Here is a 72,089-nt window from a genome sequence, read left to right on the forward strand (position 1 = left end):
AGGGTAAACCCTGTCTACCTAAACATTTTTTTCCTCATTTTTCAAAATTGACACATGGGTTGAACCATGTGTCAAAAGGAGGGATGCTGAATGCACTCACTGCTCAGTGGTTCACAAAAGGGTTCAGTTCATATGCGCAAAAATACTGTCAGTCATGTATGGTTTGTGCCACACATAATGTAGGAAAGGCATTACACACATCGCAAGTTGCACACCCTCCACCAGAGAAACCTTTTGAACATTTGATGATGGATTTTGTTGAACTCACACCAGCTGAAGGAAAGAAATATGCACTAGTAATAGTGGACGTGTTTAGTAAATGGGTTGAAGTTTTCCCTGCAAAACATGCAAACAGTAATGCAGTGACTAAAGCACTGCTAAACAGAAATCATTCCTAGATGGGGCATTCCAGAGAAGATCAGCAGTGATAATGGCACACATTTTGTAAACACTGCATTGACTGAGGTTGGTAAATTCCTGGGAATAAGCTTGCGCACACATTGTGCTTATCATCCACAGAGTGGAGGTGCTGTGGAAAGAGAAAATGGTACATTAAAGTCCAAGTTAGCCAAATGTTGTGAAGAAACAGGTCTGCCATGGACAAAAGCATTACCTATTGTGCTTATCTACATGAGAATGAGAATCAGAGCTCAAGTGAATCTCAGCCCATTTGAAATTTTATTTGGCAGACCTCCTAACCTGGGATTGGGACCTGTAACCAGACCCCTCCCTTCCACAACTGTTTGTGATGATGCTATGTTGTCTTACTGTCGAAACCTTTCCACTGTTCTATCTCAAGTTTCACAGGCAGTAAAAGCAGCCCTTCCAGCCACAGAAAACACACCACTCCAACCAGATGACAGGTGGTGAAGGAACTTCGCAGGAAACATTGGAAGTCCAAACGTTGGCAAGGCCCGTTCCAGGTGCTACTGGTCACTCACACAGCTGTTAAAGTTGCAGAGAGAGCAACCTGGATTCATGCCAGTCACTGTAAGAAGGTACCAGAACCAGTAGATGACTTCCACCCTGACATACATCAGCCTAACCAACACGCCCGGAAGGACAAAGATAAGAGTCAGCAGTAAAAGCTGTACTCCACCGGTGTGTTAAGTGCTAGTAACCTCTGACACCGAAGATTGAAACATCCTTACTGAGACCAGCGATGAAGATGATCATACACATGCTGTGAACCATGGAAGAAACTGTTTGTTGTTTGTATTTTCTTATTTGTAACCAGCATGTGCACATTGTATCTTGATTTCACAGGAAGCAATAATACAGGGCTGCTGTATTTCCCCACGACCCGAGAGACCACCAGACGCCCGAAGCCACACAGCCCCCCCCAGCACACACCCAACCGCCCAGAGCGACGGGACAGCAACCCACCACCACCACTATGTGATCAAGCTAATCAGAAGGGACCAGAGAGAATTAAATTCAGCCAATTGATGTTTTGAGGAAGCAGACATTGTTTCCATGCTAATATAATCTAAAAGAAAATTTCTAAACTGGTTAATACACAGATTGTTCTTCGCTTTCCAGTTCATGAGAATAGTTTTCTTTGCTATACATAACACTGTGAGGATCATGTGTGCTAAGCTAAATTCCACATTGATGTTGTCTAAGTCACCCAGTATGCACAGTGTGGGGCATGCAGGAATGCTACACTTTAGTCATGTTGATAGGTCCGCACAGACTTCAAGCCAGAACTTCTGGACAGGCGCACAAAACCACAAAGCGTGTGCATAATCATCAGGTGTGTTATCTGTGCAATGTGAGCAGATGTTTGAGTGTGTTAAACCCATCCTGAACATCCTTTGTCCTGTATAGTGTGTTCTATGAAGAATTTTGTATTGTATGAGCTGTAAATTAGGATTTCGAGTCATTCTGAAGGTGTTCAAACATATATGTGGCCAGAAGCTATGACTAGAACTGATGGATAAATCTGCCTCCCATTTTGAGGACGGTAGAGACATTGTGTCATCTATCTTAGACAATAATTTATATATTTTTGATAGTAGTTTTGGGGTGCAGATGCTTAGAAATTCTACTACCCTAATCGGGAGTTGTAAGTCTGGTTGGTGGAGGATATATTTCTTTTTTATTATAGACTTAAGTTGTTGATATTCTAGGAATTTATTGCTGCCTATCTCATGTTGTGATATGAGCTCATCAAATAAAATAAAATGTCCATTTTGGATTATATGTTCCAGATGTTTGATTCCTTTGATCTTCCAGAGAGTAAAGTTTAGCATTTTTTTGTTTTGCAGGATGTCAGGATTGTTCCAGATGGGTGTAAGCTTACACGGGACAAGTGAAGACTATGTTATTTTAAGAAATTCCCACCAGGCTGTCAGAGAGGTGCTGATGTTAATGCTTTTGAAACATTTGTGATTTTTTACGTTTTGACTAATAAGTGGCAGGTCAGAGATTTCCAGATTATCACACAATGCTTGTTCTATATTTATCCATGGTTCATCTATTGGGCTAGGTTTAAACCATTTTGATATATACTGTAACCTATTGGCTAAGGAATAGTGCTGAAAATTAGGTAAATCTAATCCACCCTGTCCTTGGTCTTCTGTAGGGTTTTTAAACTAATACGTGGTGGTTTGTTTTTCCACAGAAATTTGGAGATGCATGAACCTAGTGACTTAAACCAAGTAGCAGATGGTTTTATGGGGATCATTGAGAACAAATAGTTAACTTTTGGTAGTATCATCATTTTAATGGTTGTAACTCTCCCCATAAGTGATATAGGTAAGGACTTCAAACGAGAGAGATCGTCCTCTACTGTCTTTAATAATTGCACATAATTTAGCTTTGTTAGCCCTGAGAGCCTGGAGGAAATGTTTATTCCTAAATATCTAATATTTCCTGACTGTAAAGTGATCGCAGGTATATTCTGGTCCCTATAGTTAATGGGCAGAACTGTGGTCTTAGACCAATTGATAGAGTAGTCAGAAAGTGCTGAGAATTTATTTATGAGTGTGATCGTGTGAGTGAGAGACGTTTGTGAGTTCTGAAGGAAAAGTAATACATTATCAGCATAAAGACTTATTTTATGCTCAATATTTTGGGGTTGGATGCCTTTAATATTTCTATCTTGTCTGATAGCAGCTGCTAAAGGTTCGATGAAAATAGCAAAAAGTGAGGGCGAAAGTGGGCAACCCTGTCTTGTACCTCTCTGCAGACTGAAGCTTGGAGAAGTTTGATCATTTGTCCTGACACTTGCACTTGGGGAGTCAGTTATTTTCTTTTGAGGAGATAAGAGGCTTTAATAATAATATCTTGCAAGAGAGAACAACACAGTACAGAATACAGAGTTGCTCTGACCACTGAAGCAAAAACACACAGTTATATTGCCCACTCATCACGTCATCTGTTTTTGGGTATAGTTGATTGTTCTTCTAACTTTCCTCCCCAACCATTAGTTGAGGTTACCCAGACACACTCGTAAATACCAGCCTAACCCTGTCCCCCCTAAAGTGTAGCTATCTCATAATAACAAGCCCACCATTGTAAAGAGGAATTTAAGAAAACAGGGCAGGGTGGTACCTTGCAGCTCAGTGTTTTGCAGGTTATACACAGTAACACTCAATGCAATGCATATAAGAATTATTTTCCATTACATTCCTCCCTTTTGATTATAATAATACCATTATATTAATCAACCCAAAAGAAACAAGGAAAATAATAACTTTATCTGTAAAACATCAGCCTGCATTTGCACACAACGTGAGTTTAAAATGCAGGCATCATAGTGATAAAGGGTCCAATGATAAACAATCAAAACATGAACAATTAAATATGATTATCTTCATCCCTCTCTAAGTCAGCGTCACTAGAGGAAAAATTTTGAAAGCAAAAAAGTTCTTTGAGTCATTTGAATCATTTGGTGAGATACATACAATGAGGCCTTTCACACAGGGAAAAATACAGCAGCCCTGTATTATTGCTTCCTGTGAAATCAAGATACAATGTGCACATGCTGGTTACAAATAAGAAAATACAAACAACAAACAGTTTCTTCCATGGTTCACAGCATGTGTATGATCATCTTCATCACAGGTCTCAGTAAGGATGTTTCAATCTTCGGTGTCAGAGGTTACTAGCACTTAACACACCGGTGGAGTACAGCTTTTACTGCTGACTCTTATCTTTGTCCTTCCGGGCGTGTTGGTTAGGCTGATGTATGTCAGGGTGGAAGTCATCTACTGGTTCTGGTACCTTCTTACAGTGACTGGCATGAATCCAGGTTGCTCTCTCTGCAACTTTAACAGCTGTATGAGTGACCAGTAGCACCTGGAACGGGCCTTGCCAACGTTTGGACTTCCAATGTTTCCTGCGAAGTTCCTTCACCACCTGTCATCTGGTTGGAGTGGTGTGTTTTCTGTGGCTGGAAGGGCTGCTTTTACTGTCTGTGAAACTTGAGATAGAACAGTGGAAAGGTTTCGACAGTAAGACAACATAGCATCATCACAAACAGTTGTGGAAGGGAGGGGTCTGGTTACAGGTCCCAATCCCAGGTTAGGAGGTCTGCCAAATAAAATTTCAAATGGGCTGAGATTCACTTGAGCTCTGATTCTCATTCTCATGTAGGTAAGCACAATAGGTAATGTTTTTTTCCATGGCAGACCTGTTTCTTCACAACATTTGGCTAACTTGGACTTTAATGTACCATTTTCTCTTTCCACAGCACCTCCACTCTGTGGATGATAAGCACAATGTGTGCGCAAGGTTATTCCCAGGAATTTACCAACCTCAGTCAATGCAGTGTTTACAAAATGTGTGCCATTATCACTGCTGATCTTCTCTGGAATGCCCCATCTAGGAATGATTTCTGTTTAGCAGTGCTTTAGTCACTGCATTACTGTTTGCATGTTTTGCAGGGAAAACTTCAACCCATTTACTAAACACGTCCACTATTACTAGTGCATATTTCTTTCCTTCAGCTGGTGTGAGTTCAACAAAATCCATCATCAAATGTTCAAAAGGTTTCTCTGATGGAGGGTGTGCAACTTGCGATGTGTGTAATGCCTTTCCTACATTATGTGTGGCACAAACCATACATGACTGACAGTATTTTTGCGCATATGAACTGAACCCTTTTGTGAACCACTGAGCAGTGAGTGCATTCAGCATCCCCCCTTTTGACACATGGTCCAACCCATGTGTCAATTTTGAAAAATGAGGAAAAAAATGTTTAGGTAGACAGGGTTTACCATCAGGTCCCATCCAAACACCATCCATATAAGTTGCACCCACAGAGGACCAAATGCGTCCAGGGGACCAAATTTCATCTGCAGAGGCAAAAGTTTGCAAAGCATGGAGATCTGTGAGGGAGTCTTCTGCCTGCAAAGAGAGGGAAGCGAAAACAGGAAAATATTTAGCTGCTTGCTTAGCTGCAGCATCAGCTCTGGCATTGCCACAAGCAACAGGATTGTCTGAGTTAGTGTGAGCCGCACACTTACAGACCGAGATTGCTGTAGGCAAAAGGATCGCATCAAGAAGATCAGAAACCTGCTTGGAGTTCAGAATAGTTTTACCATCTGATTTAAGGAAATGCCTGTGTTTCCACAGCGCACCAAAGTCATGAACAACACCAAAAGCATATCTGGAATCTGTGTAAATAGTGACAGACTTACCAGCTGCCAACTTACAAGCTTCAGTAAGTGCAATAAGCTCAGTAGTTTGAGCAGAGAAATGTTTAGGAAGAGAACCAGACAACAAAGTGTCATGTGAAGAACATACTGCAAACCAAACACAGTTAGTACCTGTGGCTGGATCACGCAAAGCTGATCCATCTACAAAAAGAATCATGTCAGAGTTTGGAAGAGGAGTCTCTAAAAGATCAGGTCGGGGTGTACAAACTTGTTCCAAAACAGCTTCACAGTCATGAGGCTCCCCATCCTCAGGAGTCGGAAGCAAAGTAGCAGGATTCAGAACAGTACAACGTTTAACAGTGACATTTGGCATATCAAAGAGGTGTATCTGAGCCAACGAGCAGTTGAAAGATGTGAAGTTTTCTGCTCGAGAAGAATAAAGGCAACAGCATGAGGAACCAAAACAGTCAAATTAGCGTAGCCCACAATATCTTGGGAGGCCAGGACAGCTTTCTCTGCAGCTGCAACAGCACGAAGACAACCAGGCAGGCCTGCAGCCACAGAGTCCAGTTTTGCTGAGAAATGAGCCACTGGCCTTTGCCTGCCCCATGTTCCTGCATAAGAACAGATGTCATACAACCATGCTTCTCATCAACTGCCTGTATGAAAGGTTTATGAGGATCTGGAATGCCAAGTGTTGGTGCTGTTTGAAGAGCCAGCTTAAGCTGACTAAAGGCTGGAGCTGCATGTCAGAACTGCAGCTGCCTTTACCATGGATAAGAGCACCTAAGAGAGCTTCGAGAAAAGAGTAGTTAGGAATAAAGTTCCTGCAGTAAGATGTTATACCTAAGAATGACATAAGCTGTTTTTTAGTAACCGGTTTAGGAATGATCTGAACTGCAGCAACACGTTTAGGAGAAAGTGAGCGCCCATCCTTAGAAATCACATGACCCAAAAAGGTGACTTCGTCCTGTACAAACTGTAACTTAGAAAGGCTGGCTTTATGGCCATAAGAAGGAAGATGTTTCAACAGATTCACTGTCTTTTTCACACTGTTGTTTAGATGGACCACATAAAAGGATGTCATCCACATACTGCAAAAGAGCAGAGCCTGTGGTTGATTGAAGTTAATCCAGACTAGCTTTGAGGGCAGCATTGTAAATAGTGGGACTTTCACAGTACCCCTGGCATAACCGGGTAAAAGTCCAAGATCTCCCTTCAAACTAAAAAGCAAACCAAAATGGGCTATCAGGGTGCACTGGCGACAAGTCAACCACTGAGAAAAACTGTGCATCTGATGTAATTTGAGACAAAATAGTGTGTGGGTTGGGCACAGTAGGAGCATGTGGCTGAACTGCAGCATTCACCGCTTGGAGGTCCTGTACAAAACGCCATTCATCTGGCTGGCCAGCATCTTTAATCTTTTTAACAGGAAACAATGGAGTAAGCACAGGTGAATTTTCAAAAGGAACAATAACGCCTGTTTTCTGAAAAGATTGAAAAACAGGTTTAATCCCTTTAATTGCTTCAGGCTTAAAAGGGTATTGTTTTTTACATGGACAAAAGTCTGATTTAGGGGTGACAATTACTGGTTCACAGCCTTTTATCAACCCCACATCATATTTGCTCTTAGCCCAAAGATCATTGGGCACTTCAGCCAACATGGGTATCGAAGACAAATCTGTTTCAGATAAAAAACATGCTTCAAAATGTGATTCTGTGGTAGGAATTAATTCCACAGTTCTTTGACAATGCATTGTACTCAAAAATATTTTTTTGTATGCTGACAATCGTTCAGAAAACATAAAATTTGGATCAGCAGGTGAAACGGTCCACTCCATTTCTTTCTGACATGTAGCAACAAACTCTCCCACACCTTGTCACTGCCAGTGTGTACATTTGGCCAAGGAAATGTGAGGGCGAGTACCACAAACATTAAAAAAATCGAAGTGCTCTGGAGTGAGCGACACAGCCAATAAAGTAGGCGCACATATTTTTTCACTTCTTCTCATAGTCATTGTCAGGCCCCAAAGAAATGTGTGATCTTCAGTGCAAATCAGCAGGTTGCATGAAATCAGAAAGGGGTGAAACTAACGCTTTTGCTTTTTCCACTAGTTGTTGTGAAAAAGGAGAGCTGGGAAGTTTCCACTCATAAGCATATGTAAGTGCAGATGAATCAAACTGCACTGCTGTGAAAACTTTGTCAGACTGTAACATAACGTTAATACCCTCTGGTGTAGAAGTTAAAATAATGCCTAATTTACACATGAGATCACAGCCCATCAGGTTAATGGGACACAACTCTGATAACAAAAATGAGTGTTTGAAGGAGAGCCCATCGGGAGTGACACACGCAATGGGCGATATCATTTTCTCCTTCACAACCTGGCCTGATGCAGACATAGAGTAAACGTGGTTTCCACTTAACTTTGGAGGACAATCAAACTCCCCTGACGTCACTACTGATGAACATAAGTTCCTATATTCTGAGAGAAATATCTTTGCTCTAGGACGGAACTAGCATGCAAAACTTTACTACGTGAATCACAGTCGGCAAGCGTTTCTTCACTACACAGAGCAGGAAAAATGTGTGAGTGTGTTTGTGCTATCACCCATTAGTGGAGGCTCCGCTGCCGCGTGACGTCCAGAACCTGCCTCCCACCCTCAGTCAGCCTTTGGCCAAATTTCATCACTTTTCAGCTGTGGACAGTCCTTCTTCCAGTGTCCAGTCTGGCCACAGTAAAAACAAATATTCGGATCATAGCTCTGATCCCACACGTCCACGTCTTCGACTTCGGCCTCGTCCTCTGTTTACACCAACTGCGTAATACATGGTCATGGCTGCCAAATGCAGCTCCTTTTCACACTTGTCCCTTTTGGTTGTCTTACGCGTCTCAACTTGGTTATGAGCATGGCGAGCATATCGGCGAACGTCAGCCAAACGAGGACCCTCACACCATCCCACGTAAATGTTCTTTACTTCAGTGGCGACATCTGGCATGAGGCCTTTAATTATTGCATTGCATGCAATACTCTCCCATGGTCCTGATTCATTACCCAAATCCCTTGGTCTCTGATGACCGCTGTGCTTGCTGACTTCCTCAAGGATGCGGTGTACAAAATCATCAGTCCCTTCACCAGGTTTCTGTTTGCAGGTGTAAATGTGGGACATATTGATTTTGGTTGGAAATTGAGTGGTGATGGCTTGACACAGTCTTTGGATGGCTGCTTCATATTGAGCGTTATCATTATGTCCTCGTTCACTGTTGGTAGGTCGCAAATCCAGTTGTAGCATACTGGCCTCTATTTTGCAGAGGTCGGTCGGTTTGAACTTTTTTGCCAATGTGCGACGCAATTCAACCCCAGTCGGGCAGATTGTGCGCAGAAATCTCGCAACTCGTCAGCAAAATGGGGTCCAGAAATCTCTGGATCTGGTAAGCATTGTTATGCTTCCATGATGTCAGTCTCAGTCCAGGGTCGATAAACCAGTAATGGTCCAGTGGGAACTGCAACTTTAACCATAGGCATGGTTTGAATCTGGTTTTGTTTTTTCTCACGTTTAGATCTCTGAAGTCCAGATTGTGGGTAAAGGATTTTTGTCACTTGCGTTAAAAGTTCTTGGGCAGGTACGCTGGAGAACCAAACGTCTTCCTTTTCCTCATCATCAGACCTATGTAACTGATGTTGTGAGAATGATGGAATTTCTTCCCGAGGGAGGATGGAAGAAGTCCCTTCTTCCCGAGAGCCAGAGGCTTGTGGCAGGGCTGGCTGTTGTTGTTGCAGGGCAGGAGTCCAGGTCTGGATCCGGCACAGCTAATACTAAATTATTATCATCATTCCGTCATGGCATTTGTTTAACATTTTCCTTTCTTTCTCTTAATACACTTTATTTTTTCCAAAATTCTATACCTTTCTTACTTCTTATTTAAACTTAATTTTCTTTTTTTTTGCTTCATCTCTTTCTCATATTTGCAAAACTTTTCTTCTAATTTTCTTATTTCTAACATACTAAAAGAACCTTCTGGTGGAAAACCTCTGGACCATATGTCTTTTTCATTTCATCATGCTTAGGTCCCCCGGTAGGGTCAAAAGTCTGAGACCTACTGTTTCCCATTCTCAGACTTGGAATGGGGAAATATATTCCTTCACTCAAAGGACGTCTCCAATGAGGACCTTAATCTGTACTCACACTTCTTCGGAGTACTTCACACTTCTTCGGACTGCTTCAAAAGTTTCACTTACCCATGAAATCTCTGTCTCACTGATGACACAACCGGGAAACACTCTTTTATTCAAATAAAAACTAAAAAGCAGTCCTATCGTCTCAGACTATCATATTTCAAAAATGATCCCAGCGCTGGTATTCAAGAAAAGGACCTGCCAGTCCTCTCTCTCAGAAAAGGCCTTGGAGGTATGAGGCTGGAACAGCTACTTCAGTCCAGGCTGGCCATGCACTGCGATCCGGTCCAGAGACACCAGTCGAGGGATCCTGTTCGTGACGCCAAAATTGTGGTGGAAATTTAGTAACGCACAGAGTCAGTTATTTTCTTCTGAGGAGATAAGAGGCTTTAATAATAATATCTTGAAAGAGAGAACAACACAGTACAGAATACAGAGTTGCTCTGACCACTGAAGCAAAAACACACAGTTATATTGCCCGCTCATCACGTCATCTGTCTTTGGTTGATAGTTGATTGTTCTTCTAACTTTCCTCCCCAACCATCAGTTTAGGTTACCCAAAAGGAGTGTATTGCTCCATCACAAGTATGCTTCTTTCACATACAGGGTAATATGAAGAATTTTATGCCTGAAACCTATTTAGACATGCAAAAATATGAAGGACAAAGCAGTTTTAACTTGGTTTGAGTGAAGGAATTCATTTTATATCAAAATCCGGAATTGTGCATTATGGCAGCAGAATTGTAGTCTGAATACCTTTATGCCAAACAGATTTGCTTTGCCAAGGGAAGTTTTATAAATGTTTATTGTTTATGTTTACAATATATAAACTAGCAGAATAATTAATTCATCCTCCTGGTCCCTCCCACCCCGGAGAGGGCAGCCAGAGACTGGCTGCAATAGGCATCCCCGCTACCTGGGACCCAACACAGGGCAGGAGGGCCTGATGTCCACCAGGCTCGGGGCCTGCAGTCACCATATTCCGGGAGCTACTGTACCCCCAGAAGGAACCCATCCCGCCCCACCCCACTCAACCCAACCCCACCCCGGAGGACCTCTACAAAAACAAACAAACAACAACAAAAATCAAACAAACAAACAAACAAATCACCCGGTCACACCAGTCGCAGCAGCGAGACCCACCATCACCCAGGCCCCCCCCAACAGGGGAAAAGCACACCCCCACACAGACCCCCTCCCCCTCACCGCACGCCCCAACACCCTAAAAAAAATAACCACCTGCGGACACCTTGGAGTTCCCAGAGCAACAAGGCCGGCACCAGGATCTGCACCAACCCACGCATATTGTGGCATGTCCAGGGCAACCCAGACCCCCCAGGCACTGGCAGGGCCCCGCCCCGGGCGCAAGGCAGCGGCAAGCCACCAGGTCCAGGCCCAGCTCCACCACCCACGCCAGAGCGGCCCGGTCACCCGGTACAGAGCCAGCAGCCACCACCCCAAGGCCCCTAAGGGACCCCGCCCCACACCGCAAGACAGCCCCACCCGCAAGCCCCCAAAACTGCCCTCCAAGCCCGACACACAGTCCCCCCCAGCAATGACCAACCCGGTCCCCACGACCCGAGAGACCACCAGACGCCCGAAGCCACACAGCCCCCCCCAGCACACACCCAACCGCCCAGAGCGACGGGACAGCAACCCACTACCAACACTATGTGATCAAGCTAATCAGAGGGGACCAGAGAGAATTAAATTCAGCCAATTGATGTTTTGAGGAGGCAGACATTGTTTCCATGCTAATATAATCTAAAAGAAAATTTCTAAACTGGTTAATACACAGATTGTTCTTCGCTTTCCAGTTCATGAGAATAGTTTTCTTTGCTATACATAACACTGTGAGGATCATGTGTGCTAAGCTAAATTCCACGTTGATGTTGTCTAAGTCACCCAGTATGCACAGTGTGGGGCATGCAGGAATGCTACACTTTAGCCATGTTGATAGGTCCGCACAGACTTCAAGCCAGAACTTCTGGACAGGCGCACAAAACCACAAAGCGTGTGCATAATCATCAGGTGTGTTATCTGTGCAATGTGAGCAGATGTTTGAGTGTGTTAGACCCATCCTGAACATCCTTTGTCCTGTATAGTGTGTTCTATGAAGAATTTTGTATTGTATGAGCTGTAAATTAGGATTTTGAGTCATTCTGAAGGTGTTCAAACATATTTGTGGCCAGAAGCTATGACTAGAACTGATGGATAAATCTGCCTCCCATTTTGAGGACGGTAGAGACATTGTGTCATCTATCTTAGACAATAATTTATATATTTTTGATAGTAGTTTTGGGGTGCAGATGCTTAGAAATTCTGCTACCCTAATCGGGAGTTGTAAGTCTGGTTGGTGGAGGATATATTTCTTTGTTATTATAGACTTAAGTTGTTGATATTCTAGGAATTTATTGCTGCCTATCTCATGTTGTGATATGAGCTCATCAAATGAAATAAAATGTCCATTTTGGATTATATGTTCCAGATGTTTGATTCCTTTGATCTTCCACAGAGTAAAGTTTAGCATTTTTTTGTTTTGAAGGATGTCAGGATTGTTCCAGATGGGTGTAAGCTTACACGGGACAAGTGAAGACTTTGTTATTTTAAGAAATTCCCACCAGGCTGTCAGAGAGGTGCTGATGTTAATGCTTTTGAAACATTTGTGATTTTTTACGTTTTGACTAATAAGTGGCAGGTCAGAGATTTCCAGATTATCACACAATGCTTGTTCTATATTTATCCATGTTCATCTATTGGGCTAGGTTTAAACCATTTTGATATATACCGTAACCTATTGGCTAAGGAATAGTGCTGAAAATTAGGTAAATCTAATCCACCACTGTCCTTGGTCTTCTGTAGGGTTTTTAAACTAATACGTGGTGGTTTGTTTTTCCACGGAAATTTGGAGATGCATGAATCTAGTGACTTAAACCAAGTAGCAGGTTGGTTTTATGGGGATCATTGAGAACAAATAGTTAACTTTTGGTAGTATCATCATTTTAATGGTTGTAACTCTCCCCATAAGTGATATAGGTAAGGACTTCCAACGAGAGAGATTGTCCTCTACTGTCTTTAATAATTGCACATAAATTAGCTTTGTTAGCTCTGAGAGCCTGGAGGAAATGTTTATGCCTAAATATCTAATATTTCCTGACTGTAAAGTGATCGCAGGTATATTCTGGACCCTACAGTTAATGGGCAGAACTGTGGTCTTAGACCAATTGATAGAGTAGTCAGAAAGTGCTGAGAATTTATTTATGAGTGTGATCGTGTGAGTGAGAGACGTCTGTGAGTTCTGAAGGAAAAGTAATACATCATCAGCATAAAGACTTATTTTATGCTCAATATTTTGGGGTTGGATGCCTTTAATATTTCTATCTTGTCTGATAGCAGCTGCTAAAGGTTTGATGAAAATAGCAAAAAGTGAGGGAGAAAGTGAGCAACCCTGTCTTGTACTTCTCTGCAGACTGAAGCTTGGAGAAGTTTGATCATTTGTCCTGACACTTGCATTTGGGGAGTCAGTTATTTTTCTTGTGAGGAGATAAGAGACTTTAATAATAATATCTTGCAAGAGAGAACAACACAGTACAGAATACAGAGTTGCTCTGACCACTGAAGCAAAAACACACAGTTATATTGCCCGCTCATCACGTCATCTGTTTTTGGGTATAATTGATTGTTCTTCTAACTTTCCTCCCCAACCATCAGTTGAGGTTACCCAGACACACTCGTAAATACCAGCCTAACCCTGTCCCCCCTAAAGTGCACCTATCTCATTATAACAAGCCCACCATTGTAAAGAGGAATTTAAGAAAACAGGGCAGGGTGGTACCTTGCAGCTCGGTCATTTGCAGGTTATACACAGTAACACTCAATACAATGCATATAAGAATTATTTTCCATTACATTCCTCCCTTTTGATTATAATAATACCATTATATTAATCAACCCAAAAGAAACAAGGAAAATAATAACTTTATCTGTAAAACATCAGCCTGCATTTGCACACAACGTGAGTTTAAAATGCAGGCATCATAGTAATAAAGGGTCCAATGATAAACAATCAAAACATGAACAATTAAACATGATTATCTTCATCCCTCTCTAAGTCAGCGTCACTAGAGGAAAAATTTTGAAAGCAAGAAAGTTATTTGAGTCATTTGGTCTTTTTCACACTGTTGTTTAGATGGACTACATAAAATGATGTCATCCACATACTGCAAAAGAGCAGAGCCTGTGGTTGATTGAAGTTAATCCAGACTAGCTTTGAGGGCAGCATTGTAAATAGTGGGACTTTCACAGTACCCCTGGCATAACCGGGTAAAAGTCCAAGATCTCCCTTCAAACTAAAAAGCAAACCAAAATGGGCTATCAGGGTGCACTGGCGACAAGTCAACCACTGAGAAAAACTGTGCATCTGATGTAATTTGAGACAAAATAGTGTGTGGGTTGGGCACAGTAGGAGCATGTGGCTGAACTGCAGCATTCACCGCTTGGAGGTCCTGTACAAAACGCCATTCATCTGGCTGGCCAGCATCTTTAATCTTTTTAACAGGAAACAATGGAGTAAGCACAGGTGAATTTTTAAAAGGAACAATAACGCCTGTTTTCTGAAAAGATTGAAAAACGGGTTTAATCCCTTTAATTGCTTCAGGCTTAAAAGGGTATTGTTTTTTACATGGACAAAAGTCTGATTTAGGGGTGACAATTACTGGTTCACAGCCTTTTATCAACCCCACATCATATTTGCTCTTAGCCCAAAGATCATTGGGCACTTCAGCCAACATGGGTATCGAAGACAAATCTGTTTCAGATAAAAAACATGCTTCAAAATGTGATTCTGTGGTAGGAATTAAGTCCACAGTTCTTTGACAATGCATTGTACTCAAAAATGTTTTTTTGTATGCTGACAATCGTTCAGAAAACATCAAATTTGGATCAGCAGGTGAAACAGTCCACTCCATTTCTTTCTGACATGTAGCAACAAACTCTCCCACACCTTGTCACTGCCAGTGTGTACGTTTGGCCAAGGAAATGTGAGGGCGAGTACCACAAACATTAAAAAAATCGAAGTGCTCTGGAGTGAGCGACACAGCCAATAAAGTAGGCGCACATATTTTTTCACTTCTTCTCATAGTCATTGTCAGGCCCCAAAGAAATGTGTGATGTGCAGTGCAAATCAGTAGGTTGCATGAAATCAGAAAGGGGTGAAACTAACGCTTTTGCTTCTTCCACTAGTTGTTGTGAAAAAGGAGAGCTGGGAAGTTTCCACTCATAAGCATATGTAAGTGCCGATGAATCAAACTGCACTGCTGTGAAAACTTTGTCAGGCTGTAACATAACCTTAACACCCTCTGGTGTAGAAGTTAAAATAATGCCTAATTTACACATGAGATCACAGCCCATCAGGTTAATGGGACACAACTCTGATAACAAAAATGAGTGTTTGAAGGAGAGCTCATCGGGAGTGACAACACGCAATGGGCATTGTCATTTTCTCCTTCACAACCTGGCCTGATGCAGACATACAGTAAACGTGGTTTCCACTTAACTTTGGAGGACAATCAACCTCCCCTGACGTCACTACTGATGAACATAAGTTCCTATATTCTGAGAGAAATATCTTTGCTCTAGGACGGAACTAGCATGCAAAACTTTACTACGTGAATCACAGTCGGCAAGCGTTTCTTCACTACACAGAGCAGGAAAAATGTGTGAGTGTGTTTGTGCTATCACCCATTAGTGGAGGCTCCGCTGCCGCGTGACGTCCAGAACCTGCCTCCCACCCTCAGTCAGCCTTTGGCCAAATTTCATCACTTTTCAGCTGTGGACAGTCCTTCTTCCAGTGTCCAGTCTGGCCACAGTAAAAACAAATATTCGGATCATAGCTCTGATCCCACACGTCCACGTCTTCGACTTCGGCCTCGTCCTCTGTTTACACCAACTGCGTAATACATGGTCATGGCTGCCAAATCCAGCTCCTTTTCACACTTGTCCCTTTTGGTTGTCTTACGCGTCTCAACTTGGTTATGAGCATGGCGAGCATATCGGCGAACGTCAGCCAAACGAGGACCCTCACACCATCCCACGTAAATGTTCTTTACTTCAGTGGCGACATCTGGCATGAGGCCTTTAATTATTGCATTGCATGCAATACTCTCCCATGGTCCTGATTCATTACCCAAATCCCTTGGTCTCTGATGACCGCTGTGCTTGCTGACTTCCTCAAGGATGCGGTGTACAAAATCATCAGTCCCTTCACCAGGTTTCTGTTTGCAGGTGTAAATGTGGGACATATTGATTTTGGTTGGAAATTGAGTGGTGATGGCTTGACACAGTCTTTGGATGGCTGCTTCATATTGAGCGTTATCATTATGTCCTCGTTCACTGTTGGTAGGTCGCAAATCCAGTTGTAGCATACTGGCCTCTATTTTGCAGAGGTCGGTCGGTTTGAACTTTTTTGCCAATGTGCGACGCAATTCAACCCCAGTCGGGCAGATTGTGCGCAGAAATCTCGCAACTCGTCAGCAAAATGGGGTCCAGAAATCTCTGGATCTGGTAAGCATTGTTATGCTTCCATGATGTCAGTCTCAGTCCAGGGTCGATAAACCAGTAATGGTCCAGTGGGAACTGCAACTTTAACCATAGGCATGGTTTGAATCTGGTTTTGTTTTTTCTCACGTTTAGATCTCTGAAGTCCAGATTGTGGGTAAAGGATTTTTGTCACTTGCGTTAAAAGTTCTTGGGCAGGTACGCTGGAGAACCAAACGTCTTCCTTTTCCTCATCATCAGACCTATGTAACTGATGTTGTGAGAATGATGGAATTTCTTCCCGAGGGAGGATGGAAGAAGTCCCTTCTTCCCGAGAGCCAGAGGCTTGTGGCAGGGCTGGCTGTTGTTGTTGCAGGGCAGGAGTCCAGGTCTGGATCCGGCACAGCTAATACTAAATTATTATCATCATTCCGTCATGGCATTTGTTTAACATTTTCCTTTCTTTCTCTTAATACACTTTATTTTTTCCAAAATTCTATACCTTTCTTACTTCTTATTTAAACTTAATTTTCTTTTTTTTTGCTTCATCTCTTTCTCATATTTGCAAAACTTTTCTTCTAATTTTCTTATTTCTAACATACTAAAAGAACCTTCTGGTGGAAAACCTCTGGACCATATGTCTTTTTCATTTCATCATGCTTAGGTCCCCCGGTAGGGTCAAAAGTCTGAGACCTACTGTTTCCCATTCTCAGACTTGGAATGGGGAAATATATTCCTTCACTCAAAGGACGTCTCCAATGAGGACCTTAATCTGTACTCACACTTCTTCGGAGTACTTCACACTTCTTCGGACTGCTTCAAAAGTTTCACTTACCCATGAAATCTCTGTCTCACTGATGACACAACCGGGAAACACTCTTTTATTCAAATAAAAACTAAAAAGCAGTCCTATCGTCTCAGACTATCATATTTCAAAAATGATCCCAGCGCTGGTATTCAAGAAAAGGACCTGCCAGTCCTCTCTCTCAGAAAAGGCCTTGGAGGTATGAGGCTGGAACAGCTACTTCAGTCCAGGCTGGCCATGCACTGCGATCCGGTCCAGAGACACCAGTCGAGGGATCCTGTTCGTGACGCCAAAATTGTGGTGGAAATTTAGTAACGCACAGAGTCAGTTATTTTCTTGTGAGGAGATAAGAGACTTTAATAATAATATCTTGCAAGAGAGAACAACACAGTACAGAATACAGAGTTGCTCTGACCACTGAAGCAAAAACACACAGTTATATTGCCCGCTCATCACGTCATCTGTTTTTGGGTATAATTGATTGTTCTTCTAACTTTCCTCCCCAACCATCAGTTGAGGTTACCCAGACACACTCGTAAATACCAGCCTAACCCTGTCCCCCCTAAAGTGCACCTATCTCATTATAACAAGCCCACCATTGTAAAGAGGAATTTAAGAAAACAGGGCAGGGTGGTACCTTGCAGCTCGGTCATTTGCAGGTTATACACAGTAACACTCAATACAATGCATATAAGAATTATTTTCCATTACATTCCTCCCTTTTGATTATAATAATACCATTATATTAATCAACCCAAAAGAAACAAGGAAAATAATAACTTTATCTGTAAAACATCAGCCTGCATTTGCACACAACGTGAGTTTAAAATAAAGGCATCATAGTAATAAAGAGTCCAATGATAAACAATCAAAACATGAACAATTAAACATGATTATCTTCATCCCTCTCTAAGTCAGCGTCACTAGAGGAAAAATTTTGAAAGCAAGAAAGTTATTTGAGTCATTTGGTCTTTTTCACACTGTTGTTTAGATGGACTACATAAAAGGATGTCATCCACATACTGCAAAAGAGCAGAGCCTGTGGTTGATTGAAGTTAATCCAGACTAGCTTTGAGGGCAGCATTGTAAATAGTGGGACTTTCACAGTACCCCTGGCATAACCGGGTAAAAGTCCAAGATCTCCCTTCAAACTAAAAAGCAAACCAAAATGGGCTATCAGGGTGCACTGGCGACAAGTCAACCACTGAGAAAAACTGTGCATCTGATGTAATTTGAGACAAAATAGTGTGTGGGTTGGGCACAGTAGGAGCATGTGGCTGAACTGCAGCATTCACTGCTTGGAGGTCCTGTACAAAACGCCATTCATCTGGCTGGCCAGCATCTTTAATCTTTTTAACAGGAAACAATGGAGTAAGCACAGGTGAATTTTCAAAAGGAACAATAACGCCTGTTTTCTGAAAAGATTGAAAAACAGGTTTAATCCCTTTAATTGCTTCAGGCTTAAAAGGGTATTGTTTTTTACATGGACAAAAGTCTGATTTAGGGGTGACAATTACTGGTTCACAGCCTTTTATCAACCCCACATCATATTTGCTCTTAGCCCAAAGATCATTGGGCACTTCAGCCAACATGGGTATCGAAGACAAATCTGTTTCAGATAAAAAACATGCTTCAAAATGTGATTCTGTGGTAGGAATTAAGTCCACAGTTCTTTGACAATGCATTGTACTCAAAAATGTTTTTTTCTATGCTGACAATCGTTCAGAAAACATCAAATTTGGATCAGCAGGTGAAACGGTCCACTCCATTTCTTTCTGACATGTCGCAACAAACTCTCCCACACCTTGTCACTGCCAGTGTGTACGTTTGGCCAAGGAAATGTGAGGGCGAGTACCACAAACATTAAAAAAATCGAAGTGCTCTGGAGTGAGCGACACAGCCAATAAAGTAGGCGCACATATTTTTTCACTTCTTCTCATAGTCATTGTCAGGCCCCAAAGAAATGTGTGATGTGCAGTGCAAATCAGTAGGTTGCATGAAATCAGAAAGGGGTGAAACTAACGCTTTTGCTTCTTCCACTAGTTGTTGTGAAAAAGGAGAGCTGGGAAGTTTCCACTCATAAGCATATGTAAGTGCCGATGAATCAAACTGCACTGCTGTGAAAACTTTGTCAGGCTGTAACATAACCTTAACACCCTCTGGTGTAGAAGTTAAAATAATGCCTAATTTACACATGAGATCACAGCCCATCAGGTTAATGGGACACAACTCTGATAACAAAAATGAGTGTTTGAAGGAGAGCTCATCGGGAGTGACAACACGCAATGGGCATTGTCATTTTCTCCTTCACAACCTGGCCTGATGCAGACATACAGTAAACGTGGTTTCCACTTAACTTTGGAGGACAATCAAACTCCCCTGACGTCACTACTGATGAACATAAGTTCCTATATTCTGAGAGAAATATCTTTGCTCTAGGACGGAAATAGCATGCAAAACTTTACTACGTGAATCACAGTCGGCAAGCGTTGCTTCACTACACAGAGCAGGAAAAATGTGTGAGTGTGTTTGTGCTATCACCCATTAGTGGAGGCTCCGCTGCCGCGTGACGTCCAGAACCTGCCTCCCACCCTCAGTCAGCCTTTTGCCCAATTTCATCACTTTTTAGCTGTGGACAGTCCTTCTTCCAGTGTCCAGTCTGGCCACAGTAAAAACAAATATTCGGATCACAGCTCTGGCGTGGCCCATTTCGACCTCCTCTCCCACACGTCCACATCTTCGACTTCGGCCTCGTCCTCTGTTTACACCAACTGCGTAATACATGGTCATGGTTGCCAAATGCAGCTCCTTTTCACACTTGTCCCTTTTGGTTGTCTTACGCGTCTCAACTTGGTTCTGAGCATGGCGAGCATATCGGCGAACGTCAGCCAAACGAGGACCCTCACACCATCCCACGTAAATGTTCTTTACTTCAGTGGCGACATCTATATAATATTGTCTGGGTCCCGTTAAAACATGTATTTTTCCCATCTAATTCCTTGTTTGCTTTAAAACAAGTATTCCCCATTTTCTATCCCTTCAGTAGCCAACCAGTTTGTATGGAGTACACTGGAGCAACTTGACTGATCAGTAAAACACTGCTTTTGTTGTCACCGCAAGGCTTCCCCCGTCGGTTGTTTCACTGAGACACTACTGAGTAACTACAACTCAACACAGTTTATACACATAACATTCATATACATACTAACAAACAAACAAACAATAATTTATCGCAATTTTCTCATCTCTGTTTGAACGTACACCCAGGTAAATATTCCTGTAGTCTTCTCATACCGACTATGGACCCATTCATTGTTTAACTTCACTGTTTTGCAAATCCTAATTGAATATTACACATTGACATTGAACTTTACTGGATAAGCAGGTCTTCATTGCATTCAGCAGCCTATATGTGAGCATCTATGTGTAAGCTGTTCTTCTTTGCATTTATCAGCAGCAAGCAATTCTTCACTGCACATGCATATGTAAATAGTAAAACAATTCCAATGTGTTAGCGAAACCTTCTATATCACAGTGGTTTCTAAGATCTATTTTAAGTTCTTTGCCATCAGTGAGATGACATAGTTTACAAAGTGTGTCAAATTATCACTGAAGATCTTTTCAGGAATTTCAAATCTAGAAATGAGTTATTTTACGCGTGATTTTGCTACTGAGAGTGCATCTGCTTGTGCACATGGAAATATTTCAGACCATTTGGTAAAAACCTCTGTTGTCACTGAGCAGAATCGTTTCCCTTAACATTAATTTAGTTCAATGAAATCTACACAATAATGAAATAATGAAATACAAACAAATATGTTGAAAAAGATACACTGGCTTAGGGAATTATCTTCGTTTTGGTCTTAGATTGCCCTGTGGAATGTATTTTGCACATATTTGACCTGCTAGACAAAACTTTATTCATTTATTTATTCTAAAAAAAAAAATTCAATAATTAGTAAAACCATATGCTGTAAAAACCTTGTTCATTATTGCTTCCATCCCTCCTGTTGAGACATGACATGGTCCGTGGCTCAATACTGCAGCATATTTAAACAAATTCTTTGGCAGTATGGTTTTCCTTCCGGTCATTCATACGAGTCTATTGTAGATGGCAATTGAATAACATCTAATAATGCTAAAATATTTGTAGTTTATACATTTAGCTGTGGATGTCAACATACCTGTTTTTCCAATGCTGTGTTAACACATGTACAGTTGAGAAGGCATACTGACTGTCAGTGTAAACGTTAACAACCTTTTTGTTATTTAATTTACAAGCTTCAGTTAAAGCTACCAATTCGACTGCTTGAACAGAGTAATTTTTTGGTAGTGGTTGTTTTAAGAAAACTTCAGTTTCTGTTACTACTGCAAATCCTGTAGCATTTGTGCCATCAGGGTTTTTTGCTTGACCTGTTGAATAAATATAGTTATTTCTGCATTTTCATAACGTATATCAGTTAAGTCTGGCCTGGGTAAAACACTGATGGTTATTTCTGACATGCAATCATGAGGCTTTCCATCTGTGGGGTAGGTAGCAGTGTGGATGGATTAAGTGTAGCACATCTCTCGACAACAAGGTGTGGCTGTGAAAGAAGAACTGTTATGTAGGAGAGATGTCTGGTAAAGATATTTTGTTAAGTAACCATATCACAGCCACTGCATGAGGTACCTTAAGTGTTAATGGGTGAAATAACACCATTATTGTTGATGCCTGCACTGCCAATGGCTTCTGGCCATTGATTCAAAAGTACAATCTCGTCCCTGTTTCCCCCTTTCAGTGGACACTGGCCCCTAATTACCGCAATTCAGCAGGGGGTCTTTCATTAGGAGTACTGGACTCCCCCGTGCACGGTTTCAGCTCCGACCCTGGAAAGCGGAAAAAACGTTGAGATCTGGTTTGAGGACCCAATTGTTGAGAAAAGTCTCTCAATGAGACTCAGAGTTGCTGGAGTCAGTTAATGCAAATGTTTAATCTTGCAGCAAGTTCAAGAAGGTGTGTGTGTATGGGTGTATGTGTGCGAACGTGTGTGAGTTTGTGTGTGTGAGAGTTTAAAGAACCTGTTATCCACAGGCAGGTCTTAACTAGTATGGCACAGGTCCAGCCTGTCTCATCTTTTTTGGAAGGTCCAGCGCTCGGCCGTAACCCTTCTGTCTGTTTGGACTCTCACATACATTCGGTTAATCATAGAAAAACGAGAACAAAACTTTTTAGCCCCTTAAATTCATAAAACAGACATGGTGCAGTTATTTCCATTCTAGAAAATAAGAGTAATCACCACCATTCCTATAAATTCTGGATATTCTAACAATCTGAATCTTTTTTAAATGTTCGATGAAGCCCTTTGCTGTTCTGTTTAGAGACTCAGCTGATCATAAACCAAGTTTTGCTCTTGAACCAAGCTTCTAAACTCTTCACCTTTTTCATTTCTCAGTTAGTATTCACTTTAAAACTGATTAAAAGAAAAATTAAATGAATGCCTATCAACAAATGTGGGATCTAAACTCTAGTTCTTTCTCTAAAATAATTTCCTTTCTCAATTCAGAAATGTGTGTGTGTAAGTCACAACACCCGTGACACCAAAACGGCTTTCTTTTCTCTCTTTTCTCTACACTCTGCACTGTGAGCACACACACCAAATCAGAAAGGCTTTTTTCTCTCTTTTCTACATTATGGACTGTGGGGACACAAAACCGCTCTCTCTCTTTTTTTTTTTTGTTTTTGTGCCAGGGCGTTGTCTCACGTATTAGATTATGCTTAAGATACGAATGGGTTTATCAGTCACATCAGAATCCATACATACTGATCCTCCCGTAATAAAATGGTCGGATCTTATCAAACACACTTTGTTTCTTGTGACAAGTCAGCCAAACAGCGTATACACGTCAAGACACTGAATCAAGTTTGCCACAAGAACTCATAAGTTTGGCAGTATTGCTCTGCCGTCAGCAATCATACACCCATTTTATTTTCATGAGACATGTGCAGGCACCTGTTCATCTACTGTTCTATCACTATGAATTAGTTTATCTATTATCAATAAGGATACTTCTACAACTACTATCAAAGTATGTCCGGACTTCTTATGTTGTCAGTTGCTATATATGAATAAGTGGGTTGCTACTGAAAAGCATTAAGCATGTCACACAGCCCAAACATATAACATTTCAGGACACACCACACAGTTAACAACCACAGTGAAGCGTGTCAAAGCCCAAACATGTAACATTCAACAGGACACTTACACAACACATTCAAATCAAACAGTCAGACAACATACAAGAACATATACCCCAGCCGGCATTGCTCCCTGCCTATTTTCCTACAACTCACTATGTGTGCGCACACCTTTATTCACAAACTCTTCAACTTATACTCTTTTACCGAAGCTGCTACAGCTCGATTGGCCAAATACCCTTAGATCCTATTTCGGTGAATTTGACATCTGCCTTGTATGTAACAGATTAGCGGTTTAGCAGTTTTAATTTAGTTTGAGTGAAGGAATTCATTTTATAGCAAAATCCGAAATCGTGAAGAACTCATGAAAGTAAGCTTATTCTCGGATTCCTGAAACATTAGATTTGCTCTTTCTTTTACTGCAAAGTACAACGTTGAGCAGCACTAATGAGTTGTTTCTATTTTTGGCAGGCTTTACCTTTGCGGATGAAGCCCTTTCTGTCTGTGCAAAAGAAATCTTGTTACTGTGCAGAGTGACTTCTCTGAGTAGAGTCGCCTTACTTGTTGCGACTGTGCCGATGTTCGAAGCTGGAGTGCAAAGTTGTTGCTTGAATGGTGCTCGCTGGGGCGTGTGGTAGTGTAAAGTTATACCATTTAAAAGGGCTGAAGAGTGCTCAGTGCAGCGGGTGGGCGGAGGTGCAAAGTGACACTATGGCCATAAAAAGAACACCGCTACAAGTGCGCATTGTGCCAGGAAGGGCCCTCGGACGTGAACCAGTGGACAGTTCTCGCTTCTCGGCCTTTTGGCTAAGATCAAGTGTAGTATCTGTTCTTATCTTCTTAAACCCCAGCTGGTCGAGGCGGATGGCCACCCTTCCTGAGTCTGGTTCTGCCAGAGGTTTCTTCCTGTTAAAAGGGAGTCGTTCCTTTCCACAGTTGCCACAGGCACGCTCAGGACGGGAGATTGGACTGAAGACACGTTTCGGTGCAATCTGTTGGTTTCCTTAGCTAGGATATTAATTTTTTGAATTGGCTCTATATGAATTAATTGGATCATGATTACAATGAATTGAATTCCAATTGGCTTGAATTGGACTATATTACTTAAGTGCCTTGAGATGACAATTGTTGTAATCTGGCGCTATATAAATAAAATTGAATTGAATTGAATTGAATTGAATGTCTGATATGTCCTCTATGCGAGACTACATATTAAATGGATTTGTATCAATAGGAGTTGAAAAAGGAGCTTGCTCCGTTCACTCCAAGCATCGACCCGGTACTGCAGTGCCGCTGGGAACGGTGCGCTCTCCTCTGCTCTTGTGAAAAAGCAAACAGCGGTGCAGGATGGAAGTTTCTTTAATCTGCTGAGAAAAGAGAGTGAATGCGAAGCAGACTTTAACATGGCTCTGGGAGCGAGCCGAGTGTGGGCTAACCAGGAGAATTGCTTGAAAGAAACGCGACACCGAATGAGCGGTCAGAACAAAGCCTCAATACGGTGTTCCTGTGGTGTTTTTATAAAATGCGGTGTAAAAAAAGGTGTGAATGCCCCATAGAAAACTAAAAGGTGGAGCGGAAGTGTTCGGCTGCAAGAAGGTGTGAATGTCCGACTATATTTAGTGAAAAGCAGGTGAAGCAAGGTCTGAATGCCCAACCTTACATCATCAAAAGCGAGATCAGAGGTTTTTGGCTGCAAGAAGGCCATAGTTTGCCAAAAGCGGGTGAGGTGCGAATGACCGACTAAATATCAACAAAAGTGGGGGCGGAGGTCTTCGGATGCAAGTGGGTGTGAATATCCCACCATACAAGTATGGTGGAGAGGAAGCTGTGAATGGCCGACCATAGTTTGCAAAAAGCGGGTGAGAAAAGGTGCGAATGTCCAACCATACATGATCGAAACAGGGTGTTTGGCTGCGACAAGGTGTGAATGTCCACCCATAATTAATGAAAAGCGGGCAACAAGTAGGTTCGAATGCCATACCATACATCATCAAAAGCAGGAGTGGATGTGTTCGGCTACAAGAAGGTTTGAATGTCCGAGCATAGTTTGTAAAAAGCGGGTAAGAAAAGGTTCGAATGCCCGAACATACACCATCAAAAGAGGGAGCGGAGGTGTTCCGCTGTAAGACGGTGTGAATGTCCGACCATAGTTGGTAAAAAGTGGGTATGAAAAGGTGCGAATGCCCAAATTCGGCTGCAAAAAACTGTGTTCGGCTGCAAAAAGGTGTGAATGTTCGACTAAAGTTTGTAAAAAGCGGGTAAGACAAGGTGCGAATGCCTGACAATGTATGATCAAAAGCGGGAGCGGAGGTGTTCAGCTGCAAGAAGGTCTAAATGTCCATAATTAATTGCTAGAAAACATGAAAGAAAATTTTCGAAAATCAATCCGCACATGATCATAAGTGGGAGAGGAGGTGTTCAGCTGCAAGAAGGTGTGAATATCCTACCATAATTGCTGAAAAATGTGTTAGAAACGGTAAGAATCCCGGACCATACCTCATCAAAAGCTAGAGAGGTGGTGTTCGGCTACAAGTAGGTGTGAATGTCTGACTAAAGTTCAAATATATTAACAAAAGCGGGAGGAGAGGTCTTTGGATGAGTGGTTGAGAATTTCCAACCATAATCTATAAAATGCGGTGAAAAAAAAGGTGTGATAGAAACCTAAAAGGTGGAGCGGAAGTGTTCGGCTGCAAGAAGGTGTGAATGTCCATCTATAGTTGGTGAAAAGCAGGAAAAGCAAGGTCTGAATGCCCAATCTTACATCATCAAAAGCGAGATCAGAGGTGTTTGGCGGCAAGAAAACGGGTAAGGTGTGAATGACCGACTAAATATCAACAAAAGTGGGGGCGGAGATCTTCGGATGCAAGTGGGTGTGAATATCCCACCATACAAGTATGGTGGAGAGGAAGCTGTGAATGGCCGACCATAGTTTGCAAAAAGCGGGTGAGAAAAGGTGCGAATGTCCAACCATACATGATCAAAACAGGGAGCGGAGGTGTTTGGCTGTGACAAGGTGTGAATGTCCACCCATAATTAATGAAAAGCGGGCAACAAGTAGGTTCGAATGCCCAACCATACATCAACAAAAGCAGGAGTGGATGTGTTTGGCTACAAGAAGGTTTGAATGTCCGAGCATAGTTTGTAAAAAGCGGGTAAGAAAAGGTGCGAATGCCCGAACATACACCATCAAAAGAGGGAGCGGAGGTGTTACACTTGAAAGACGGTGTGAATGTCCGACCATAGTTGGTAAAAAGTGGGTAAGAAAAGGTTCGAATGCCCGAATATATACCATCAAAAGCGGAAGCGGAGGTGTTCGGCTGCAAGAAGGTGTGAAAGTCCGACCATGGTTTGTAAAAAGCGGGTAAGAAAAGGTGCGAATGCCCGACAATGTATGATCAAAAGAGGGAACGGAGGTTTTCGGCTGCAAGAAGGTCTAAATGTCCAACCATAATTTGTAAAAACCGGGGAAGAAAAGGCTCGGAAGCCCGACTATACACCATCAAAAGCGGGAACGGAGGTTTTCGGCTACAAGAAGGTTTGAATGTACGACCATAGTTTGTAAAAAGCGGGTAAGAAAAGGTGCGAATGCCCGAACATACACCATCAAAAGAGGGAGCGGAGGTGTTACACTTGAAAGACGGTGTGAATGTCCGACCATAGTTGGTAAAAAGTGGGTAAGAAAAGGTTCGAATGCCCGAATATATACCATCAAAAGCGGAAGCGGAGGTGTTCGGCTGCAAGAAGGTGTGAACGTCCGACCAAAGTTTGTAAAAAGCAGTTAAGAAAAGGTTCGAATATCCAACCAAACATAATCAAAAGTGGGAGCAGAGCTGTTCGACTGCAAGTAGGTGTGAATATCCACCCATAATTCCTGAAAAATGGGTAAGAAAAGGTGCGAATGCCCAACCATACATCATCAAAAGAAGAAGTGGATGTGTTCTGCTACAAGAAGGTTTGAATGTCCAACCATAGTTTGTAAAAAGCGTGTAAGAAAAAGTTCGATTGCCCGAACATACACCATCAAAAGAGGGAGCGGAGGTGTTCCGCTGTAAGATGCTGCGAATGTCCGACCATAGTTGGTAAAAAGCGGGTAAGAAAAGGTTAAAAAACCGGACTGTACACAATCAATAGCGGGAGCGGAGTTGTTCGGCTACAAGAAGGTGTGAAAGTCCGACCATGGTTTGTAAAAAGCGGGTAAGACAAGGTGCGAATGCCCGACAATGTATGATCAAAAGAGGGAGCGGAGTTGTTCGGCTGCAAGGTCTGAATTTCCAACCATAATTTGTAAACACCGTTGAAGAAAAGGCTCGAAAGCCCGACTATACACCATCAAAAGCGGGAGCGGAGGTGTTCAGCTGCAAGAAGGTCTGAATGTCCACCAATAATTACTGAAAAATGGGTAAGAAAAGGTGTGAATGCCCAACTATACATCATCACAAGCAGAAGTGTATGTGTTCGGCCACAAGAAGGTTTAAATGTCCGACCATAGTTTGTAAAAGGCGGGTAAGAAAAGGTTCGAATGCCCGAACATACACAATCAAAAGAGGGAGCGGAGGTGTTTCACTGCAAGAAGGTGTGAATGTCCGAGCATAGTTTGTAAAAAGTGGGTAAGAAAAGGTTCGAATGCCAGAACATACACCATCAAAAGAGGGAGCGGAGGTGTTCCGCTGTAAGAAGGTGTGAATGTCCGACCATAGTTGGTAAAAAGCGGGTAAGAAAAGGCTAAAATACCCAACTCTACACAATCAATAGCGGGAGCGGAGTTGTTCGGCTAAAAGAAGGTATGAAAGTCCGACCATGGTTTGTAAAAAGCGGGTAAGAAAAGGTTCGAATGCCAAAATATACACCATCAAAAGCGGAAGCCGAGGTGTTCGGCTGCAAGTAGGTGTGAATGTCAGATCATAATTTGTAAAAAGCTGATGAGAAAGGTGTGAATGACCGACAATAATTGCTGAAAAATGTGTTAGAAAAGGTAAGAATGCCGGACCATTCATCATCAAAAGCCGGAGAAGAGGTGTTCGGCTGCAAGAAGCTGTGAATGTCCAGCCATAATAACTCAAAAACGGGTAAGAAAAGGTAGTATTGCCAGACCATAAATGATCAAAACAGGGAGCGGAGGTGTTCCGCTGTAAGAAGGTGTGAATGTCCCACCATAATTGGTAAAAAGCGGGTAAGAAAAGGTTAAAATACCCGACTGTACACAATCAATAGCGGGAAGGGATGTGTTCGGCTACAAGAAGGTGTGAAAGTCCGACCATGTTTTGTAAAAAGCGGGTAAGAAAAGGTGCGAATGCCCGACAATGTATGATCAAAAGAGGGAGCGGAGGTTTTCGGCTGCAAGAAGGTCTGAATGTCCAACCATAATTTGTAAAAACCGGGGAAGAAAAGGCTCGAAAGCCCAACTATACACCATCAAAAGCGGGAGCAGAGGTGTTCAGCTGCAAGAAGGTCTCAATGTCCATCAATAATTGCTAGAAAACATGAAAGAAAATTTTTCGAATATCAAACCGCACATGATCATATGCGGGAGAGGAGGTGTTCAGCTGTAAGATGGTGTGAATGTCCATCCATAATTCCTGAAAAATGGGTAAAAAAAGGTGCGAATGCCCAACCATACAACATCAAAAGCAGGTGTGAATGTCATCATAATTTGCAAAAACCTGATGAGAAATGGTGAGAATGCCCGACTATACACCATCAAATGAGCGGAGGTGTTCGGCTGTGAGTAGGTGTGAATGTGCGACCATACTTGCTGAAAAATATGACAAAGCAGTTTTCACTTGGTTTGAGTGAAGGAATTCATTTTATATCAAAATCCGAAATTGTGTAGAACTCGTGGAAATAAGTTTATTCTCGGATTCCTAAAGGTTTAGTGTTGTTCTTTGGTATACTGCAAAGTAATACTTTCTATTTTGTTGAAACCCATTCAGACATGGATAAATATGAAGGACAAAGCAGTTTTAACTTGGTTTGAGTGAAGGAATTCATTTTATATCAAAATCCGAAATTGTGTAGAACTGGTGATAAGAAGCTTATTCTCGGATTCCTAAAGGTTTAGTGTTGTTCTTTGGTATACTGTAAAGTAATACTTTCTTTTTTGTTGAAACCTATTCAGACACAGATAAATATTAAGGACAAAGCAGTTTTAACTTGGTTTGAGTGAAGGAATTCATTTTATATCAAAATCCGAAATTGTGTAGAACTGGCGATAAGAAGCTTATTCTCGGATTCCTAAAGGTTTAGTGTTGTTCTTTGGTATACTGCAAAGTAATACTTTCTTTTTTGTTGAAACCTATTCAGACATGGATAAATATGAAGGACAAAGCAGTTTTAACTGGGTTTGAGTGAAGGAATTCATTTTATATCAAAATCCAAAATTGTGTAGAACTGGTGATAAGAAGCTTATTCTCGGATTCCTAAAGGTTTAGTGTTGTTCTTTGGTATACTGCAAATTAATACTTTCTTTTTTGTTGAAACCTATTCAGACATGGATAAATATGAAGGACAAAGCAGTTTTAACTTGGTTTGAGTGAAGGAATTCATTTTATATCAAAATCCGAAATTGTGTAGAACTGGTGATAAGAAGCTTATTCTCGGATTCCTAAAGGTTTAGTGTTGTTCTTTGGTATACTGCAAATTAATACTTTCTTTTTTGTTGAAACCTATTCAGACATGGATAAATATGAAGGACAAAGCAGTTTTAACTTGGTTTGAGTGAAGGAATTCATTTTATATCAAAATCCGAAATTGTGTAGAACTGGTGATAAGAAGCTTATTCTCGGATTCCTGAAAAGGTTTAGAGTTGTTCTTTCCTATCCTGCAAAGTACAACGTTCTTTTTTGTTTAAAGCTATTATGACATGGATAAATATGAAGGACAAAGCAGTTTTAACTTAATCGGTTTCAACAAAATAGAAAGTATTACTTTGCAGTATACTAAAGAACAACACTAAACCTTTAGGAATCCGAGAATAAACTTATTTCCACGAGTTCTACACAATTTCGGATTTTGATATAAAATGAATTCCTTCACTCAAACCAAGTTAAAACTGCTTTGTCCTTGATATTTATCCATGTCTGAATCGGTTTCAACAAAATAAAAAGTATTACTTTGCAGTATACCAAAGAACAACACTAAACCTTTAGGAATCCGAGAATAAACTTATTTCCACGAGTTCTACACAATTTCGGATTTTGATATAAAATGAAATCCTTCACTCAAACCAAGTGAAAACTGCTTTGTCATATTTTTCAGCAAGTATGGTCGGACATTCACACCTACTCACAGCCGAACACCTCCGCTCCCGCATTTGATGGTGTATAGTCGGGCATTCTCACCATTTCTCATCAGGTTTTTGCAAATTATGATCTGACATTCACACCTGCTTTTGATGATGTATGGTTGGGCATTCGCACCTTTTTTTTTTATCCATTTTTGAGGAATTATGGGTGGACATTCACACCTTCTTGCAGCTAAACACCTCCGCTCCCACTTATGATCATGTGCGGTTTGATATTCGAAAATTTTCTTTCATGTTTTCTAGCAATTATTGATGGACATTCAGACCTTCTTGCAGCTGAACCCCTCTGCTCCCGCTTTTGATGGTGTATAGTCGGGCTTTCAAACCTTTTCTTCCCCGGTTTTTACAAATTATGGTTGGACATTCAGACCTTCTTTTAGCCGAAAACCTCCGCTCCCTCTTTTGATCATACATTGTCGGGCATTCGCACCTTTTCTTACCCGCTTTTTACAAAACATGGTCGGACTTTCACACCTTCTTGTAGCCGAACACATTCGCTCCCGCTATTGATTGTGTGCAGTCGGGTATTTTAACCTTTTCTTACCAACTTTTTACCAACTACGGTCGGACATTCACACCTTCTTATGGCGGAACACCTCCACTCCCTCTTTTGATGGTGTATGTTTGGGCATTCGAACCTTTTCTTACCCGCTTTTTACAAACTATGGTCGGACATTCAAACCTTCTTGTAGCCGAACACATCCAGTTCTGCTTTTGAGGATGTATGGTCGGACTTTCACACCTTTTAGTAGCCAAACAACTCCGCTCCCGCTATTGATTGTGTACAGTCGGGTCTTTTAACCTTTTCTTACCCGCTTTTTACCAATTATGGTCGGACATTCACACCTTCTTACAGCGGAACACCTCCGCTCCCTGTTTTGATCATTTATGGTCTGGCAATACTACCTTTTCTTACCCGTTTTTGAGTAATTATGGCTGGACATTCACAGCTTCTTGCATCCGAACACCTCTTCTCTGCTTTTGATGATGAATAGTCCGGCATTCTTACCTTTTCTAACACATTTTTCAGTAATTATTGTCGGTCATTCACACCTTTCTCATCAGCTTTTTGCAAATTATGATCTGACATTCACACCTACTTGCAGCCGAACACCTCGGCTTCCGTTTTTGATGGTGTATATTTTGGCATTCGAACCTTTTCTTACCCACTTTTTACAAACTATGCTCGGACATTCACACCTTCTTGCAGCGAAACCCCTCCGCTCCCTCTTTTGATTGTGTATGTTCGGGCATTCGAACCTTTTCTTACCCGCTTTTTACAAACTATGGTCGGACATTCAAACCTTCTTGTGGCCGAACACATCCACTTCTGCTTTTTATGATGTATAGTTGGGCATTCACACCTTTTATTACCCATTTTTCAGTAATTATTGGTTGGAAATTCAGACCTTGCAGCCGAACACCTCCGCTCCCTCTTTTGATCATACATTGTCGGGCATTCGCACCTTGTCTTACCCGCGTTTTACAAACCATGGTCGGACTTTCACACCTTCTTGTAGCCGAACAACTCCGCTCCCGCTATTGATTGTGTAGAGACGGGTATTTTAACCTTTTCTTACCCGCTTTTTACCAATTATGATCGGACTTTCACACCGTCTTACAGCGGAACACCTCCGCTCCCTCTTTTGATGGTGTATGTTCGGGCATTCAAACTTTTTCTTACCCACTTTTTACAAACTATGGTCGGACCTTCAAACCTTCTTGTAGCAGAACACATCCACTTCTTCTTTTGATGATGTATGGTTGGGCATTCGCACCTTTTCTTACCCATTTTTCAGGAATTATGGGTGGACATTCACACCTACTTGCAGTCGAACAGCTCTGCTCCCACTTTTGATTATGTTTGGTTGGATATTCGAACCTTTTCTTAACTGCTTTTTACAAACTTTGGTCGGACGTTCACACCTTCTTGCAGCCGAACACCTCCGTTTCCGCTTTTGATGGTATATATTCGGGCATTCGAACCTTTTCTTACCCGCTTTTTACCAACTATGGTCGGACATTCACACCTTCTTACAGCGGAAAACCTCCGCTCCCTCTTTTGATGGTGTATGTTCTGGCATTCGAACCTTTTCTTACCCACTTTTTACAAACTATGCTCGGACATTCACACCTTCTTGCAGCGAAACACCTCCGCTCCCTCTTTTGATTGTGTATGTTCGGGCATTTAAACCTTTTCTTACCCGCCTTTTACAAACTATGGTCGGACATTCAAACCTTCTTGTGGCCGCACACATCCACTTCTGCTTGTGATGATGTATAGTTGGGCATTCACACCTTTTCTTACCCATTTCTCAGTAATTATTGGTGGACATTCAGACCTTCTTGCAGCTGAACACCTCTGCTCCCGCTTTTGATGGTGTATAGTCGGGCTTTCGAGGCTTTTCTTCAACGGTGTTTACAAATTATGGTTGGAAATTCAGACCTTGCAGCCGAACACCTCCGCTCCCTCTTTTGATCATACATTGTCGGGCATTCGCACCTTGTCTTACCCGCGTTTTACAAACCATGGTCGGACTTTCACACCTTCTTGTAGCCGAACAACTCCGCTCCCGCTATTGATTGTGTACAGTCGGGTATTTTAACCTTTTCTTACCCGCTTTTTACCAATTATGGTCAGACATTCACACCGTCTTACAGCGGAACACCTCCGCTCCCAATTTTGATGGTGTATGTTCGAGCATTCGAACTTTTTCTTACCCACTTTTTACAAGCTATGGTCGGACATTCAAACCTTCTTGTAGCAGAACACATCCACTTCTTCTTTTGATGATGTATGGTTGGGCATTCGCACCTTTTCTTACCCATTTTTCAGGAATTATGGGTGGAAATTCACACCTACTTGCAGTCGAACAGCTCTGCTCCCACTTTTGATTATGTTTGGTTGGATATTCGAACCTTTTCTTAACTGCTTTTTACAAACTTTGGTCGGACGTTCACACCTTCTTGCAGCCGAACACCTCCGCTTCCGCTTATGATGGTATATATTCGGGCATTCGAACCTTTTCTTACCCGCTTTTTACAAACTATGGTTGGACATTCAAACCTTCTTGTAGCCGAAAACCTCCACTCCCTCTTTTGATCATACATTGTCGGGCATTCGCACCTTTTCTTACCCGCTTTTTACAAACTATGCTCGGACATTCAAACCTTCTTGTAGCCAAACACATCCACTCCTGCTTTTGTTGATGTATGGTTGGGCATTCGAACCTACTTGTTGCCCGCTTTTCATTAATTATGGCTGGACATTCAGACCTACTTGCAGCCGAACACCTCGGCTTCCGCTTTTGATGGTGTATATTTTTGCATTCGAACCTTTTCTTACCCGCTTTTTACAAACCATGGTCGGACTTTCACACCTTCTTTTAGCCGAACAACTCCGCTCCCGCTATTGATTGTGTAGAGTCGGGTATTTTAACCTTTTCTTACCCGCTTTTTACCAACTATGGTTGGACATTCACACCTTCTTACAGCGGAACACCTCCGCTCCCTCTTTTGATGGTGTATGTTCGGGCATTCGAACCTTTTCTTACCCGCTTTTTACAAACTATGCTCGGACATTCACACCTTCTTGCAGCGAAACACCTCCGCTCCCTCTTTTGATTGTGTATGTTCGGGCATTCAAACCTTTTCTTACCCGCCTTTTACAAACTCTGGTTGGACATTCAAACCTTCTTGTGGCCGAACACATCCACTTCTGCTTTTGATGATGTATAGTTGGGCATTCACACCTCTTCTTACCCATTTTTCAGTAATTATTGGTGGACATTCAGACCTTCTTGCAGCTGAACACCTCTGCTCCCGCTTTTGATGGTGTATAGTCGGGCTTTCGAGGCTTTTCTTCAACGGTGTTTACAAATTATGGTTGGAAATTCAGACCTTGCAGCCGAACACCTCCGCTCCCTCTTTTGATCATACATTGTCGGACATTCGCACCTTGTCTTACCCGCGTTTTACAAACCATGGTCGGACATTCACAGCTTCCTCTCCACCATACTTGTATGGTGGGATATTCACACCCACTTGCATCCGAAGACCTCCGCCCCCACTTTTGTTGATATTTAGTCGGTCGTTCACACCTTACCCGTTTTCTTGCCGCCAAACACCTCTGATCTCGCTTTTGATGATGTAAGATTGGGCATTCAGACCTTGCTTTTCCTGCTTTTCACCAACTATAGACGGACATTCACACCTTCTTGCAGCCGAACACTTCCGCTCCACCTTTTAGGTTTATATCACACCTTTTTTTTCACCGCTTTTTATAGATTATTGTTGGAAATTCTCAACCACTCATCCGAAGACCTCTCCTCCCGCTTTTGTTAATATATTTGAACTTTAGTCAGACATTCACACCTACTTGCAGCCGAACACCACCTCTCTAGCTTTTGATGATGTATGGTCCGGCATTCTTACCGTTTCTAACACATTTTTCAGCAATTATGGTAGGACATTCACACCTTCTTGCAGCTGAACACCTCCTCTCCCACTTATGATCATGTGCAGATTGATTTTCGAAAATTTTCTTTCATGTTTTCTAGCAATTAATGATGGACATTTAGACCTTCTTGCAGCTGAACACCTCCGCTCCCGCTTTTGATCATACATTGTCAGGCATTCGAACCTTGTCTTACAAACTTTAGTCAAACATTCACACCTTTTTGCAGCCGAACACAGTTTTTTTCAGCCGAACTTGGGCATTCGAACCTTTTCATACCCACTTTTTACCAACTATGGTCGGACATTCAAACCTTCTTGTAGCCGAACACATCCAGTCCTGCTTTTGATGATGTATGTTCAGGCATTCGAACCTTTTCTTACCAGCTTTTTACAAACTATGCTCGGACATTCAAACCTTCTTGTAGCCGAACACATCCACTCCTGCTTTTGATGATGTATGGTTGGGCATTCGAACCTACTTGTTGCCCGCTTTTCATTAATTATGGGTGGACATTCACACCTTGTCGCAGCCAAACACCTCCGCTCCCTGTTTTGATCATGTATGGTTGGACATTCGCACCTTTTCTCACCTGCTTTTTGCAAACTATGGTCGGCCATTCACAGCTTCCTCTCCACCATACTTCTATGGTGGGATATTCACACCCACTTGCATCCGAAGACCTCCGCCCCCACTTTTGTTGATATTTAGTCGGTCATTCGCACCTTACCCGCTTTTGGCAAACTATGGCCTTCTTGCAGCCAAAAACCTCTGATCTCGCTTTTGATGATGTAAGGTTGGGCATTCAGACCTTGCTTCACCTGCTTTTCACCAAATATAGTCGGACATTCACACCTTCTTGCAGCCGAACACTTCCGCTCCACCTTTTAGTTTTCTATGTGGCATTCACACCTTTTTTTTCACCGCATTTTATAAAAACACCACAGGAACACCGTATTGAGGCTTTGTTCTGACCGCTCATTCGGTGTCGCATTTCTTTCAAGCAATTCTCCTGGTTAGCCCGCACTCGGCTTGCTCCCAGAGCCGTGTTAAAGTCTACTTCGCATTCACTCTCTTTTCTCAGCAGACTAAAAGAAAGTTTCATCTTAGGCTCCCTGAAACTTCCATCCTGCACCGCTGTTTGCTTTTTCACAAGAGCAGAGGAGAGCGCACCGTTCCCAGGGGCACTACAGTACCGGGTCGATGCTTGGAGTGAACGGAGCAAGCTCCTTTTTCAACTCCTATTGATACAAATCCATTTAATATGTAGTCCTCGCATAGAGGACACATCAGACATTAAACTGATAAGAACAGATACTACACTTGATCTTAGCCAAAAGGCCGAGAAGCGATAACTGTCCACTGGTTCACGTCCGAGGGCCCTTCCTGGCACAATGCGCACTTGTAGCGGTGTTCTTTTTATGGCCATAGTGTCACTTTGCACCTCGGCCCACCCGCTGCACTGAGCACTCTTCAGCCCTTTTAAATGGTATAACTTTACACTACCGCACGCTCCAGCGAGCACCATTCAAGCAACAACTTTGCACTCCAGCTTCGAACATTGGCACAGTCGCAACAAGTAAGGCGACTCTACTCAGAGAAGTCACTCTGCACAGTAATAAGATTTCTTTTGCACAGACAGAAAGGGCTTCATCCGCAAAGGTAAAGGCTGCCAAAAATAGAAACAACTCATTAGTGCTGCTCAACGTTGTACTTTGCAGTAAAAGAAAGAACAAATCTAAAGATTCAGGAATCCGAGAATAAGCTTACTTCCATGAGTTCTTCACGATTTCGGATTTTGCTATAAAATGAATTCCTTCACTCAAACTAAATTAAAACTGCTAAACCGCTAATCTGTTACATGCAAGGCAGATGTCAAATTCACCGAAATAGGATCTAAGGGTATTTGGCCAATCGAGCTGTAGCAGCTTCGGTAAAAGAGTATAAGTTGAAGAGTTTGTGAATAAAGGTGTGCGCACACATAGTGAGTTGTAGGAAAATAGGCAGGGAGCAATGCCGGCTGGGGTATAGGTTCTTGTATGTTGTCTGACTGTTTGATTTGAATGTGTTGTGTAAGTGTCCTGTTGAATGTTACATGTTTGGGCTTTGACACGCTTCACTGTGGTTGTTAACTGTGTGGTGTGTCCTGAAATGTTATATGTTTGGGCTGTGTGACATGCTTAATGCTTTTCAGTAGCAACCCACTTATTCATATATAGCAACTGACAACATAAGAAGTCCGGACATACTTTGATAGTAGTTGTAGAAGTATCCTTATTGATAATAGATAAACTAATTCATAGTGATAGAACAGTAGATGAACAGGTGCCTGCACATGTCTCATGAAAATAAAATGGGTGTATGATTGCTGACGGCAGAGCAATACTGCCAAACTTATGAGTTCTTGTGGCAAACTTGATTCAGTGTCTTGACGTGTATACGCTGTTTCGCTGACTTGTCACAAGAAACAAAGTGTGTTTGATAAGATCCGACCATTTTATTACGGGAGGATCAGTATGTATGGATTCTGATGTGACTGATAAACTCATTCGTATCTTAAGCATAATCTAATACGTGAGACAACGCCCTGGCACACAATCAAAAAAAAAAAAGAGAGAGCGGTTTTGTGTCCCCACAGTCCATAATGTAGAAAAGAGAGAAAAAAGCCTTTCTGATTTGTTGTGTGTGCTCACAGTGCAGAGTGTAGAGAAAAGAGAGAAAAGAAAGCCGTTTTGGTGTCACGGGTGTTGTGACTTACACACACACATTTCTGAATTGAGAAAGGAAATTATTTTAGAGGAAGCACTAGAGTTTAGATCCCACATTTGTTGATAGGCATTCATTTAATTTTTCTTTTAATCAGTTTTAAAGTAAATACTAACTGAGAAATGAAAAAGGTGAAGAGTTTAGAAGCTTGGTTCAAGAGCAAAACTTGGTTTATGATCAGCTGAGTCTCTAAACAGAACAGCAAAGGGCTTCATCGAACATTTAAAAAAGATTCAGATTGTTAGAATATCCAGAATTTATAGGAATGGTGGTGATTACTCTTATTTTCTAGAATGGAAATAACTGCACCATGTCTGTTTTATGAATTTAAGGGGCTAAAAAGTTTTGTTCTCGTTTTTCTATGATTAACCGAATGTATGTGAGAGTCCAAACAGACAGAAGGGTTACGGCCGAGCGCTGGACCTTCCAAAAAAGATGAGACAGGCTGGACCCGTGCCATACTAGTTAAGGCCTGCCTGTGGATTACAGGTTCTTTAAACTCTCACACACACAAACTCACACACGTTCGCACACATACACCCATACACACACACATTCTTGAACTTGCTGCAAGATTAAACCTTTGCATTAACTGACTCCAGCAACTCTGAGTCTCATTGAGAGACTTTTCTCAACAATTGGGTCCTCAAACCAGATCTCAACGTTTTTTCCGCTGTCCAGGGTCGGAGCTGAAACCGTGCACGGGGGAGTCCAGTACTCCTAATGAAAGACCCCCTGCTGAATTGCGGTAATTAGGGGCCAGTGTCCACTGAAAGGGGGAAAAAGGGACGAGATCGTACTTTTGAATCAATGGCCAGAAGCCATTGGCAGTGCAGGCATCAACAATAATGGTGTTATTTCACCCATTAACACTTAAGGTACCTCATGCAGTGGCTGTGATATGGTTACTTAACAAAATATCTTTACCAGACATCTCTCCTACATAACAGTTCTTCTTTCACAGCCACACCTTGTTGTCGAGAGATGTGCTACACTTAATCCATCCACACTGCTACCTACCCCACAGATGGAAAGCCAGAAATAACCATCAGTGTTTTACCCAGGCCAGACTTAACTGATATACGTTATGAAAATGCAGAAATAACTATATTTATTCAACAGATCAAGGAAAAAAACCCTGATGGCACAAATGCTACAGGATTTGCAGTAGTAACAGAAACTGAAGTTTTCTTAAAACAACCACTACCAAAAAATTACTCTGTTCAAGCAGTCGAATTGGTAGCTTTAACTGAAGCTTGTAAATTAAATAACAAAAAGGTTGTTAACGTTTACACTGACAGTCAGTATGCCTTCTCAACTGTACATGTGTTAACACAGCATTGGGAAAACAGGTATGTTGACATCCACAGCTAAATGTATAAACTACAAATATTTTAGCATTATTAGATGTTATTCAATTGCCATCTACAATAGACTCGTATGAATGACCGGAAGGAAAACCATACTGCCAAAGAATTTGTTTAAATATGCTGCAGTATTGAGCCACGGACCATGTCATGTCTCAACAGGAGGGATGGAAGCAATAATGAACCAGGTTTTTACAGCATATGGTTTTACTAATTATTAAAAACATTTTTTTAGAATAAATAAATGAATAAAGTTTTGTCTAGCAGGTCAAATATGTGCAAAATACATTCCACAGGGCAATCTAAGACCAAAACGAAGATAATTCCCTAAGCCAGTGTATCTTTTTCAACATATTTGTTTGGATTTCATTATTTCATTATTTTGTAGATTTCATTGAACTAAATTAATGTTAAGGGAAACGATTCTGCTCAGTGACAACAGAGGTTTTTACCAAATGGTCTGAAATATTTCCATGTGCACAAGCAGATGCACTCTCAGTAGCAAAATCACGCGTAAAATAACTCATTTCTAGATTTGAAATTCCTGAAAAGATCTTCAGTGATAATTTGACACACTTTGTAAACAATGTCATCTCACTGATGGCAAAGAACTTAAAATAGACCTTAGAAACCACTGTGATATAGAAGGTTTCGCTAACACATTGGAATTGTTTTACTATTTACATATGCATGTGCAGTGAAGAATTGCTTGCTGCTGATAAATGCAAAGAAGAACAGCTTACACATAAATGCTCACATATAGGCTGCTGAATGCAATGAAGACCTGCTTATCCAGTAAAGTTCAATGTCAATGTGTAATATTCAATTAGGATTTGCAAAACAGTGAAGTTAAACAATGAATGGGTCCATAGTCGGTATGAGAAGACTACAGGAATATTTACCTGGGTGTACGTTCAAACAGAGATGAGAAAATTGCGATAAATTATTGTTTGTTTGTTTGTTAGTATGTATATGAATGTTATGTGTATAAACTGTGTTGAGTTGTAGTTACTCAGTAGTGTCTCAGTGAAACAACCGACGGGGGAAGCCTTGCGGTGACAACAAAAGCAGTGTTTTACTGATCAGTCAAGTTGCTCCAGTGTACTCCATACAAACTGGTTGGCTACTGAAGGGATATAAAATGGGGAATACTTGTTTTAAAGCAAACAAGGAATTAGATGGGAAAAATACATGTTTTAACGGGACCCAGACAATATTAAATACTCAGACAGATGGGAGAAGAAGTGTAGTTTTGTAGGAAATCACAAAATTATTACATAAAATGAGTGAAATCAATTGAAGAATGCCTTTCTGAAGAGCTGTTTACCACAGATGAGCAGCTTTGCGACCAAGCACATTGTAGATCGCTTTACTGCCAAAATGATCTAGTTTAATGGATTGGTTTAGACATTTATAACAGCATTTTAAGAACAAAGAGAGAAACAAAAAGGGACAACGCTTCATGGTGGAAGGTGATGTATAAATAACTGTGTATATGATGAAGGAGAGACCATTTGAGCAGCACAGCCATTTCGCAGCACAGGGACAGCAGTCCAAGTTAAAGGATCTCCCATGTGGTATCACCTGTCACACTGTGTCAAGGCATCAAAAGAAGAAAAAATCACCAAACTCAAGGACAAAGAGACGAAGACTCCGGTGAACGAAGAGAGATGACTTACAAACCAGAAATACAAAAGGATGCTCGATATCAAGATCCAGAAGAAGAGGCTAACAATGCCACGAACACTTACGATGCTGGGAATGATGCCAGCAATGAACAGAGAAGAAGATTCAGTGTCATCAATCTGCAACACGTGCCTCTAATGAGGGGGTGAATATAGAATCCTCAACGATTACAACGTCTCTGGGAACTGTGACAACAACAAGGTTTAAACCATTTTGATATATATTGTAACCTATTGGCTAAGGAATAGTGCTGAAAATGAGGTAAATCTAATCCACCACTGTCCTTGGTCTTCTGTAGGGTTTTTAAACTAATACGTGGTGGTTTGTTTTTCCACAGAAATTTGGAGATGCATGAATCTAGTGACTTAAACCAAGTAGCAGATGGTTTTATGGGGATCATTGAGAACAAATAGTTAACTTTTGGTAGTATCATCATTTTAATGGTTGTAACTCTCCCCATAAGTGATATAGGTAAGGACTTCCAACGAGAGAGATCGTCCTCTACTCTCTTTACTAATTGCACATAATCCATCTGTACTTATCAGTTTAATATGTGATATGTCTATGCAAGGACTACATATTAAATGGATTTTTATCAATAGGAGTTGAAAAAGGAGTTTGCTCCGTTCACTCCAAGCATCGACCCGGTACTGCAGTGCCGCTGGGAACGGTGCGCTCTCCTCTGCTCTTGTGAAAAAGCTAACAGCGGTGCAGGATGGAAGTTTCTTTTAGTCTGCTGAGAAAAGAGAGTGAATGCGAAGTAGACTTTAACACGGCTCTGGGAGCGAGCCGAGTGCGGGCTAACCAGGAGAAATGCTTGAAAGAAACGCGACACCGAATGAGCGGTCAGAACAAAGCCTCAATACGGTGTTCCTGTGGTGTTTTTATAAAATGCTGTGAAAATAAAGGTGGGAATGCCCCATAGAAAACTAAAAGGTGGAGCGGAAGTGTTCGGCTGCAAGAAGGTGTGAATGTCCGACTATATTTGGTGAAAAGCAGGTGAAGCAAGGTCTGAATGCCCAACCTTACATCATCAAAAGCGAGATCAGAGGTTTTTGGCTGCAAGAAGGCCATAGTTTGCCAAAAGCGGGTAAGGTGCGAATGACCGACTAAATATCAACAAAAGTGGGGGCGGAGGTCTTCGGATGCAAGTGGGTGTGAATATCCCACCATACAAGTATGGTGGAGAGGAAGCTGTGAATGGCCGACCATAGTTTGCAAAAAGCGGGTGAGAAAAGGTGCGAATGTCCAACCATACATGATCGAAACAGGGTGTTTGGCTGCGACAAGGTGTGAATGTCCACCCATAATTAATGAAAAGCGGGCAACAAGTAGGTTCGAATGCCATACCATACATCATCAAAAGCAGGAGTGGATGTGTTTGGCTACAAGAATGTTTGAATGTCCGAGCATAGTTTGTAAAAAGCGGGTAAGAAAAGGTTCGAATGCCCGAACATACACCATCAAAAGAGGGAGCGGAGGTGTTCCGCTGTAAGACGGTGTGAATGTCCGACCATAGTTGGTAAAAAGTGGGTATGAAAAGGTGCGAATGCCCAAATTCGGCTGCAAAAAACTGTGTTCGGCTGCAAAAAGGTGTGAATGTTCGACTAAAGTTTGTAAAAAGCGGGTAAGACAAGGTGCGAATGCCTGACAATGTATGATCAAAAGCGGGAGCGGAGGTGTTCAGCTGCAAGAAGGTCTAAATGTCCATAATTAATTGCTAGAAAACATGAAAGAAAATTTTCGAAAATCAATCCGCACATGATCATAAGTGGGAGAGGAGGTGTTCAGCTGCAAGAAGGTGTGAATATCCTACCATAATTGCTGAAAAATGTGTTAGAAACGGTAAGAATCCCGGACCATACCTCATCAAAAGCTAGAGAGGTGGTGTTCGGCTACAAGTAGGTGTGAATGTCTGACTAAAGTTCAAATATATTAACAAAAGCGGGAGGAGAGGTCATCGGATGAGTGGTTGAGAATTTCCAACCATAATCTATAAAATGCGGTGAAAAAAAAGGTGTGATAGAAACCTAAAAGGTGGAGCGGAAGTGTTCGGCTGCAAGAAGGTGTGAATGTCCATCTATAGTTGGTGAAAAGCAGGAAAAGCAAGGTCTGAATGCCCAATCTTACATCATCAAAAGCGAGATCAGAGGTGTTTGGCGGCAAGAAAACGGGTAAGGTGTGAATGACCGACTAAATATCAACAAAAGTGGGGGCGGAGATCTTCGGATGCAAGTGGGTGTGAATATCCCACCATACAAGTATGGTGGAGAGGAAGCTGTGAATGGCCGACCATAGTTTGCAAAAAGCGGGTGAGAAAAGGTGCGAATGTCCAACCACACATGATCAAAACAGGGAGCGGAGGTGTTTGGCTGTGACAAGGTGTGAATGTCCACCCATAATTAATGAAAAGCGGGCAACAAGTAGGTTCGAATGCCCAACCATACATCAACAAAAGCAGGAGTGGATGTGTTTGGCTACAAGAAGGTTTGAATGTCCGAGCATAGTTTGTAAAAAGCGGGTAAGAAAAGGTGCGAATGCCCGACAAAGTATGATCAAAAGAGGGAGTGGAGGTTTTCGGCTACAAGGTTTGAATGTACGACCATAGTTTGTAAAAAGCGGGTAAGAAAAGGTGCAAATGCCCGAACATACACCATCAAAAGAGGGAGCGGAGGTGTTACACTTGAAAGACGGTGTGAATGTCCGACCATAGTTGGTAAAAAGTGGGTAAGAAAAGGTTCGAATGCCCGAATATATACCATCAAAAGCGGAAGCGGAGGTGTTCGGCTGCAAGAAGGTGTGAACGTCCGACCAAAGTTTGTAAAAAGCAGTTAAGAAAAGGTTCGAATATCCAACCAAACATAATCAAAAGTGGGAGCAGAGCTGTTCGACTGCAAGTAGGTGTGAATATCCACCCATAATTCCTGAAAAATGGGTAAGAAAAGGTGCGAATGCCCAACCATACATCATCAAAAGAAGAAGTGGATGTGTTCTGCTACAAGAAGGTTTGAATGTCCGACCATAGTTTGTAAAAAGCGGGTAAGAAAAAGTTCGAATGCCCGAACATACACCATCAAAAGAGGGAGCGGAGGTGTTCCGCTGTAAGATGCTGCGAATGTCCGACCATAGTTGGTAAAAAGCGGGTAAGAAAAGGTTAAAAAACCGGACTGTACACAATCAATAGCGGGAGCGGAGTTGTTCGGCTACTAAAAGGTGTGAAAGTCCGACCATGGTTTGTAAAAAGCCGGTAAGAAAAGGTGCGAATGCCGGACAATGTATGATCAAAAGAGGGAACGGAGGTGTCATATTATTATTATTATATATCATATGTCATATGTCATAAACTGCTTTGTCATATTTTTCAGCAAGTATGGTCGGACATTCACACCTACTCACAGCCGAACACCTCCGCTCCCGCATTTGATGGTGTATAGTCGGGCATTCTCACCATTTCTCATCAGGTTTTTGCAAATTATGATCTGACATTCACACCTGCTTTTGATGATGTATGGTTGGGCATTTGCACCTTTTTTTACCCATTTTTCAGGAATTATGGGTGGACATTCACACCTTCTTGCAGCTGAACACCTCCTCTCCCGCATATGATCATGTGCGGTTTGATATTCGAAAATTTTCTTTCATGTTTTTTAGCAATTATTGATGGACATTGAGACCTTCTTGCAGCTGAACACCTCTGCTCCCGCTTTTGATGGTGTATAGTCGGGCTTCCGAGCCTTTTCTTCCCCGGTTTTTACAAATTATGGTTGGACATTCAGACCTTCTTGCAGCCGAAAACCTCCGCTCCCTCTTTTGATCATACATTGTCGGGCATTGACACCTTTTCTTAACCGCTTTTTACAAAACATGGTCGGACTTTCACACCTTCTTGTAGCCGAACACATCCCTTCCCGCTATTGATTGTGTACAGACGGCCATTTTAACCTTTTCTTACCCGCTTTTTACCAACTACGGTCGGACATTCACACCTTCTTATGGCGGAACACCTCCGCTCCCTCTTTTGATGGTGTATGTTCGGGCATTCGAACCTTTTCTTACCCGCTTTTAACAAACTATGCTCGGACATTCAAACCTTGTAGCCGAACACATCCAGTCCTGCTTTTGATGATGTATGGTTGGCCATTCGAACTTTTTCTTACCCGCTTTTTACCAACTACGGTCGGACATTCACACCTTCTTATGGCGGAACACCTCCGCTCCCTCTTTTGATGTTGTATGTTTGGGCATTCGAACCTTTTCTTACCCGCTTTTTACAAACTATGGTCAGACATTCAAACCTTCTTGTAGCCGAACACATCCAGTTCTGCTTTTGAGGATGTATGGTCGGACTTTCACACCTTTTAGTAGCCAAACCACTCCGCTCCCGCTATTGATTGTGTACAGTCGGGTATTTTAACCTTTTCTTACCCGCTTTTTACCAATTATGGTCGGACATTCACACCTTCTTACAGCGGAACACCTCCGCTCCCTGTTTTGATCATTTATGGTCTGGCAATACTACCTTTTCTTACCCGTTTTTGAGTAATTATGGCTGGACATTCACAGCTTCTTGCATCCGAACACCTCTTCTCTGCTTTTGATGATGAATAGTCCGGCATTCTTACCTTTTCTAACACATTTTTCAGTAATTATTGTCGGTCATTCACACCTTTCTCATCAGCTTTTTGCAAATTATGATCTGACATTCACACCTACTTGCAGCCGAACACCTCGGCTTCCGTTTTTGATGGTGTATATTTTGGCATTCGAACCTTTTCTTACCCACTTTTTACAAACTATGCTCGGACATTCACACCTTCTTGCAGCCGAACACATCCACTTCTGCTTTTTATGATGTATAGTTGGGCATTCACACCTTTTCTTACCCATTTTTCAGTAATTATTGGTTGGAAATTCAGTCCTTGCAGCCGAACACCTCCGCTCCCTCTTTTGATCATACATTGTCGGGCATTCGCACCTTGTCTTACCTGCGTTTTACAAACCATGGTCGGACTTTCACACCTTCTTGTAGCCGAACAACTCCGCTCCCGCTATTGATTGTGTACAGTCGGGTATTTCAACCTTTTCTTACCCGCTTTTTACCAATTATGGTCGGACATTCACACCGTCTTACAGCGGAACACCTCCGCTTCCAATTTTGATGGTGTATGTTCGAGCATTCGAACTTTTTCTTACCCACTTTTTACAAACTATGGTCGGACATTCAAACCTTCTTGTAGCAGAACACATCCACTTCTTCTTTTGATGATGTATGGTTGGGCATTCGCACCTTTTCTTACCCATTTTTCAGGAATTATGGGTGGAAATTCACACCTACTTGCAGTCGAACAGCTCTGCTCCCACTTTTGATTATGTTTGGTTGGATATTCGAACCTTTTCTTAACTGCTTTTTACAAACTTTGGTCGGACGTTCACACCTTCTTGCAGCCGAACACCTCCGCTTCCGCTTATGATGGTATATATTCGGGCATTCGAACCTTTTCTTACCCGCTTTTTACCAACTATGGTCGGACATTCGCACCATCTTACAGCGGAACACCTCCGCTCCCTCTTTTGATGGTGTATGTTCGGGAATTCGCACCTTTTCTTACCCGCTTTTTACAAACTATGGTTGGACATTCAAACCTTCTTGTAGCCGAAAACCTCCACTCCCTCTTTTGATCATACATTGTCGGGCATTCGCACCTTTTCTTACCCGCTTTTTTCAAACTATGCTCGGACATTCAAACCTTCTTGTAGCCAAACGCATCCACTCCTGCTTTTGTTGATGTATGGTTGGGCATTCGAACCTACTTGTTGCCCGCTTTTCATTAATTATGGGTGGACATTCAGACCTACTTGCAGCCGAACACCTCGGCTTCCGCTTTTGATGGTGTATATTTTTGCATTCGAACCTTTTCTTACCCGCTTTTTACAAACCATGGTCGGACTTTCACACCTTCTTTTAGCCGAACAACTCCGCTCCCGCTATTGATTGTGTAGAGTCGGTTATTTTAACCTTTTCTTACCCGCTTTTTACCAACTATGGTTGGACATTCACACCTTCTTACAGCGGAACACCTCCGCTCCCTCTTTTGATGGTGTATGTTCGGGCATTCGAACCTTTTCTTACCCGCTTTTTACAAACTATGCTCGGACATTCACACCTTCTTGCAGCGGAACACCTCCGCTCCCTCTTTTGATGGTGTATGTTCGGGCATTCGAACCTTTTCTTACCCACTTTTTACAAACTATGCTCGGACATTCACACCTTCTTGCAAAGAAACACCTCCGCTCCCTCTTTTGATTGTGTATGTTCGGGCATTCAAACCTTTTCTTACCCGCCTTTTACAAACTATGGTCGGACATTCAAACCTTCTTGTGGCCGAACACATCCACTTCTGCTTTTGATGATGTATAGTTGGGCATTCACACCTTTTCTTACCCATTTTTCAGTAATTATTGGTGGACATTCAGACCTTCTTGCAGCTGAACACCTCTGCTCCCGCTTTTGATGGTGTATAGTCGGGCTTTCGAGGCTTTTCTTCAACGGTGTTTACAAATTATGGTTGGAAATTCAGACCTTGCAGCCGAACACCTCCGCTCCCTCTTTTGATCATACATTGTCGGACATTCGCACCTTGTCTTACCCGCGTTTTACAAACCATGGTCGGACATTCACAGCTTCCTCTCCACCATACTTGTATGGTGGGATATTCACACCCACTTGCATCCGAAGACCTCCGCCCCCACTTTTGTTGATATTTAGTCGGTCATTCACACCTAACCCGTTTTCTTGCAGCCAAACACCTCTGATCTCGCTTTTGATGATGTAAGATTGGGCATTCAGACCTTGCTTTTCCTGCTTTTCACCAACTATAGACGGACATTCACACCTTCTTGCAGCCGAACACTTCCGCTCCACCTTTTAGGTTTCTATCACACCTTTTTTTTCACCGCATTTTATAGATTACGGTTGGAAATTCTCAACCACTCATCCGAAGAGCTCTCCTCCCGCTTTTGTTAATATATTTGAACTTTAGTCAGACATTCACACCTACTTGCAGCCGAACACCACCTCTCTAGCTTTTGATGATGTATGGTCCGGCATTCCTACCGTTTCTAACACATTTTTCAGCAATTATGGTAGGACATTCACACCTTCTTGCAGCTGAACACCTCCTCTCCCACTTATGATCATATGCAGATTGATTTTCGAAAATTTTCTTTCATGTTTTCTAGCAATTAATGATGGACATTTAGACCTTCTTGCAGCTGAATACCTCCGCTCCCGCTTTTGATCATACATTGTCAGGCATTCGAACCTTGTCTTACAAACTTTAGTCAAACATTCACACCTTTTTGCAGCCGAACACAGTTTTTTTCAGCCGATTTTGGGCATTCGAACCTTTTCATACCCACTTTTTACCAACTATGGTCGGACATTCAAACCTTCTTGTAGCCGAACACATCCAGTCCTGCTTTTGATGATGTATGTTCAGGCATTCGAACCTTTTCTTACCCGCTTTTTACAAACTATGCTCGGACATTCAAACCTTCTTGTAGCCGAACACATCCACTCCTGCTTTTGATGATGTATGGTTGGGCATTCGAACCTACTTGTTGCCCGCTTTTCATTAATTATGGGTGGACATTCACACCTTGTCGCAGCCAAACACCTCCGCTCCCTGTTTTGATCATGTATGGTTGGACATTCGCACCTTTTCTCACCCGCTTTTTGCAAACTATGGTCGGCCATTCACAGCTTCCTCTCCACCATACTTCTATGGTGGGATATTCACACCCACTTGCATCCGAAGACCTCCGCCCCCACTTTTGTTGATATTTAGTCGGTCATTCGCACCTTACCCACTTTTGGCAAACTATGGCCTTCTTGCAGCCAAAAACCTCTGATCTCGCTTTTGATAATGTAAGGTTGGGCATTCAGACCTTGCTTCACCTGCTTTTCACCAAATATAGTCGGACATTCACACCTTCTTGCAGCCGAACACTTCCGCTCCACCTTTTAGTTTTCTATGGGGCATTCACACCTTTTTTTTCACCGCATTTTATAAAAACACCACAGGAACACCGTATTGAGGCTTTGTTCTGACCGCTCATTCGGTGTCGCGTTTCTTTCAAGCAATTCTCCTGGTTAGCCCGCACTCGGCTCGCTCCCAGAACCGTGTTAAAGTCTACTTCGCATTCACTCTCTTTTCTCAGCAGACTAAAAGAAAGTTTCATCTTGGGCTCCCTGAAACTTCCATCCTGCACCGCTGTTTGCTTTTTCACAAGAGCAGAGGAGAGCGCACCGTTCCCAGGGGCACTACAGTACCGGGTCGATGCTTGGAGTGAACGGAGCAAGCTCCTTTTTCAACTCCTATTGATACAAATCCATTTAATATGTAGTCCTCGCATAGAGGACACATCAGACATTAAACTAATAAGAACAGATACTACACTTGATCTTAGCCAAAAGGCCGAGAAGCGATAACTGTCCACTGGTTCACGTCCGAGGGCCCTTCCTGGCACAATGCGCACTTGTAGCGGTGTTCTTTTTATGGCCATAGTGTCACTTTGCACCTCGGCCCACCCGCTGCACTGAGCACTCTTCAGCCCTTTTAAATGGTATAACTTTACACTACCGCACGCTCCAGCGAGCACCATTCAAGCAACAACTTTGCACTCCAGCTTCGAACATTGGCACAGTCGCAACAAGTAAGGCGACTCTACTCAGAGAAGTCACTCTGCACAGTAACAAGATTTCTTTTGCACAGACAGAAAGGGCTTCATCCGCAAAGGTAAAGCCTGCCAAAAATAGAAACAACTCATTAGTGCTGCTCAACGTTGTACTTTGCAGTAAAACAAAGAGCAAATCTAAAGATTCAGGAATCCGAGAATAAGCTTACTTCCATGAGTTCTTCACGATTTCGGATTTTGCTATAAAATGAATTCCTTCACTCAAACTAAATTAAAACTGCTAAACCGCTAATCTGTTACATGCAAGGCAGATGTCAAATTCACCGAAATAGGATCTAAGGGTATTTGGCCAATCGAGCTGTAGCAGCTTCGGTAAAAGAGTATAAGTTGAAGAGTTTGTGAATAAAGGTGTGCGCACACATAGTGAGTTGTAGGAAAATAGGCAGGGAGCAATGCCGGCTGGGGTATAGGTTCTTGTATGTTGTCTGACTGTTTGATTTGAATGTGTTGTGTAAGTGTCCTGTTGAATGTTACATGTTTGGGCTTTGACACGCTTGACTGTGGTTGTTAACTGTGTGGTGTGTCCTGAAATGTTATATGTTTGGGCTGTGTGACATGCTTAATGCTTTTCAGTAGCAACCCACTTATTGATATATAGCAACTGACAACATAAGAAGTCCGGACATACTTTGATAGTAGTTGTAGAAGTATCCTTATTGATAATAGATAAACTAATTCATAGTGATAGAACAGTAGATGAACAGGTGCCTGCACATGTCTCATGAAAATAAAATGGGTGTATGATTGCTGACGGCAGAGCAATACTGCCAAACTTATGAGTTCTTGTGGCAAACTTGATTCAGTGTCTTGACGTGTATACGCTGTTTCGCTGACTTGTCACAAGAAACAAAGTGTGTTTGATAAGATCCGACCATTTTATTACGGGAGGATCAGTATGTATGGATTCTGATGTGACTGATAAACTCATTCGTATCTTAAGCATAATCTAATACGTGAGACAACGCCCTGGCACACAATCAAAAAAAAAAAAAAGAGAGAGCGGTTTTGTGTCCCCACAGTCCATAATGTAGAAAAGAGAGAAAAAAAGCCTTTCTGATTTGTTGTGTGTGCTCACAGTGCAGAGTGTAGAGAAAAGAGAGAAAAGAAAGCCGTTTTGGTGTCACGGGTGTTGTGACTTACACACACACATTTCTGAATTGAGAAAGGAAATTATTTTAGAGGAAGCACTAGAGTTTAGATCCCACATTTGTTGATAGGCATTCATTTAATTTTTCTTTTAATCAGTTTTAAAGTGAATACTAACTGAGAAATGAAAAAGGTGAAGAGTTTAGAAGCTTGGTTCAAGAGCAAAACTTGGTTTATGATCAGCTGAGTCTCTAAACAGAACAGCAAAGGGCTTCATCGAACATTTAAAAAAGATTCAGATTGTTAGAATATCCAGAATTTATAGGAATGGTGGTGATTACTCTTATTTTCTAGAATGGAAATAACTGCACCATGTCTGTTTTATGAATTTAAGGGGCTAAAAAGTTTTGTTCTCGTTTTTCTATGATTAACCGAATGTATGTGAGAGTCCAAACAGAAAGAAGGGTTACGGCCGAGCGCTGGACCTTCCAAAAAAGATGAGACAGGCTGGACCCGTGCCATACTAGTTAAGGCCTGCCTGTGGATAACAGGTTCTTTAAACTCTCACACACACAAACTCACACACGTTCGCACACATACACCCATACACACACACATTCTTGAACTTGCTGCAAGATTAAACCTTTGCATTAACTGACTCCAGCAACTCTGAGTCTCATTGAGAGACTTTTCTCAACAATTGGGTCCTCAAACCAGATCTCAACGTTTTTTCCGCTGTCCAGGGTCGGAGCTGAAACCGTGCACGGGGGAGTCCAGTACTCCTAATGAAAGACCCCCTGCTGAATTGCGGTAATTAGGGGCCAGTGTCCACTGAAAGGGGGAAAAAGGGACGAGATCGTACTTTTGAATCAATGGCCAGAAGCCATTGGCAGTGCAGGCATCAACAATAATGGTGTTATTTCACCCATTAACACTTAAGGTACCTCATGCAGTGGCTGTGATATGGTTACTTAACAAAATATCTTTACCAGACATCTCTCCTACATAACAGTTCTTCTTTCACAGCCACACCTTGTTGTCGAGAGATGTGCTACACTTAATCCATCCACACTGCTACCTACCCCACAGATGGAAAGCCAGAAATAACCATCAGTGTTTTACCCAGGCCAGACTTAACTGATATACGTTATGAAAATGCAGAAATAACTATATTTATTCAACAGATCAAGGAAAAAAACCCTGATGGCACAAATGCTACAGGATTTGCAGTAGTAACAGAAACTGAAGTTTTCTTAAAACAACCACTACCAAAAAATTACTCTGTTCAAGCAGTCGAATTGGTAGCTTTAACTGAAGCTTGTAAATTAAATAACAAAAAGGTTGTTAACGTTTACACTGACAGTCAGTATGCCTTCTCAACTGTACATGTGTTAACACAGCATTGGGAAAACAGGTATGTTGACATCCACAGCTAAATGTATAAACTACAAATATTTTAGCATTATTAGATGTTATTCAATTGCCATCTACAATAGACTCGTATGAATGACCGGAAGGAAAACCATACTGCCAAAGAATTTGTTTAAATATGCTGCAGTATTGAGCCACGGACCATGTCATGTCTCAACAGGAGGGATGGAAGCAATAATGAACCAGGTTTTTACAGCATATGGTTTTACTAATTATTAAAAACATTTTTTTAGAATAAATAAATGAATAAAGTTTTGTCTAGCAGGTCAAATATGTGCAAAATACATTCCACAGGGCAATCTAAGACCAAAACGAAGATAATTCCCTAAGCCAGTGTATCTTTTTCAACATATTTGTTTGGATTTCATTATTTCATTATTTTGTAGATTTCATTGAACTAAATTAATGTTAAGGGAAACGATTCTGCTCAGTGACAACAGAGGTTTTTACCAAATGGTCTGAAATATTTCCATGTGCACAAGCAGATGCACTCTCAGTAGCAAAATCACGCGTAAAATAACTCATTTCTAGATTTGAAATTCCTGAAAAGATCTTCAGTGATAATTTGACACACTTTGTAAACAATGTCATCTCACTGATGGCAAAGAACTTAAAATAGACCTTAGAAACCACTGTGATATAGAAGGTTTCGCTAACACATTGGAATTGTTTTACTATTTACATATGCATGTGCAGTGAAGAATTGCTTGCTGCTGATAAATGCAAAGAAGAACAGCTTACACATAAATGCTCACATATAGGCTGCTGAATGCAATGAAGACCTGCTTATCCAGTAAAGTTCAATGTCAATGTGTAATATTCAATTAGGATTTGCAAAACAGTGAAGTTAAACAATGAATGGGTCCATAGTCGGTATGAGAAGACTACAGGAATATTTACCTGGGTGTACGTTCAAACAGAGATGAGAAAATTGCGATAAATTATTGTTTGTTTGTTTGTTAGTATGTATATGAATGTTATGTGTATAAACTGTGTTGAGTTGTAGTTACTCAGTAGTGTCTCAGTGAAACAACCGACGGGGGAAGCCTTGCGGTGACAACAAAAGCAGTGTTTTACTGATCAGTCAAGTTGCTCCAGTGTACTCCATACAAACTGGTTGGCTACTGAAGGGATAGAAAATGGGGAATACTTGTTTTAAAGCAAACAAGGAATTAGATGGGAAAAATACATGTTTTAACGGGACCCAGACAATATTAAATACTCAGACAGATGGGAGAAGAAGTGTAGTTTTGTAGGAAATCACAAAATTATTACATAAAATGAGTGAAATCAATTGAAGAATGCCTTTCTGAAGAGCTGTTTACCACAGATGAGCAGCTTTGCGACCAAGCACATTGTAGATCGCTTTACTGCCAAAATGATCTAGTTTAATGGATTGGTTTAGACATTTATAACAGCATTTTAAGAACAAAGAGAGAAACAAAAAGGGACAACGCTTCATGGTGGAAGGTGATGTATAAATAACTGTGTATATGATGAAGGAGAGACCATTTGAGCAGCACAGCCATTTCGCAGCACAGGGACAGCAGTCCAAGTTAAAGGATCTCCCATGTGGTATCACCTGTCACACTGTGTCAAGGCATCAAAAGAAGAAAAAATCACCAAACTCAAGGACAAAGAGACGAAGACTCCGGTGAACGAAGAGAGAGGACTTACAAACCAGAAATACAAAAGGATGCTCGATATCAAGATCCAGAAGAAGAGGCTAACAATGCCACGAACACTTACGATGCTGGGAATGATGCCAGCAATGAACAGAGAAGAAGATTCAGTGTCATCAATCTGCAACACGTGCCTCTAATGAGGGGGTGAATATAGAATCCTCAACGATTACAACGTCTCTGGGAACTGTGACAACAACAAGGTTTAAACCATTTTGATATATATTGTAACCTATTGGCTAAGGAATAGTGCTGAAAATGAGGTAAATCTAATCCACCACTGTCCTTGGTCTTCTGTAGGGTTTTTAAACTAATACGTGGTGGTTTGTTTTTCCACAGAAATTTGGAGATGCATGAATCTAGTGACTTAAACCAAGTAGCAGATGGTTTTATGGGGATCATTGAGAACAAATAGTTAACTTTTGGTAGTATCATCATTTTAATGGTTGTAACTCTCCCCATAAGTGATATAGGTAAGGACTTCCAACGAGAGAGATCGTCCTCTACTCTCTTTACTAATTGCACATAATCCATCTGTACTTATCAGTTTAATATGTGATATGTCTATGCAAGGACTACATATTAAATGGATTTTTATCAATAGGAGTTGAAAAAGGAGCTTGCTCCGTTCACTCCAAGCATCGACCCGGTACTGCAGTGCCGCTGGGAACGGTGCGCTCTCCTCTGCTCTTGTGAAAAAGCTAACAGCGGTGCAGGATGGAAGTTTCTTTTAGTCTGCTGAGAAAAGAGAGTGAATGCGAAGTAGACTTTAACACGGCTCTGGGAGCGAGCCGAGTGCGGGCTAACCAGGAGAAATGCTTGAAAGAAACGCGACACCGAATGAGCGGTCAGAACAAAGCCTCAATACGGTGTTCCTGTGGTGTTTTTATAAAATGCGGTGAAAATAAAGGTGTGAATGCCCCATAGAAAACTAAAAGGTGGAGCGGAAGTGTTCGGCTGCAAGAAGGTGTGAATGTCCGACTATATTTGGTGAAAAGCAGGTGAAGCAAGGTCTGAATGCCCAACCTTACATCATCAAAAGCGAGATCAGAGGTTTTTGGCTGCAAGAAGGCCATAGTTTGCCAAAAGCGGGTAAGGTGCGAATGACCGACTAAATATCAACAAAAGTGGGGGCGGAGGTCTTCGGATGCAAGTGGGTGTGAATATCCCACCATACAAGTATGGTGGAGAGGAAGCTGTGAATGGCCGACCATAGTTTGCAAAAAGCGGGTGAGAAAAGGTGCGAATGTCCAACCATACATGATCGAAACAGGGTGTTTGGCTGCGACAAGGTGTGAATGTCCACCCATAATTAATGAAAAGCGGGCAACAAGTAGGTTCGAATGCCATACCATACATCATCAAAAGCAGGAGTGGATGTGTTCGGCTACAAGAAGGTTTGAATGTCCGAGCATACACCATCAAAAGAGGGAGCGGAGGTGTTCCGCTGTAAGACGGTGTGAATGTCCGACCATAGTTGGTAAAAAGTGGGTATGAAAAGGTGCGAATGCCCAAATTCGGCTGCAAAAAACTGTGTTCGGCTGCAAAAAGGTGTGAATGTTCGACTAAAGTTTGTAAAAAGCGGGTAAGACAAGGTGCGAATGCCTGACAATGTATGATCAAAAGCGGGAGCGGAGGTGTTCAGCTGCAAGAAGGTCTAAATGTCCATAATTAATTGCTAGAAAACATGAAAGAAAATTTTCGAAAATCAATCCGCACATGATCATAAGTGGGAGAGGAGGTGTTCAGCTGCAAGAAGGTGTGAATATCCTACCATAATTGCTGAAAAATTTGTTAGAAACGGTAAGAATCCCGGACCATACCTCATCAAAAGCTAGAGAGGTGGTGTTCGGCTACAAGTAGGTGTGAATGTCTGACTAAAGTTCAAATATATTAACAAAAGCGGGAGGAGAGGTCTTCGGATGAGTGGTTGAGAATTTCCAACCATAATCTATAAAATGCGGTGAAAAAAAAGGTGTGATAGAAACCTAAAAGGTGGAGCGGAAGTGTTCGGCTGCAAGAAGGTGTGAATGTCCATCTATAGTTGGTGAAAAGCAGGAAAAGCAAGGTCTGAATGCCCAATCTTACATCATCAAAAGCGAGATCAGAGGTGTTTGGCGGCAAGAAAACAGGTAAGGTGTGAATGACCGACTAAATATCAACAAAAGTGGGGGCGGAGATCTTCGGATGCAAGTGGGTGTGAATATCCCACCATACAAGTATGGTGGAGAGGAAGCTGTGAATGGCCGACCATAGTTTGCAAAAAGCGGGTGAGAAAAGGTGCGAATGTCCAACCATACATGATCAAAAGAGGGAGCGGAGGTGTTTGGCTGTGACAAGGTGTGAATGTCCACCCATAATTAATGAAAAGCGGGCAACAAGTAGGTTCGAATGCCCAACCATACATCAACAAAAGCAGGAGTGGATGTGTTTGGATACAAGAAGGTTTGAATGTCCGAGCATAGTTTGTAAAAAGCGGGTAAGAAAAGGTGCGAATGCCCGACAAAGTATGATCAAAAGAGGGAGTGGAGGTTTTCGGCTACAAGGTTTGAATGTACGACCATAGTTTGTAAAAAGCGGGTAAGTAAAGGTGCGAATGCCCGAACATACACCATCAAAAGAGGGAGCGGAGGTGTTTCACTGCAAGAAGGTGTGAATGTCCGAGCATAGTTTGTAAAAAGTGGGTAAGAAAAGGTTCGAATGCCAGAACATACACCATCAAAAGAGGGAGCGGAGGTGTTCCGCTGTAAGAAAGTGTGAATGTCCGACCATAGTTGGTAAAAAGCGGGTAAGAAAAGGCTAAAATACCCAACTCTACACAATAAATAGCGGGAGCGGAGTTGTTCGGCTAAAAGAAGGTATGAAAGTCCGACCATGGTTTGTAAAAAGCGGGTAAGAAAAGGTTCGAATGCCAAAATATACACCATCAAAAGCGGAAGCCGAGATGTTCGGCTGCAAGTAGGTGTGAATGTCAGATCATAATTTGTAAAAAGCTGATGAGAAAGGTGTGAATGACCAACAATAATTGCTGAAAAATGTGTTAGAAAAGGTAAGAATGCCGGACCATTCATCATCAAAAGCGGGAGAAGAGGTGTTCGGCTGCAAGAAGCTGTGAATGTCCAGCCATAATAACTCAAAAACGGGTAAGAAAAGGTAGTATTGCCAGACCATAAATGATCAAAACAGGGAGCGGAGGTGTTTATTAATAAGTTTATTCTCGGATTCCTAAAGGTTTAGTGTTGTTCTTTGGTATACTGCAAAGTAATACTTTCTATTTTGTTGAAACCGATTCAGACATGGATAAATATGAAGGACAAAGCAGTTTTAACTTGGTTTGAGTGAAGGAATTCATTTTATATCAAAATCCAAAATTTTGTAGAACTGGTGAAAAGAAGCTTATTCTCGGATTCCTAAAGGTTTAGTGTTGTTCTTTGGTATACTGCAAAGTAATACTTTCTATTTTGTTGAAACCCATTCAGACATGGATAAATATGAAGGACAAAGCAGTTTTAACTTGGTTTGAGTGAAGGAATTCATTTTATATCAAAATCCAAAATTGTGTAGAACTGGTGAAAAGAAGCTTATTAACAAAAAAGAAAGTATTACTTTGCAGTATACCAAAGAACAACACTAAACCTTTAGAAATCCGAAAATAAGCTTCTTATCACCAGTTCTACACAATTTCGGATTTTGATATAAAATGAATTCCTTCACTCAAACCAAGTTAAAACTGCTTTGTCCTTAATATTTATCCATGTCTGAATAGGTTTCAACAAAATAGAAAGTATTACTTTGCAGTATACCAAAGAACAACACTAAACCTTTAGGAATCCGAGAATAAACTTATTTCCACGAGTTCTACACAATTTCGGATTTTGATATAAAATGAATTCCTTCACTCAAACCAAGTTAAAACTGCTTTTTCCTTCATATTTATCCATGTCTGAATCGGTTTCAACAAAATAAAAAGTATTACTTTGCAGTATACCAAAGAACAACACTAAACCTTTAGGAATCCGAGAATAAACTTATTTCCACGAGTTCTACACAATTTCGGATTTCTATATAAAATGAAATCCTTCACTCAAACCAAGTGAAAACTGCTTTGTCATTTTTTTCAGCAAGTATGGTCGGACATTCACACCTACTCACAGCCGAACACCTCCGCTCCCGCATTTGATGGTGTATAGTCGGGCATTCTCACCATTTCTCATCAGGTTTTTGCAAATTATGATCTGATATTCACACCTGCTTTTGATGATGTATGGTTGGGCATTCGCACCTTTTTTTACCCATTTTTCAGGAATTATGGGTGGACATTCACACCTTCTTGCAGCTGAACACCTCCTCTCCCGCATATGATCATGTGCGGTTTGATATTCGAAAATTTTCTTTCATGTTTTTTAGCAATTATTGATGGACATTGAGACCTTCTTGCAGCTGAACACCTCTGCTCCCGCTTTTGATGGTGTATAGTCGGGCTTCCGAGCCTTTTCTTCCCCGGTTTTTACAAATTATGGTTGGACATTCAGGCCTTCTTGCAGCCGAAAACCTCCGCTCCCTCTTTTGATCATACATTGTCGGGCATTCACACCTTTTCTTAACCGCTTTTTACAAAACATGGTCGGACTTTCACACCTTCTTGTAGCCGAACACATCCCTTCCCGCTATTGATTGTGTACAGACGGCCATTTTAACCTTTTCTTACCCGCTTTTTACCAACTACGGTCGGACATTCACACCTTCTTATGGCTGAACACCTCCGCTCCCTCTTTTGATGGTGTATGTTCGGGCATTCGAACCTTTTCTTACCCGCTTTTAACAAACTATGCTCGGACATTCAAACCTTGTAGCCGAACACATCCAGTCCTGCTTTTGATGATGTATGGTTGGGCATTCGCACCTTTTTTTTTACCCATTTTTGAGGAATTATGGGTGGACATTCACACCTTCTTGCAGCTAAACACCTCCGCTCCCACTTATGATCATGTGCGGTTTGATATTCGAAAATTTTCTTTCATGTTTTCTAGCAATTATTGATGGACATTCAGACCTTCTTGCAGCTGAACCCCTCTGCTCCCGCTTTTGATGGTGTATAGTCGGGCTTTCGAGCCTTTTCTTCCCCGGTTTTTACAAATTATGGTTGGACATTCAGACCTTCTTTTAGCCGAAAACCTCCGCTCCCTCTTTTGATCATACATTGTCGGGCATTCGCACCTTTTCTTACCCGCTATTTACAAAACATGGTCGGACTTTCACACCTTCTTGTAGCCGAACACATTCGCTCCCGCTATTGATTGTGTACAGTCGGGTATTTTAACCTTTTCTTACCCACTTTTTAGCAACTACGGTCGGACATTCACACCTTCTTATGGCGGAACACCTCCGCTCCCTCTTTTGATTGTGTATGTTCGGGCATTCAAACCTTTTCTTACCCGCCTTTTACAAACTATGGTCGGACATTCAAACCTTCTTGTGGCCGAACACATCCACTTCTGCTTGTGATGATGTATAGTTGGGCATTCACACCTTTTCTTACCCATTTCTCAGTAATTATTGGTGGACATTCAGACCTTCTTGCAGCTGAACACCTCTGCTCCCGCTTTTGATGGTGTATAGTCGGGCTTTCGAGGCTTTTCTTCAACGGTGTTTACAAATTATGGTTGGAAATTCAGACCTTGCAGCCGAACACCTCCGCTCCCTCTTTTGATCATACATTGTCGGGCATTCGCACCTTGTCTTACGCGCGTTTTACAAACCATGGTCGGACTTTCACACCTTCTTGTAGCCGAACAACTCCGCTCCCGCTATTGATTGTGTACAGTCGGGTATTTTAACCTTTTCTTACCCGCTTTTTACCAATTATGGTCGGACATTCACACCGTCTTACAGCGGAACACCTCCGCTCCCAAATTTGATGGTGTATGTTCGAGCATTCGAACTTTTTCTTACCCACTTTTTACAAGCTATGGTCGGACATTCAAACCTTCTTGTAGCAGAACACATCCACTTCTTCTTTTGATGATGTATGGTTGGGCATTCGCACCTTTTCTTACCCATTTTTCAGGAATTATGGGTGGAAATTCACACCTACTTGCAGTCGAACAGCTCTGCTCCCACTTTTGATTATGTTTGGTTGGATATTCGAACCTTTTCTTAACTGCTTTTTACAAACTTTGGTCGGACGTTCACACCTTCTTGCAGCCGAACACCTCCGCTTCCGCTTTTGATGGTATATATTCGGGCATTCGAACCTTTTCTTACCCACTTTTTACCAACTATGGTCGGACATTCACACCGTCTTTCAAGTGTAACACCTCCGCTCCCTCTTTTGATGGTGTATGTTCGGGCATTTGCACCTTTTCTTACCCGCTTTTAACAAACTATGCTCGGACATTCAAACCTTGTAGCCGAACACATCCAGTCCGAACACATCCAGTCCTGCTTTTGATGATGTATGGTTGGGCATTCGCACCTTTTTTTTTACCCATTTTTGAGGAATTATGGGTGGACATTCACACCTTCTTGCAGCTAAACACCTCCGCTCCCACTTATGATCATGTGCGGTTTGATATTCGAAAATTTTCTTTCATGTTTTCTAGCAATTATTGATGGACATTCAGACCTTCTTGCAGCTGAACCCCTCTGCTCCCGCTTTTGATGGTGTATAGTCGGGCTTTCGAGCCTTTTCTTCCCCGGTTTTTACAAATTATGGTTGGACATTCAGACCTTCTTTTAGCCGAAAACCTCCGCTCCCTCTTTTGATCATACATTGTCGGGCATTCGCACCTTTTCTTACCCGCTATTTACAAAACATGGTCGGACTTTCACACCTTCTTGTAGCCGAACACATTCGCTCCCGCTATTGATTGTGTACAGTCGGGTATTTTAACCTTTTCTTACCCACTTTTTAGCAACTACGGTCGGACATTCACACCTTCTTATGGCGGAACACCTCCGCTCCCTCTTTTGATTGTGTATGTTCGGGCATTCAAACCTTTTCTTACCCGCCTTTTACAAACTATGGTCGGACATTCAAACCTTCTTGTGGCCGAACACATCCACTTCTGCTTGTGATGATGTATAGTTGGGCATTCACACCTTTTCTTACCCATTTCTCAGTAATTATTGGTGGACATTCAGACCTTCTTGCAGCTGAACACCTCTGCTCCCGCTTTTGATGGTGTATAGTCGGGCTTTCGAGGCTTTTCTTCAACGGTGTTTACAAATTATGGTTGGAAATTCAGACCTTGCAGCCGAACACCTCCGCTCCCTCTTTTGATCATACATTGTCGGGCATTCGCACCTTGTCTTACCCGCGTTTTACAAACCATGGTCGGACTTTCACACCTTCTTGTAGCCGAACAACTCCGCTCCCGCTATTGATTGTGTACAGTCGGGTATTATAAATTTTTCTTACCCGCTTTTTACCAATTATGGTCGGACATTCACACCGTCTTACAACGGAACACCTCCGCTCCCAAATTTGATGGTGTATGTTCGAGCATTCGAACTTTTTCTTACCCACTTTTTACAAGCTATGGTCGGACATTCAAACCTTCTTGTAGCAGAACACATCCACTTCTTCTTTTGATGATGTATGGTTGGGCATTCGCACCTTTTCTTACCCATTTTTCAGGAATTATGGGTGGAAATTCACACCTACTTGCAGTCGAACAGCTCTGCTCCCACTTTTGATTATGTTTGGTTGGATATTCGAACCTTTTCTTAACTGCTTTTTACAAACTTTGGTCGGACGTTCACACCTTCTTGCAGCCGAACACCTCCGCTTCCGCTTATGATGGTATATATTCGGGCATTCGAACCTTTTCTTACCCGCTTTTTACCAACTATGGTCGGACATTCGCACCATCTTACAGCGGAACACCTCCGCTCCCTCTTTTGATGGTGTATTTTCGGGCATTCGCACCTTTTCTTACCCGCTTTTTACAAACTATGGTTGGACATTCAAACCTTCTTGTAGCCAAACACATCCACTCCTGCTTTTGTTGATGTATGGTTGGGCATTCGAACCTACTTGTTGCCCGCTTTTCATTAATTATGGGTGGACATTCAGACCTACTTGCAGCCGAACACCTCGGCTTCCGCTTTTGATGGTGTATATTTTTGCATTCGAACCTTTTCTTACCCGCTTTTTACAAACCATGGTCGGACTTTCACACCTTCTTTTAGCCGAACAACTCCGCTCCCGCTATTGATTGTGTAGAGTCGGGTATTTTAACCTTTTCTTACCCGCTTTTTACCAACTATGGTTGGACATTCACACCTTCTTACAGCGGAACACCTCCGCTCCCTCTTTTGATGGTGTATGTTCGGGCATTCGAACCTTTTCTTACCCGCTTTTTACAAACTATGCTCGGACATTCACACCTTCTTGCAGCGAAACACCTCCGCTCCCTCTTTTGATTGTGTATGTTCGGGCATTCAAACCTTTTCTTACCCGCCTTTTACAAACTATGGTCGGACATTCAAACCTTCTTGTGGCCGAACACATCCACTTCTGCTTTTGATGATGTATAGTTGGGCATTCACACCTCTTCTTACCCATTTTTCAGTAATTATTGGTGGACATTCAGACCTTCTTGCAGCTGAACACCTCTGCTCCCGCTTTTGATGGTGTATAGTCGGGCTTTCGAGGCTTTTCTTCAACGGTGTTTACAAATTATGGTTGGAAATTCAGACCTTGCAGCCGAACACCTCCGCTCCCTCTTTTCCTTTTAAATGGTATAACTTTACACTACCGCACGCTCCAGCGAGCACCATTCAAGCAACAACTTTGCATCCAGCTTCGAACATTGGCACAGTAAGTAAGGCGACTCTACTCAGAGAAGTCACTCTGCACAGTAACAAGATTTCTTTTGCACAGACAGAAAGGGCTTCATCCGTAAAGGTAAAGCCTGCCAAAAATAGAAACAACTCATTAGTGCTGCTCAACGTTGTACTTTGCAGTAAAAGAAAGAGCAAATCTAAAGATTCAGGAATCCGAGAATAAGCTTACTTCCATGAGTTCTTCACGATTTCGGATTTTGCTATAAAATGAATTCCTTCACTCAAACTAAATTAAAACTGCTAAACCGCTAATCTGTTACATGCAAGGCAGATGTCAAATTCACCGAAATAGGATCTAAGGGTATTTGGCCAATCGAGCTGTAGCAGCTTCGGTAAAAGAGTATAAGTTGAAGAGTTTGTGAATAAAGGTGTGCACACACATAGTGAGTTGTAGGAAAATAGGCAGGGAGCAATGCCGGCTGGGGTATAGGTTCTTGTATGTTGTCTGACTGTTTGATTTGAATGTGTTGTGTAAGTGTCCTGTTGAATGTTACATGTTTGGGCTTTGACACGCTTCACTGTGGTTGTTAACTGTGTGGTGTGTCCTGAAATGTTATATGTTTGGGCTGTGTGACATGCTTAATGCTTTTCAGTAGCAACCCACTTATTCATATATAGCAACTGACAACATAAGAAGTCCGGACATACTTTGATAGTAGTTGTAGAAGTATCCTTATTGATAATAGATAAACTAATTCATAGTGATAGAACAGTAGATGAACAGGTGCCTGCACATGTCTCATAAAAATAAAATGGGTGTATGATTGCTGACGGCAGAGCAATACTGCCAAACTTATGAGTTCTTGTGGCAAACTTGATTCAGTGTATTGACGTGTATACGCTGTTTCGCTGACTTGTCACAAGAAACAAAGTGTGTTTGATAAGATCCGACCATTTTATTACGGGAGGATCAGTATATATGGATTCTGATGTGACTGATAAACTCATTCGTATCTTAAGCATAATCTAATACGTGAGACAACGCCCTGGCACACAATCAAAAAAAAAAAAAGAGAGAGCGGTTTTGTGTCCCCACAGTCCATAATGTAGAAAAGAGAGAAAAAAGCCTTTCTGATTTGTTGTGTGTGCTCACAGTGCAGAGTGTAGAGAAAAGAGAGAAAAGAAAGCCGTTTTGGTGTCACGGGTGTTGTGACTTACACACACACATTTCTGAATTGAGAAAGGAAATTATTTTAGAGGAAGCACTAGAGTTTAGATCCCACATTTGTTGATAGGCATTCATTTAATTTTTCTTTTAATCAGTTTTAAAGTGAATACTAACTGAGAAATGAAAAAGGTGAAGAGTTTAGAAGCTTGGTTCAAGAGCAAAACTTGGTTTATGATCAGCTGAGTCTCTAAACAGAACAGCAAAGGGCTTCATCGAACATTTAAAAAAGATTCAGATTGTTAGAATATCCAGAATTTATAGGAATGGTGGTGATTACTCTTATTTTCTACAATAGAAATAACTGCACCATGTCTGTTTTATGAATTTAAGGGGCTAAAAAGTTTTGTTCTCGTTTTTCTATGATTAACCGAATGTATGTGAGAGTCCAAACAGACAGAAGGGTTACGGCCGAGCGCTGGACCTTCCAAAAAAGATGAGACAGGCTGGACCCGTGCCATACTAGTTAAGGCCTGCCTGTGGATTACAGGTTCTTTAAACTCTCACACACACAAACTCACACACGTTCGCACACATACACCCATACACACACACATTCTTGAACTTGCTGCAAGATTAAACCTTTGCATTAACTGACTCCAGCAACTCTGAGTCTCATTGAGAGACTTTTCTCAACAATTGGGTCCTCAAACCAGATCTCAACGTTTTTTCCGCTGTCCAGGGTCGGAGCTGAAACCGTGCACGGGGGAGTCCAGTACTCCTAATGAAAGACCCCCTGCTGAATTGCGGTAATTAGGGGCCAGTGTCCACTGAAAGGGGAAAAAGGGACGAGATCGTACTTTTGAATCAATGGCCAGAAGCCATTGGCAGTGCAGGCATCAACAATAATGGTGTTATTTCACCCATTAACACTTAAGGTACCTCATGCAGTGGCTGTGATATGGTTACTTAACAAAATATCTTTACCAGACATCTCTCCTACATAACAGTTCTTCTTTCACAGCCACACCTTGTTGTCGAGAGATGTGCTACACTTAATCCATCCACACTGCTACCTACCCCACAGATGGAAAGCCTCATGATTGCATGTCAGAAATAACCATCAGTGTTTTACCCAGGCCAGACTTAACTGATATACATTATGAAAATGCAGAAATAACTATATTTATTCAACAGATCAAAGAAAAAAACCCTGATGGCACAAATGCTACAGGATTTGCAGTAGTAACAGAAACTGAAGTTTTCTTAAAACAACCACTACCAAAAAATTACTCTGTTCAAGCAGTCGAATTGGTAGCTTTAACTGAAGCTTGTAAATTAAATAACAAAAAGGTTGTTAACGTTTACACTGACAGTCAGTATGCCTTCTCAACTGTACATGTGTTAACACAGCATTGGAAAAACAGGTATGTTGACATCCACAGCTAAATGTATAAACTACAAATATTTTAGCATTATTAGATGTTATTCAATTGCCATCTACAATAGACTCGTATGAATGACCGGAAGGAAAACCATACTGCCAAAGAATTTGTTTAAATATGCTGCAGTATTGAGCCACGGACCATGTCATGTCTCAACAGGAGGGATGGAAGCAATAATGAACCAGGTTTTTACAGCATATGGTTTTACTAATTATTAAAAACATTTTTTTAGAATAAATAAATGAATAAAGTTTTGTCTAGCAGGTCAAATATGTGCAAAACACATTCCACAGGGCAATCTAAGACCAAAACGAAGATAATTCCCTAAGCCAGTGTATCTTTTTCAACATATTTGTTTGGATTTCATTATTTCATTATTTTGTAGATTTCATTGAACTAAATTAATGTTAAGGGAAACGATTCTGCTCAGTGACAACAGAGGTTTTTACCAAATGGTCTGAAATATTTCCATGTGCACAAGCAGATGCACTCTCAGTAGCAAAATCACGCGTAAAATAACTCATTTCTAGATTTGAAATTCCTGAAAAGATCTTCAGTGATAATTTGACACACTTTGTAAACAATGTCATCTCACTGATGGCAAAGAACTTAAAATAGACCTTAGAAACCACTGTGATATAGAAGGTTTCGCTAACACATTGGAATTGTTTTACTATTTACATATGCATGTGCAGTGAAGAATTGCTTGCTGCTGATAAATGCAAAGAAGAACAGCTTACACATAAATGCTCACATATAGGCTGCTGAATGCAATGAAGACCTGCTTATCCAGTAAAGTTCAATGTCAATGTGTAATATCCAATTAGGATTTGCAAAACAGTGAAGTTAAACAATGAATGGGTCCATAGTCGGTATGAGAAGACTACAGGAATATTTACCTGGGTGTACGTTCAAACAGAGATGAGAAAATAGCGATAAATTATTGTTTGTTTGTTTGTTAGTATGTATATGAATGTTATGTGTATAAACTGTGTTGAGTTGTAGTTACTCAGTAGTGTCTCAGTGAAACAACCGACGGGGGAAGCCTTGCGGTGACAACAAAAGCAGTGTTTTACTGATCAGTCAAGTTGCTCCAGTGTACTCCATACAAACTGGTTGGCTACTGAAGGGATAGAAAATGGGGAATACTTGTTTTAAAGCAAACAAGGAATTAGATGGGAAAAATACATGTTTTAACGGGACCCAGACAATATTATATAGATGTCGCCACTGAAGTAAAGAACATTTACGTGGGATGGTGTGAGGGTCCTCGTTTGGCTGACGTTCGCCGATATGCTCGCCATGCTCAGAACCAAGTTGAGACGCGTAAGACAACCAAAAGGGACAAGTGTGAAAAGGAGCTGCATGTGGCAACCATGACCATGTATTACGCAGTTGGTGTAAACAGAGGACGAGGCCGAAGTCGAAGACGTGGACGTGTGGGAGAGGAGCCACGCCAGAGCTATGATCCGAATATTTGTTTTTACTGTGGCCAGACTGGACACTGGAAGAAGGACTGTCCACAGCTAAAAAGTGATGAAATTGGGCAAAAGGCTGACTGAGGGTGGGAGGCAGGTTCTGGACGTCACGCGGCAGCGGAGCCTCCACTAATGGGTGATAGCACAAACACACTCACACATTTTTCCTGCTCTGTGTAGTGAAGCAACGCTTGCCGACTGTGATTCACGTAGTAAAGTTTTGCATGCTATTTCCGTCCTAGAGCAAAGATATTTCTCTCAGAATATAGGAACTTATGTTCATCAGTAGTGACGTCAGGGGAGTTTGATTGTCCTCCAAAGTTAAGTGGAAACCACGTTTACTGTATGTCTGCATCAGGCCAGGTTGTGAAGGAGAAAATGACAATGCCCATTGCGTGTTGTCACTCCCGATGAGCTCTCCTTCAAACACTCATTTTTGTTATCAGAGTTGTGTCCCATTAACCTGATGGGCTGTGATCTCATGTGTAAATTAGGCATTATTTTAACTTCTACACCAGAGGGTGTTAAGGTTATGTTACAGCCTGACAAAGTTTTCACAGCAGTGCAGTTTGATTCATCGGCACTTACATATGCTTATGAGTGGAAACTTCCCAGCTCTCCTTTTTCACAACAACTAGTGGAAGAAGCAAAAGCGTTAGTTTCACCCCATTCTGATTTCATGCAACCTACTGATTTGCACTGCACATCACACATTTCTTTGGGGCCTGACAATGACTATGAGAAGAAGTGAAAAAATATGTGCGCCTACTTTATTGGCTGTGTCGCTCACTCCAGAGCATTTCGATTTTTTTAATGTTTGTGGTACTCGCCCTCACATTTCCTTGGCCAAACGTACACACTGGCAGTGACAAGGTGTGGGAGAGTTTGTTGCTACATGTCAGAAAGAAATGGAGTGGACTGTTTCACCTGCTGATCCAAATTTGATGTTTTCTGAACGATTGTCAGCATACAAAAAAACATTTTTGAGTACAATGCATTGTCAAAGAACTGTGGACTTAATTCCTACCACAGAATCACATTTTGAAGCATGTTTTTTATCTGAAACAGATTTGTCTTCGATACCCATGTTGGCTGAAGTGCCCAATGATCTTTGGGCTAAGAGCAAATATGATGTGGGGTTGATAAAAGGCTGTGAACCAGTAATTGTCACCCCTAAATCAGACTTTTGTCCATGTAAAAAACAATACCCTTTTAAGCCTGAAGCAATTAAAGGGATTAAACCTGTTTTTCAATCTTTTCAGAAAACAGGCGTTATTGTTCCTTTTGAAAATTCACCTGTGCTTACTCCATTGTTTCCTGTTAAAAAGATTAAAGATGCTGGCCAGCCAGATGAATGGCGTTTTGTACAGGACCTCCAAGCGGTGAATGCTGCAGTTCAGCCACATGCTCCTACTGTGCCCAACCCACACACTATTTTGTCTCAAATTACATCAGATGCACAGTTTTTCTCAGTGGTTGACTTGTCGCCAGTGCACCCTGATAGCCCATTTTGGTTTGCTTTTTAGTTTGAAGGGAGATCTTGGACTTTTACCCGGTTATGCCAGGGGTACTGTGAAAGTCCCACTATTTACAATGCTGCCCTCAAAGCTAGTCTGGATTAACTTCAATCAACCACAGGCTCTGCTCTTTTGCAGTATGTGGATGACATCATTTTATGTAGTCCATCTAAACAACAGTGTGAAAAAGACCAAATGACTCAAATAACTTTCTTGCTTTCAAAATTTTTCCTCTAGTGACACTGACTTAGAGAGGGATGAAGATAATCACGTTTAATTGTTCATGTTTTGATTGTTTATCATTGGACCCTTTATTACTATGATGCCTGCATTTTAAACTCACGTTGTGTGCAAATGCAGGCTGATGTTTTACAGATAAAGTTATTATTTTCCTTGTTTCTTTTGGGTTGATTAATATAATGGTATTATTATAATCAAAAGGGAGGAATGTAATGGAAAATAATTCTTATATGCATTGTATTGAGTGTTACTGTGTATAACCTGCAAATGACCGAGCTGCAAGGTACCACCCTGCCCTGTTTTCTTAAATTCCTCTTTACAATGGTGGGCTTGTTATAATGAGATAGCTGCACTTTAGGGGGGACAGGGTTAGGCTGGTATTTACGAGTGTGTCTGGGTAACCTCAACTGATGGTTGGGGAGGAAAGTTAGAAGAACAATCAATTATACCCAAAAACAGATGACGTGATGAGCGGGCAATATAACTGTGTGTTTTTGCTTCAGTGGTCAGAGCAACTCTGTATTCTGTACTGTGTTGTTCTCTCTTGCAAGATATTATTATTAAAGTCTCTTATCTCCTCACAAGAAAATAACTGACTCCCCAAATGCAAGTGTCAGGACAAATGATCAAACTTCTCCAAGCTTCAGTCTGCAGAGAAGTACAAGACAGGGTTGCTCACTTTCTCCCTCACTTTTTGCTATTTTCATCAAACCTTTAGCAGCTGCTATCAGACAAGATAGAAATATTAAAGACATCCAACCCCAAAATATTGAGCATAAAATAAGTCTTTATGCTGATGATGTATTACTTTTCCTTCAGAACTCACAGACGTCTCTCACTCACGATCACACTCATAAATAAATTCTCAGCACTTTCTGACTACTCTATCAATTGGTCTAAGACCACAGTTCTGCCCATTAACTGTAGGGTCCAGAATATACCTGCGATCACTTTACAGTCAGGAAAGATTAGATATTTAGGCATAAACATTTCCTCCAGGCTCTCAGAGCTAACAAAGCTAATTTATGTGCAATTATTAAAGACAGTAGAGGACAATCTCTCTCGTTGGAAGTCCTTACCTATATCACTTATGGGGAGAGTTACAACCATTAAAATGATGATACTACCAAAAGTTAACTATTTGTTCTCAATGATCCCCATAAAACCAACCTGCTACTTGGTTTAAGTCACTAGATTCATGCATCTCCAAATTTCCGTGGAAAAACAAACCACCGCGTATTAGTTTAAAAACCCTACAGAAGACCAAGGACAGGGTGGATTACCTAATTTTCAGCACTATTCCTTAGCCAATAGGTTACAGTATATATCAAAATGGTTTAAACCTAGCCCAATAGATGAACATGGATAAATATAGAACAAGCATTGTGTGATAATCTGGAAATCTCTGACCTGCCACTTATTAGTCAAAACGTAAAAAATCACAAATGTTTCAAAAGCATTAACACCAGCACCTCTCTGACAGCCTGGTGGGAATTTCTTAAAATAACAAAGTCTTCACTTGTCCCGTGTAAGCTTACACCCATCTGGAACAATCCTGACATCCTGCAAAACAAAAAAATGCTAAACTTTACTCTGTGGAAGATCAAAGGAATCAAACATCTGGAACATATAATCCAAAATGGACATTTTATTTCATTTGATGAGCTCATATCACAACATGAGATAGGCAGCAATAAATTCCTAGAATATCAACAACTTAAGTCTATAATAACAAAGAAATATATCCTCCACCAACCAGACTTACAACTCCCGATTAGGGTAGCAGAATTTCTAAGCATCTGCACCCCAAAACTACTATCAAAAATATATAAATTATTGTCTAAGATAGATGACACAATGTCTCTACCGTCCTCAAAATGGGAGGCAGATTTATCCATCAGTTCTAGTCATAGCTTCTGGCCACAAATATGTTTGAACACCTTCAGAATGACTCAAAATCCTAATTTACAGCTCATACAATACAAAATTCTTCATAGAACACACTATACAGGACAAAGGATGTTCAGGATGGGTCTAACACACTCAAACATCTGCTCACATTGCACAGATAACACACCTGATGATTATGCACACGCTTTGTGGTTTTGTGCGCCTGTCCAGAAGTTCTGGCTTGAAGTCTGTGCGGACCTATCAACATGGCTAAAGTGTAGCATTCCTGCATGCCCCACACTGTGTATACTGGGTGACTTAGACAACATCAACGTGGAATTTAGCTTAGCACACATGATCCTCACAGTGTTATGTATAGCAAAGAAAACTATTCTCATGAACTGGAAAGCGAAGAACAATCTGTGTATTTACCAGTTTAGAAATTTTATTTTAGATTATATTAGCATGGAAACAATGTCTGCCTCCTCAAAACATCAATTGGCTGAATTTAATTCTCTCTGGTCCCCTCTGATTAGCTTGATCACATAGTGTTGGTGGTGGGTTGCTGTCCCGTCGCTCTGGGCGGTTGGGTGTGTGCTGGGGGGGGCTGTGTGGCTTCGGGCGTCTGGTGGTCTCTCGGGTCGTGGGGACCGGGTTGGTCATTGCTGGGGGGGACTGTGTGTCGGGCTTGGAGGGCAGTTTTGGGGGCTTGCGGGTGGGGCTGTCTTGCGGTGTGGGGCGGGGTCCCTTAGGGGCCTTGGGGTGGTGGCTGCTGGCTCTGTACCGGGTGACCGGGCCGCTCTGGCGTGGGTGGTGGAGCTGGGCCTGGACCTGGTGGCTTGCCGCTGCCTTGCGCCCGGGGCGGGGCCCTGCCTGTGCCTGGGGGGTCTGGGTTGCCCTGGACATGCCACAATATGCGTGGGTTGGTGCAGATCCTGGTGCCGGCCTTGTTGCTCTGGGAACTCCAAGGTGTCCGCAGGTGGTTATTTTTTTTAGGGTGTTGGGGCGTGCGGTGAGGGGGAGGGGGTCTGAGTGGGGGTGTGCTTTTCCCCTGTTGGGGGGGGCCTGGGTGATGGTGGGTCTCGCTGCTGCGACTGGTGTGACCGGGTGATTTGTTTGTTTGTTTGTTTGATTTTTGTTGTTGTTTGTTTGTTTTTGTAGAGGTCCTCCGGGGTGGGGTTGGGTTGAGTGGGGTGGGGCGGGATGGGTTCCTTCTGGGGGTACAGTAGCTCCCGGAATATGGTGACTGCAGGCCCCGAGCCTGGTGGACATCAGGCCCTCCTGCCCTGTGTTGGGTCCCAGGTAGCGGGGATGCCTATTGCAGCCAGTCTCTGGCTGCCCTCTCCGGGGTGGGAGGGACCAGGAGGATGAATTAATTATTCTGCTAGTTTATATATTGTAAACATAAACAATAAACATTTATAAAACTTCCCTTGGCAAAGCAAATCTGTTTGGCATAAAGGTATTCAGACTACAATTCTGCTGCCATAATGCACAATTCCGGATTTTGATATAAAATGAATTCCTTCACTCAAACCAAGTTAAAACTGCTTTGTCCTTCATATTTTTGCATGTCTAAATAGGTTTCAGGCATAAAATTCTTCATATTACCCTGTATGTGAAAGAAGCATACTTGTGATGGAGCAATACACTCCTTTTGGGTAACCTAAACTGATGGTTGGGGAGGAAAGTTAGAAGAACAATCAACTATCAACCAAAGACAGATGACGT

The 72,089-nt window shown here is 41.8% G+C and overlaps 2 non-coding genes and 4 pseudogenes across 2 annotated transcripts; 4 read left to right on the forward strand and 2 right to left on the reverse strand.

Moving 5' to 3' along the window:
• Window positions 1-24,089: 24,089 nt before the first annotated feature.
• Window positions 24,090-24,179, forward strand: LOC140286075 (U2 spliceosomal RNA; annotated as a pseudogene).
• Window positions 24,180-24,481: 302 nt separating this feature from the next.
• Window positions 24,482-24,615, forward strand: LOC140286078 (U2 spliceosomal RNA; annotated as a pseudogene).
• Window positions 24,616-36,220: 11,605 nt separating this feature from the next.
• LOC140286067 (U2 spliceosomal RNA) lies at window positions 36,221-36,411 on the reverse strand. The gene has a single exon (XR_011910970.1). It is a non-coding gene; the product is annotated as a U2 spliceosomal RNA (small nuclear RNA).
• Window positions 36,412-41,381: 4,970 nt separating this feature from the next.
• On the forward strand, window positions 41,382-41,558 carry LOC140286072 (U2 spliceosomal RNA; annotated as a pseudogene).
• A 7,617-nt stretch (window positions 41,559-49,175) lies between these two features.
• Window positions 49,176-49,366, reverse strand: LOC140286091 (U2 spliceosomal RNA). The gene has a single exon (XR_011910983.1). It is a non-coding gene; the product is annotated as a U2 spliceosomal RNA (small nuclear RNA).
• Window positions 49,367-54,339: 4,973 nt separating this feature from the next.
• Window positions 54,340-54,516, forward strand: LOC140286069 (U2 spliceosomal RNA; annotated as a pseudogene).
• Window positions 54,517-72,089: the final 17,573 nt, after the last annotated feature.

This window comes from Leuresthes tenuis, unplaced genomic scaffold, assembly GCF_036924035.1.
Source record: "Leuresthes tenuis unplaced genomic scaffold, fLeuTen1.0.hap1 SCAF_71, whole genome shotgun sequence".
Lineage (NCBI taxonomy): Eukaryota > Metazoa > Chordata > Actinopteri > Atheriniformes > Atherinopsidae > Leuresthes > Leuresthes tenuis.